At 52.7% G+C, this 68,773-nt stretch overlaps 4 protein-coding genes across 7 annotated transcripts in view; 1 reads left to right on the top strand and 3 right to left on the bottom strand.

The window, feature by feature from the left end:
* Positions 1-17,771, top strand: part of P2RX3 (purinergic receptor P2X 3) — a 33,227-nt gene extending 15,456 nt beyond the window's left edge. Inside the window, exons 9-12 of the mRNA XM_027562313.1 lie at positions 15,152-15,245; positions 15,501-15,566; positions 16,104-16,181; positions 16,601-17,771. Coding sequence (XP_027418114.1) covers positions 15,152-15,245; positions 15,501-15,566; positions 16,104-16,181; positions 16,601-16,714 — 352 coding nt within the window. The 3' untranslated portion in view covers positions 16,715-17,771. The remainder of the gene's footprint in view (positions 1-15,151; positions 15,246-15,500; positions 15,567-16,103; positions 16,182-16,600) is intronic.
* An 8,813-nt stretch (positions 17,772-26,584) lies between these two features.
* LOC113905276 (proteoglycan 3-like) lies at positions 26,585-35,139 on the bottom strand. Of its 3 annotated transcripts, none has more exons than XM_027562310.1 (6): positions 34,954-35,139; positions 30,093-30,229; positions 29,364-29,656; positions 28,751-28,882; positions 27,509-27,620; positions 26,585-26,748 (listed from the first exon to the last, which is right to left on the bottom strand). In XM_027562310.1, exons 2-6 carry the CDS (start codon positions 30,151-30,153, stop codon positions 26,690-26,692), a joined length of 657 nt encoding a protein of 218 aa, XP_027418111.1. In that variant the 5' UTR covers positions 30,154-30,229; positions 34,954-35,139; the 3' UTR covers positions 26,585-26,689. The 3 variants fall into 3 exon arrangements, with proteins under 3 accessions (XP_027418111.1, XP_027418110.1, XP_027418108.1); XM_027562309.1 differs by lacking the exon at positions 34,954-35,139 and adding an exon at positions 33,264-33,459; XM_027562307.1 differs by lacking the exon at positions 34,954-35,139 and adding an exon at positions 30,597-30,690.
* Positions 35,140-48,059: 12,920 nt separating this feature from the next.
* LOC113905277 (proteoglycan 3-like) lies at positions 48,060-55,158 on the bottom strand. 2 transcript variants are annotated; one of them, XM_027562312.1, is made up of 6 exons: positions 55,072-55,158; positions 51,531-51,667; positions 50,803-51,095; positions 50,192-50,323; positions 48,948-49,059; positions 48,060-48,193 (listed from the first exon to the last, which is right to left on the bottom strand). In XM_027562312.1, exons 2-6 carry the CDS (start codon positions 51,589-51,591, stop codon positions 48,135-48,137), a joined length of 657 nt encoding a protein of 218 aa, XP_027418113.1. In that variant the 5' UTR covers positions 51,592-51,667; positions 55,072-55,158; the 3' UTR covers positions 48,060-48,134. The 2 variants fall into 2 exon arrangements, with proteins under 2 accessions (XP_027418113.1, XP_027418112.1); XM_027562311.1 differs by lacking the exon at positions 55,072-55,158 and adding an exon at positions 54,698-54,755.
* A 5,259-nt stretch (positions 55,159-60,417) lies between these two features.
* On the bottom strand, positions 60,418-66,513 carry LOC113905275 (proteoglycan 3-like). The gene is made up of 7 exons (XM_027562306.1): positions 66,479-66,513; positions 66,329-66,351; positions 65,982-66,113; positions 65,248-65,546; positions 62,560-62,691; positions 61,338-61,449; positions 60,418-60,583 (listed from the first exon to the last, which is right to left on the bottom strand). Exons 3-7 carry the CDS (start codon positions 66,040-66,042, stop codon positions 60,525-60,527), a joined length of 663 nt encoding a protein of 220 aa, XP_027418107.1. The 5' UTR covers positions 66,043-66,113; positions 66,329-66,351; positions 66,479-66,513; the 3' UTR covers positions 60,418-60,524.
* Positions 66,514-68,773: the final 2,260 nt, after the last annotated feature.

The following is a 68,773-nucleotide window of genomic DNA, read 5'->3' as shown; positions in this document are numbered from 1 at the left end:
TGTTCAGTCACTCAGTCGTGTTCAACTCTTTGTGATCCCATGGACGGCAGCACGCCAGGCTTCCCTGTCCATCACCAACTCCTAGAGCTTACTCAAACTCGTGTCCATTGAATCGGTGATGTCATCCAACCATCTCATCCTCTGTCGTCCCCTTCTCCTCCCACCTTCCATCTTTTCCAGCATCAGGGTCTTTTCCAAGGAGTCAGTTCTTTGCATAAGGTGGCCAAAGTATTGGAGTTTCAGCTTCAGCATCAGTCCTTCCAAAGAATATTCAGGACTGATCTCCTTCAGAATGGACTGGTTGGATCTCCTTGCAGTCCAAGGGACTCTCAAGAGTCTTCTCCAACACCACAGTTCAAAAGCATCAATTCTTCATTGCTCAGCCTTCTTTATGGTCCAATTCTCACATCTGTACATGACTTCTGGAAAAACCATAGCTTTGATGATATGGACCTTTGTCAGCCAATTAATGTCTCCGCCTTTTAACACACTGTCTAGGCTTGTCATAGCTTTTCTACCAAGGAGTAAGCGCCTTTTAATTTCACGGTTGCAGTCACTGTCCATGGTGATTTTGGCTCGAGTGTGAAGAGGCAAAGGTGCTCTATTTGACCCTTATGGTTTAAGAGTTTCTAGAGAGCCCAAAGAGTCGGACACGACTGAGTGACTTCACTTTCACTTTTCACTTTCATGCACTGGAGAAGGAAATGGCAACCCACTCCAGTGTTCTTGCCTGGAGAGTCCCAGGGATGGCGGAGCCTGGTGGGCTGCCGTCTATGGGGTCGCACAGAGTCAGCCACGACTGAAGCGACGCAGCAGCAGCAGCATCGAGCCCAAAAGGGTAAAGGCACAGGGAGCATCTCTGCGGCCCTGGCTCTGCCCCCTCAGAGCACCCCCCAACTTCACTCCCCACCCCGGGGGAGCCAGAAAGCTGCAGGCGCCACACGAACACCCAATGCTAAGCTGAGGTCACCTGTCGGGGAGGCTCCTGGCCACCGATCCAAAACCTCGGAGAAGAGAACAAGGCTTAGGCCAGCCGCGGTGCGGATCCTGTGTGTCTGCTCCGTAGAGTCTCACCAGGCTCCTTGCCAGTGTGTGAAGGGTCCCATGTGCGTTTGCTCAAAGTTCCTCACCCCCTGCCTGGAGGACCTTCCCTCCCCCCACTTCACAGCTGAGAAAGCAGAGGCCTGCGAGTGAAATACTTCTCTCGAGGTCACAGAGCCGGTAAGCGTGGGCGCCTGGATGCAAACCTGTTTTCTTGGCTGCTTTCCAACCCAACCAGGAAGGTTAGACACGTTCTCCTTTAGGACGGTCAGGATGAATGCATTCATCCCCACTTTAAAGACAAGGAATCTGAGGTCCAGGGAGGCTGAAAGACTAGTTGCTGCTGCTGGAGGCACCATTCCTAGCCCAGTCTTTTGTCTCCCAGTCAAATTCATCGGCTTCCTCATCTCCAAAAGAGGCTAGATTTTTTTTTTTTTTTTCCCCAACGTCCTGCTGTTGCCGTTTGCTCTGGAGGGAATGAAATCATTCAGGCAAGATTCAGCTTTCTCTTAATCTGCAAACTCAGACGTTCAGAGGCAGCTAGAGACTCGAGTTTCCATCCTTAATTACTTCTGCAGCTCCTTTCCAAATGCCAGCCCCCACCCCAAGGATCTTGAGGATCTTTGCCTGCAGAAGTCAGAGACTTAGAGAATTTATAGCTGTCCAAGGCACCTCGACTAACTCGGCCATTTAACGGATAAGGAAGTAGACCCTCCGAAGGGGGAGGTGATGAGGCCAAGGTCACAGGTGCATGTTAGAGGAGCCTTAGAGGTCATTAGCTCCCAGTTCCTATGGCAGTCTCTGGATGCAGCCCCAGACGGGATGTGTCCGTCACTGATGGCTCCAGTCATTGGAAAGGTGACCTCGTATTGAGCTAACACGCGTCTCCCTTCCACTCCCACCCAAAGCACCTGGTGCGGTCCATCTAAATTAATCTTTCTTTGTGTGATCTCCTGAAGGTTCCCATCTGTCCCTACCTGAAAGTGAGTGGAAAGATTTTATTTTTACTCCCAGGTCTCGTCAGCGTGGTGTAAGGTTCCAAAGGCCATTTTAACTTAGTGTTTTCGTGAAGCTCCTTTCCAAGTACCTTGAGAACGTGCAGTGGGTGGGTTCGTCCACATCAGTCCCAGACAGAGCTCAGCATTTCTGAAAATAGGAACTGGCACGACTTCCCTGGAGGTCTAGAGGTTAAGACTCCCTGCTGCCAATGCAGCCGACATGGATTTGATCCCTGGCTGGGGAACTAAGAGCCCACAGACCATGCAGCGTGGCCAAAGGATTTTAAAAATTTAAGAAATAAGAACTGGCGAGAGTTACCAATTCCAGGGAGCACAAGGTGACAGCCACCCCAGCAGAAGGGCTTCTGCGTGTTGGGCGCCCCCACAGCTTAGCAGGGCAGGATTTTAACCAGAGAACTGACTGCATCCCCCAGAGCGCTGGGGCAGGCAGTGTTGTGGGGGCACTGACTGTCCTGCTGCCCGGAACGGGTGTGTGCGTGCGTTTGGGGATGAATGCGTGAGAGTGAGTGCGTGCATCAGTTGTGTGAGTCGGTGAGGCTGAGTGAAAGTGTGTCAGGGAACACGTGTGAGTCTTTGAGTGGCTAGGCAGAGACAGTACAAAGATGAATTGAAAATCCTGTATCAGTCAGGGTCTCAGCAGGAAACAGATGGCACATGTCCACTGGGTAACTGGAGGAGAGCTGGGTAAAGGGAGAGGAGAGCCTCAATGGACAGTACATTGTCCACAAAGGGGGCAGCAACATAACGCTGGTGACGGTCCAGGTCTGAAGATAAGAGGGCAGGAAGTGGTTCCTGGCCCACAGAGCAGCCAGCAACAGAAGCAAAGGCCGGGGGCAGCCCAGGGCGGGGCCAGGCAAGGAGGAGGGGCGGGGCCAGGCCAGCAGAAGAGGCGGGGCCAGGCAGGGAGGTGGGGGCGGGGCCAGGCAGGGAGGTGGGGCGGGGCCAGGCAGGGAGGTGGGGCGGGGCCAGGCAGGGAGGTGGGGCGGGGTCAGGCAGGGAGGAGGGGCGGGGTCAGGCAGGGAGGAGGGGCGGGGTCAGGCAGGGAGGAGCAGCCGGGGCAGCCCAGGGCGGGGCGGGGCAAGGCGGAGGGGCGGGGTCAGGCTGGGAGGAGCAGGTCAGTAGAGACACTCAGCACAAGCCTGACAGCTTTCCTCTGTGAGGTCCCAGCTCTGCCCTACCTCCTGGAGGCCTCTGAGCCTTCCATGCCCGTAAGAAAACCTTGATTGCCCCAGAAAAATGCACGTATTCACACGTGTGAGCAACTTGGCAGGCGATTTCTTTCTGGACAGGATCCTCGATTTCTACGAATAAGGTGAAGTCCGCTCTCTGAATAGCAAATGCAAGCCAGAGGGCTGCCAGGGAAGCACCCTCCCCTCCCCCAGTTCTGCTCCTTTTATGGGAAGTTAACCTCCTGGGCAGTTTAGCCATCTTTTTTTTTTCTTTCTTTCTCTGCATTTATATTCGTACAGCATAGAATTCCAGGGCTTTGAAGACCTTGAAAAGCTTATCCCTGGACCTCAGATTGGGAGCCCCTAGAGTTAAGTAGGAAGAGCCCTCTCAGACCTCTTTTTGAGAGGATTTAGAGCTCATCATCTGCCTCTCACCCCCAAGGAAGGCTCAGGAAGATTTTGAGACTTGCCCAAGGTTACACGGCCCAGTGAAGAGGACATGAGTCCTCAAACCCAGGGGCCTGATCTGCAGCCACTCAGCAGCTGTCAGGGATATAGTCACCCACCCCCACCCTGATTGCTGGAACGACAGAATCAGAACCATGCATTTAGCACAATCGGATTTCTCGTTCCTCCCCTGAGAGCTCCCAAGACAGCTCTGCTATACTAAAAGGCAACGCAGTTTTGGATTTCCTCTCTCAGAGTCTGGGACAGAAAACACTTGTTCAGCTACGAGATGTTCCTCGTGCCGTAGGTGTTTCTAGCGATCGTTTGGTGTTGGAAACGTCCCCACCGCAGCTTTCATAAAACTCGGAAATCTGGTGTGTATTCCGCCTCCATGTTGCAGCTCAGCGAGCTCTCGGGCCGATTGACAGAGACAGAATCGAACGGCACCCTTGGCTTTGAGCGCGCTTTCTGCAATCTGGATTTTTTCTCCTTCCAAAAGCCGTAGAAAGTGTGATAAAATCAGTCATTTCCATCATTTCTGCAGAAACACGTGCAGGTCCTCTCGGCTCCGGGCTACGGGTTGGAATTCTCTGTCCTCTGATTTCGTCTCTGCTTCCTTTAGCTTACCGTGAGAGGCAAGGCAGTTAGAGGGACCCTGAATTCATCCAGCCCTTTCTCACTCCCGTGTCTATCCACCCGCGCAACAGCCAACAGGATGGGCAGAGGCTACTGGCTGGCACTCCTGGGTGCTCACTCATGAGCCTGGGACTTGGCAAGTGCCCTTTGGGGATTACCCCGTCGACTCTGAAGAGGGAGGATTTTATAACTGGAAATCTGAGGCTCATAGGTTGCGTCTATCTGCCCCCCGACTACACAGCAAACAGTGCTGGAGCTGGAATCTGAACTCTGGCAGGCTGACCCCCGAGCTCATGTTCACGGCCCCAAGTACGCTGGCAGGACTGGTGTGGTCACCCCCATTTTACAGATGAGGAAACTGAGGCCAAAAAAAAAAAGATCACTCCCAGTATCAAACAGCTAGTAACTTGGCTGTCTGGTGTATTTTCCAGCTCTGTGTCCATTGACCTTTCCCTGCCTTGTTGAAGATAAATTAATAATAGTATTTTTTAAAAAAGAGATCCAATACACCATATTTTAAATGTCTGCCTTTGCTGTTGATTAGGTTCCTAGAACGTGAATCAATCGATGTAACCTGGGACTCTTCTCGCAGGGGAGGAGTCCCTGCCTGCTGGAAGGATGTTGCCTCAGCCCCATGCAAGGAGTCTGCCAGGAGATTTTTTCCCGTCAGTATAAAAAATCAACTGTAAAAGTATATTTTGGCTGGCAAAATTACTTCCCACCAGGCAGAAGCTTTGCTGAGAATGCCACCTCCCTCACTCAGACACCCAAATTCCAGGCCCAGGTTTTCCCTCGCAGGTTCAACCGGATCCTGCACGTTCGTTGCTGTTTTTCCTGCTGTTGTGACAGTTACGAGTCCCTGCTTTGGGAAGGAGTTTCCACCACTCCTTGGGAGATGGATCATTTCTAAACAGATGTCTGAGAGCTTCCAAGGGATTTGTACATGATGATAAAAACCCTTCTCCATTCAGTTTAGTGACTGCAAATATCAGCTCAGCGTGGGAAAGCACCACTCAGGGTTGAAGTGAAGGGAAGTGAACGAAAGTTGCTCAGACATGTCCGACTCTTTGCGACTCTGTGGACTATACAGTCCATGGAATGCTCCAAGTCAGAACACTGGAGTGGGGAGCCTTTCCCTTCTCCAGGGGATCTTCCCAACATAGGGATCGAACCCAGGTCTCCCGCATTGTAGGCGGATTCTTTCCCATCTGAGCCACAAGGGAACCCATTCAGGGCTGGAGCTGTCCAAAGGTGAGCTGGGCAGCTCCCACCCGTGGGGCCTCCCCCTCACTGGAGGTGTTCAGGCAGCAGCAGGAGACCCGTCCAGGCTAAAGTGGGGAGGGCTTTGAGGCTTTCTTTTAACCTGCAGTTACAGCGTGTGCTGGGCTTTGTGGCTGACCTGGAGAGAGCAGGACCAGTTCCTAGGATCAAGGAATTTTTTTTTTAACTTTTTAAAAATTTTATTTATTTTTAATTGAAGGATAATTGCTTTACAGTATTAGGTTGGTTTCTGCCAAACATCAGCATGAATCAGCCATAGGTATATATACGTTCCCTCCCTCTTGAACCCCCCTCCCGCCTCCCTCCCCATCCAGCCCCTCTAGGTTGTCACAGAGCCCCGGTTTAAGATAACTTTATCTGTTTATTATTCTTGGCCGCACTGGTTCTTTGCTGCGGTGAGTGGGCTGCTTGCTGCAGTGGTCTCACGGGATGCAGGGCAGGTGGGCTCAGGGGTCGTGGAGCACGGGTTTACTGCCACATGGGTTGTGTGATCCTCCCAGACCAGAGATCTGGTCTGGTCTGGTCTGCCCACACGTTCCCTGTGTGGGCAGGACGACTCCCAACCATGGGACGCCCAGGGAAGACCCAGTCAAGGAATCTTTAATCTAGTAGAGACAATAAACCTGCACTCAAATAACGAGAATGTTTACACACACACACACACACACACACACACACACACACACACACACCACACACACACAGATCTGGTGCTGGGGCGAGCCAAGAATAGTAAAGGCAAAATAGAGGGCAAGCAGAAGGAAGGTCCAGGCGGTGGTTCGGGCCTTGCCACAAAAACTCAGTGTGATTTCTTGGCAAGCCCTCGTTCCCTCTGCGGGCCTCAGTGTCCCCCTCTGTAAAATGGGCTGGATACAGGAGACTGTCTCTAAGCCCGATTCAGTCTGTGTGGGGGTCTGGGGAAGGGCTTTGGAGACTCAGGCCGCTGAAGCATGCGCTCTTTATTTGTAGACCTGTGATGTGTACCCTCCCCACCCCGAGAATGAAGCTTCCACACTGCCCTGCAGCAGCACCTCTGACAAGTGATTTATTACGGTAGCTGACGCTCATAACTTACTCATTGTTGCTGCTGGAGAGGCAGGAGGAAGTACGCGTGTGCGCACGTGTGCGTGCACACACACACACACACACACACACACACACACACGCAAGCTTCTCAGTACTGTCAGGCCTCAGAAGTGTCTGATTCAGTCCTGTGCTGAGGGCATCCTATCTGGCCACAGAACAGGTGTCTCTGCGAGGGGCCTGGCGGGAAAGGCCCCTCTGAGCCCCCAGCTCAGCTGGGGTTTGTGAAGAAGCACACGCAGGGCTCCCACCCCTGGCCCCCAAGTCAGTGCAGAGGATGGAGCCTGGAACGGGCCACAGCCGCACAGCGACCCAGCTCCAGGTGGGACCCCAGCGAAGCGGCAGCAGCAGGTGGAACTCACACCCCACCTTCTGCTTCCCGCCCGCCGGTCCCCCGCCGGTGCCTCCCACCCACCAGCCCCCCACTAGAACCCAGGGAGGAGTCGGGGCAGGAAGGCAGCCTGTGGAGGTCGGAGAGCAGAGACTGGGTGCTGGGGGGCTTCCCTGAAGTTCCAGTGATTAAGACTCCGAGCTCCCAGTGCAGTGGGCGTGGGTTGAATCCCACTTAGGGAACTAAGATCCCTCCTGCCTCATGGCGCAGTCATAACAGCAGAGAGAGAGGCTGGGTGTTAAGACAGGTGACCCTTCAAACAGCTGGGCTCCGGGGGCCCCCTGTACCCCGAGGCCCAGCCCTGCCAGTCGGTGCCCCTCTCCCAGGCTTCCCCCGGCTTCCCAGCTCAGCACAGGCAGGTGTCCGGGGTCTCTTCTCCCCCCGATAGTCCTGGCATCATCGTGTCGGAGCCGCACCGTGCTTTCCTCCTCGGCCGCTGTGTTTTTGCAGGCACCAGCTGAACGAGCTGCTGGCCTGCTCCGAGGCTGCAGCCAACCCTCCCTTCAAAGCCTCTTCTCGCAGGGAAGCGGCAGCGGGTGGGCAGGGAGCTGCGGATTCCAGAGGCACCATTTGGATCCCAGCTGTGTCCCCTTGCTGTATTTCCACGGTGCATCTGGGGAAACTGAGACCCAAGCCCTGAGCCCCAGGTTTTGTAGCTCATCCAAGTGGCAAAGCCAGAATCCCAGCCCAGGACAGTCTCATTCCAGGGCCCCTAAGCCACCAGCTGCTCCATGGAGCTGCTGTCGTGAGAGGCCTCGATGAAATGACGGGTGTGGAAGCCGCAGGCCTGGTGCTTAGCGGGAGAAAGTGCTGCACGTATAGTACTTCCTACACTGTTCCCACCAATAGCATCTACTTCCCCACCCAGCCAGCTGTCAGATCTAAATGTTTCTGCTGGGGAGAGAAAGCCTTTGTTCCTGCCTTGTCCTAGCTCCACCTGACGAATGGGGAGAAGTCGGTAGGAGGAAACTCGGAGGCCAACCTTGCGAAGCTCCACTGTGAGATGTCAGGAATCTCAGAAATCCATTTACCCCTCTAGCAAGCTTTTTCCCGACTCCTTGCTGAACTGGGCAGCCCCTTGGGCAAAGAGAGACGGGGAGATCCGGCTTGTAGTTAATAGTCCCCGGTTAGTGTTTTAGAAACTATTTCTGTGTTATCTGGCCACAGTGGGTCTTTGTCGCCACACGCGGGATCTTCATTGCGGCCCACGGGCTCTCTAGGTGACATACGGGCCCAGGAGTTGCACTGTGGGCTTAGTGGCTCTGACCGGAGATCAGACCTGCGTTCCCTGCATTGCAAAGCGGCTTCTTACCCACTGGACCACCAGGCAGGTCCCGATAGTCCTAATTATTGGCTACAGTCTGGGGTGGCAGGTACTGGAGCAGAGGCCTGGATCCCAGCAGAGACAGGAAAGGCAGCCCAAAGGGTGTTACAGCTTCAGTGCTGCACTTGTAAGCCAGCATGTGCACGTGCTAAGTTGCTTCTGTCGTGTCGGACTCTTTGCCACCGCGTGGACTGTAGCCCACCAGGCTCCTCTGTGCCTGGGATCTTCCAGGCAAGAATACTGGAGTGGGTTGCCATGCCCTCCTCCAGTGGATTGTCCCGACCCAGGGATCAAACCTGCATCTCTTAGGTCTCCTGCATCGGCAGGCAGGTTCTTTACCACTAGAGCCACCTGTGGAAGCCAGGGAAGCCAGCACGCTGGGCAGGGCGGGGGGAACAGAGCACTGATTTGTACTGCTTGCCGATTTCCGTGGTGTAAACGCACCACCGTGGTCAATTTCGAGCCAAAGCACGCAGCCCCTGACCTCGGCAGTGGGAAGAGAGACACAGGCGGGCTCCCGGGGCGAGGTGCACCAGCCAGGGCTGCTTCCTCTCTGTCCTCCACCTGCCAAGTCGCTGAGCTTTTCAGGACGCAGCATCCTGCCCTCAAGAGGGCCTGCAGACCCCTCAGCCAGGAAAGCTGCCCAGCTCCGGCCATCTTACCTCTCAGCCCCCCGCACTTCAAGTCTCAGCATCCCCGTCGCTTTCGCAGGGCGCCTTCCTTGACCCGCCAGCCTCCATGCCGTGTGCTCGTGCATCCAGCTTTCCCTGAGTGTGGGTCTGCGTGGCTCGTTCCTGTTTCCCTTCCTCACCTGAGAGCAGAGCTTGTCGTGCGTCAGCGGTGCCCAGCACCACGGCTGGCGCGGAGCAGGGTGCTCTGAAGAGCTGTGGGGAGTAGAAGTGCCGGCCGTGCAGCTGGGCCCCGCGGGATGAATAGGAGTCTGCGCGGTGGGGAACGGGAGGAGAAGGGGCATCAGGGACAGAGGCACAGAAGTCGGCGTCCACGGAGCGTGTTCAGGGGGTCCAGAAAGCAGGCAGCGTGCTGTGCAGGCGATGAGGGGCCTCTGGGGGTGAGGCTGGGACGGCAGACCTGGGGCTTGGCGTTCCAGGCCGAGGAGTTGAATGCAGATACCGTCCTCACTGACTTCGTTTCCTAGCCAAGAAGACCGGAGCCAGAGAGGCAGGAATCAGAGGACTTGGGGAAAATCAGGGCTCAGCCATGGAGTGGGGCTTCCTGGGTGGCACTAGTGGTAAGGAATCTGCCTGCAATGCAGGAGACATGAGACGAAGGTTTGATCCCTGGGTTGGGGAAGATTCCCCGGGAGGAGGGCATGGCAACCCACTCCAGTATCCTTGTCTGGAGGATCCCATGGACAGAGGAGCCTGGCGGGCTACAGTCCGTAAGGTCACAGAGAGTCGGACACGACTGAAGTGACTAGGCCTGCACGCAGGTATGGGGTAGCTCAGCCCTTTCGTTTACCTCTCTGTTTATTTTTTTATCTGTTGGCCACATCACATGGCTTGTGGGGTCCTGATTCCCAAGCAGGAGTCAAACCCCAGGCCCGTGGCAACGAAAGCACCTAGTCTGAACCTCTGGACCGCCAGGAATCCCATGCCCTTCTCCTTTTTCGGTGAGGTGGCTGGGGTCCTTCTTTGGACGCCTCATGGCTCACCAATGCTCTTTTTAAATGTTTGTTTTATTCGTTATTTACTCATTCAGCCGCTCGAGTCTCAGCTGTGGCACGTGGGATCCTAGGGTGCAGCATGTGACCTCTTCGTTCGGCATGTGGGACCTAGTTCTCCCTCACCAGGGGTTGAATCCGGGCCCCCCGCAGTGGGGGCACGAAATCTTAGCCACTGGCGCACCAGGGAGTCCCCTCGATTCTGTGGTTTCACTTTGCCTCGTTCTCAGGATGAGGAAACAGACGTGCCTTGAGCACTCACGATGTCCATCTGGGCACCATCCCGTCTCCGCCCTTCCTGCGGCTCTTTTCAGTCTCACTTATCGACCAAAGCAAAAAGCTCAGAGAGGTTGAGAGACTTGCCCAGGGTCCAAAAGCTGGTTAACGACAGCCGTGGACCCACACGCCCATCTCCTGGACTTCCTAAGAGGGTTTGTTTCTGGCAATGTGGTGTCCTTGGAATTCGCCCTCTGTAATCTTGAATGACTCCCCAGTGTTAGCTCATTCTTTGTTCTACAAATACTTCTTCCCTCTGAGCCTCAGTCTTCTGAGCTGTGACGTGATGGTGGTGGTTTAGTCGCTAAGTCGTGACCTACTCTTGCGACCCCGTGAACTGTCGCCCACCAGGCTCCTCTGTCCATGGGGTTCTCCAGGCAAGAATACTGGAGTGGGTTGCCATTTCCTTCTCCAGGGGACCTTCCCAAGCCAGGAACTGAACCCGGGTCTCCTGCACTGCAGGCAGATTCTTTCCCAGTGACTGAGCTATGAGGGAGGAGTTTGTAGTAGTCAGGGTAAGTACTGCTAGCTGCCTTAACAAATAGGCCCTGCAGCTCAGTGGCTCAGCAGAGGCTTATGCCTTGCTCAAGGCCCCGTGCCCTGTGGGTCAGGGTGGGTGGAGAGCTGTGTGAAGTCCTCTGGGGGTCCTGCCACCCATGGGTCAGCCTCCTCTGGGGCCTGAGCTCTCCCCTGGCTCCTAAGCACCCGGCCATGAGGCTGGGAAGGATAAGGAAGGCACACGGCTCTCACAAAACCCAGCCCAGTGGTAACAGCCATCACTTCCCTTCACTTGTCTGTTGACAAGAACTGGTCCTGGGGGCCCAGGTAAAGGCGAGGGGGCTGGGAAACCCGGTCCAGCCGGATGCCAAGACAGAAGATAACCCCTAGCCTGGTGCACAGGGAGCCTGTCTCTGCCGCAGGGTGGGGCCAGATTCCGTGATTTCCCCCCACAACTGCAGCCACACGGAGTGCAGAAGTCAGGACGCCTGGGTCGCTCCCGCGTCTGCAGCCGGGGCCTCCCGTCACCCCCCCGGCCGAAAGCCGTTCCTCCTCCCGCCCTCCCGGGAGGAGAACCCATCCCTGCCAAGCCTCCTCCGAGGGCGTGTGGGCGGCGAGATAATGATCTGAGCGTGCTTATTGCCTCTTGGAAGGCAGGTGCTGGAGGGGAACCAAGTCCGCTTTGGTTCTTCTCTCTGTTCTCTTCACATTCCTTCCCAAGATAAATTTAGCCAGCCCCGCTCTGAGCGGCGGTACCCAGGATACCGACTTCTTGTTCTCCGAGCCCATGTCAGAGCGTTCCCCACGACTGCGGCCGTGAGCCAGGGACGCAGCCCTCAGGAGCGCGGTCCCGGTTCCGGCCCTGCGCCCGCCCGCCCGCCCCATCCCCAGCCCTCAGCTGCCGCTCAGACAAGGGCCCTGAGTGCTCCAGTGACCTGAGACAGAACTCAGAGCACAGAAGGGCTTTCAGATCTGGTGCTCTGTCCTTCCCAAAGAAAGGCAAGAACAAAAGAGTAATTACCGCCACTTAGCGCCCAGAGGCAAGATAGCTCCGGCTGAAAGCACAGACTGAGGAGTTGTAGGCGTGCATCGGAATTCCAGTTCAGGCAAGCGACCTTGTCGACTGTCTCTCCATCTGCAAAATGGGCCAACACTGCCTTCTTCTTGAAATTTCCCTAGTAGCTCGAGAGACGTGTATTTTTCTGCTGCTCTGTGAATGTGGGTGGGGAGATGGAGCTGGTTCATACGTTGCCTTGGGCCAACCTGAGAAAGCCACAGCAAGGACTTTCTGGAGCCTTCTGCCCACGCCAGACCCTTCTTCTGCAAACTTCCTGAACTCTCCTGCGAGGTCTGCTGGCAGAATTAGGTTCTGGGGCCTCTTCATTTTTACATTGATGATTTCCTTTCTGCTGTTTGTCCTATTCTCTTACAGCTGGTGTGGTTCAAGTTTGGTGCTTTTTGCCTTGCTCTGTAAAGCTCTCTACCACCTCCACCCAGACCACACTGACCATAATTTTCTTTTACATATTTCTTTATCTGACTGCACCAGGTCTAGTGGCGGCAGGCAGGATATAGTTCCCTGTCCAAGAATGGAGCCCCAGACCCCCTGCACTGGGAGCGCGGACTCATAGCCTCAGGACCACCAGGGAGGTTCTGATACTTACCATACTTTTGAGGATGAGGTAGCTGCTGCCATATTTCCTTGTCCTCCAAATCTTTTTTTTTTTTTTTTTCCTTTTCGGCCACACTGCACATTTTGCAGGACCTTAGTTCCCTGACCAGGGATTGAACCTGGGTCCCAGCAGTGAAAGCACCAAGTCCTAACCACTGGCCAGCCAGGAAACGCCCCCACCAAGGCTTTGCCCTTGGGGTTAAGTGGCTGCCCTTCTCACAGCCTCCTTCCCAGGCCTGGGTTTGTACTCCCTCTGGGTCTCAGTGTCAGGAGGACCCTTTTGTCTCCCCAGCCTCTCCCTCCAGCTGCAGAGCCCCTGCAGGAAACACACGCCTGGCTCAGCCTCCCCAGAGGCTGTTTTCTCCCCGAACCCCTTCCAGCCTTTCCAAGGCCTCCGTCAGCAGACAGGTGCTTCCCTCGGGCACAGGCAGAAACCGAAGGTGGGTCCCCTCCGGCCACGCGCCCTCCTGACCCAGACAGAGCTCTCCAGGCCCAAGCTTCCTGCTTGTAAAGTGGGGAAGGGAAGGGCCGGAGTCCCAGGAGGGAACAGTCAGGGCTCTCAAAAGGGGCAACTGCATGGAGGCACTCTTTGCAGAGGTAGGCAGGCTGCCCTGCGGGCTCTGGGCCTCAGGGGGGAGGCCAGCCTGGTTAGAGGCCCCGCAGAGGAGCTGGGAGACAAAAAGCACCCTGCCTGTCTTCCCTTCACCCTCTGGCCACGCGCAGGCACCTCCCACTGGCTGGACCAGCCTGACCCGAGGGCAGGGGGCTGGGCGGGAGTGGTCTCTGCAGAGAAGGACAGAGAGGACATCTGACACGGAGGTCAGGTCAGGAGCGCGCCCACCTCAGAGGGTGGGCTCAGGGTCACCCCTCTCACTGACTGACCTGCAGAGGAGGCCTCAGCACACCCGGGTTATAGACGCCAGAAGTGAAACCTCAGGGGCTGAGTCCCAGGAAAGAGCCCACACCTGCAGCCTGTGGTGGTGGAACCAGGATTTAAGCTCCTTTCTGTCTGACCCCGGAGTTCCCAGAGCTGATGTGCGTGCTGGCTGCGTCCTTCAGTGGTGTCTGACTCTTTGCAATCATACGGACTGTACCCCGCCAGGCTCCTCTGTCCACGGAATTTCCCAGGCAAGAATACTGGAGCGTGTTGCTAGCTCTTCCTCCAGGGGATCTTCCCGACCCAGGGACTGAAGTCTCCTGCACTGGCAGGCGGATTCTTTACTGATGGGCCACAGGGGAAGCCACCCAGCCAGCAGTGGCAGTAGCCGGCATTTACAATTTAAAGTGGCTCTTCCCCCCCACCACACGTGACCTCCCCCCCTCCACCCCCACCCCCGCCCCACCCCATGATCCTTCTGTTATCTGTCCCCTTGGGCTCAGCACTTCATCCCCCCGCTCGCTGGACAGTTTGGAAAGCAAACATCCCTGGGAGGGGCGTCGTGTCAGTCGCTGGACACTTCCAGGGACTGAGCTTCTCAGCTGTCCTCTGTTCTGGGAGAGGCCCGGGAAACGCACTGGCTTTAGAAACCAAAAGATAAATGAAATTCAAGTCCTTGCTGACAGTGAGACGGCAAGTAGACCCCTTCACCACCACAGGTATCCCTAAATGGTATGATACCCACCTCACTGTGTTCAGTGAGAATGAAATGTGATCACTCTGATCAGTCTTCCGCGTGGTTCCGGGCACACAGCAGAGAAAGCTCAGAGAGCGAGTTCTTGAAAAGGAGTGGAGGAGGGGCAAATCCAGCATTAGGTCTCGGCCAGGTGAGTCACCCTGGACCAGTCATTTAACCCCTAGAGCCAGTCACACCCTTATCCCACTGGCTTATGAGATTCAGTGTCTAAAAGCATTTACTATCATCATCATCTCAGCCACCCCTGTGTCATGAGGGATCTTAGTTCCCTGACTAGGGTTCAAACCTGCATCCCCTGTATTGGAAGCACAAAGTCCCAACCAGTGGACCGCCAGAAAATTCCTAAAAGCGCTTTTTAAAGCCGCTCTACAGAGCACTTTCGGAATCAGTGTATTCCTTCACAGTGTCGGCACCAGGGAGCCTCTCCCCAGGCTTTCTTTGTTCCAGACCCTGTTCTCAGCCCCTGACAAGTGTGACTTCATTGTTTTCATAGAAGGACTTCTGTATTATGCTTACTAACAGATGAAGGAATCGACTCTCAGAGAGGTTAGTGACTGTCCCAAGTTGGGCGGCTGGCAAGTCGCAGAAGCAGGCTTTGAATCCAAGCGGGCCGAGACGCCCACGGCAAGGGGCACACCCGCCTGGGAGAGGACTCCCAGAGAAAGAGAACCGCGGAAGCCTGGAGTCCAGCGGGGCTCATTGGCCTCCACGTCACACTCACTTAGAGGAGTCATTCAGAAGGCAGCCTCCCGGGACCTAGTCCTGAGCTGCTGGTTCTCTGGGTTCAGGGCCGGGCCTGGAATCTGCCTCCTTAACAAACCCTCCAGGTGATGGCTGTGCAGGCGGCCAGCTGACCACACGGGGAGGACCGCGGCCCGCCCCACCGTCGGGCAGGGCTGGGCTGTGAACGAGGGCTGCAGGGCTCCAGGGGACCCTGAGGGTTCAAGCAGGAGAGACGGGAGCCCGCAGCGAGCCTGCGCCTTCCCCTCTGGCCTCCAGGTTCGCCAAGTACTACAAGATGGACAACGGCAGTGAGTACCGCACCCTCCTCAAGGCTTTCGGCATCCGCTTCGACGTGCTGGTGTACGGAGACGTGAGTTCCGGGCCGGGGGCGGGGCGAGACCAAGGCCCTTTCCGGGCCCGCCGTCGGGGGCGGGTGCTGCGGCTGACCCGCCCAGCGACCCTCGCTGGTCACATTTCTGCGGCGGGGTGGGGGTGGGGGCGCCCACTGGTGCCCCGAGAGCCTTCTGGCTCCACGGCCGCCCTGGCTGGGAGTCCAAGTTTAGCCTCAGGCCTCACCCGGCGCTGCCGGGCGCCCTGCGCGCTCACCTTGGTATTTGTGCACCAGGCTGGCAAGTTCAACATCATCCCCACCATCATCAGCTCCGTGGCGGCCTTCACCTCGGTGGGAGTGGTGAGTGCGGCCCTCCAGGCTCGGTCTCGCCCGGGGCGCGGGGTGGGTGGGAAGCAGGCCAGCCTGGAGAAGGAGGGGGACGCCCTTTGCTGCCTGGAGCCATCCCCTCCGCGCTGGGCCAGCATCTCCTGTCCTGACCCCCACGTGGCCAGCGTCCCCCCTGTTACCAAGTCCGAGTTCCCCATCACCGTGAAGGTGGCGGGGTTTGGGGTGGTTGGGGGAGACCCCAGGGTTCCCAGACCTGAGAGCCGAGCAGGCGCAGAGCCCGCTCCCCGGAGTCGGGAACAATGCCCCCGCCCCGCCCGTCCCCCGCATTCTCTCGGCTTCTCCCGGCGCATTTCAGGGTGGGCCCACCCCCCGGAGCTGTGGAGGTGGGTCCCAGAGACAGAGCAAAGCCCTCGAGCGTTTTCCTAAAGGAAGGTCAGCCGGGCAGCTCTGGAGGTCGCGCCCCACCCCCAGGGCAGTCCTGCCCCCGCCCCAGCTTCCCCCCACCCTGCCCCCGCCCGCAGTGCTCAGGGCCGCCCGCTGTTCCACCAGGGCACCGTCCTCTGCGACATCATCCTGCTGAACTTCCTCAAGGGGGCCGACCAGTACAAGGCCAGGAAGTTCGAGGAGGTGAGTGGTGGGGTGGTGGTGGGGGGGGGGGGGGAGGAGGGAGGTGTCCTCTAGAGGGAGAGGGAACGGGGCAGGGAGGGAGCTGGACCCTGGACTGTCCTGGGTCCACGAAGGGGAGTTCACTGGGCCTCAGTGCACGTCGGGTGTCTGAGGGGCGTACCTTGGCCGAGCGCGGGGTGTGGTCATCGCTCTCAGCATCCCCACCCACTCGTCGTCCCTCGGGGGTGGGCAGACCCTGCTTGCCTTGGGGTTCGCTTTGCCCTTTAGCTGCATGGGAAGAATCTTGGGGTCACATCCATCTGCCCTCGCTCTCCTCGGACCCGGCCGTGACCCGCGACGGCTGAGTCCGCCACACGGGGGCCCACGGGAGGACCCCACTCGCGGTCAGAGCCCACTCACGCCAGCCTTTCTGCCTGCAGGTGAGCGAGACCACGCTGAGGGTCCCAGCCTCTGCCCATCCCGGGGACACCAGCGACCAGACCACGGAGGAGAAGCAGTCCACAGACTCAGGCGCTTACTCTATCGGCCACTAGGGCCTCTCCGTGGCCTCTCCCACCAGGCCGCACGCTCAGCCTGGGGCGCCCAGCCTCCAGCCGGGAGACCCAGCGGGGCGCGGTGGGGATGGGAGGGGAAACAGCTCTCATTTCTGCTGCCCACCCACAGGGGCCACAGCCGAGGCCTGGGTCTGACCGCCCCGCCACCCTGCAGACAGGTCCTGTTCCCACGAAAACCCCCGTCTCACCTGCACCCCCTGCCTCACCCCGCTCTGCTTCCCCAGACCCCCAGGGCGGTGGTACCTGGCCGTCCCCCTTCCAAAGAGTAAGAGATAAAAATAGGAATAACCATAGCCCACAGGAGCCCAAGTGCCAGGCACCTTCACACGTGTTAGCTCATTTACTCCTTAGAATAGTCCTGCGAGGTAGGTATTAGGTTCCCTTTTCTGAAGATAAGTGGAGGCTCAGAGAGGCTGAGTCGTTTGCCCTGGACACACAGCCAGGAACAGCCAGGAATCGAGAGAGCTGGGATTTGGACCCGGGTCTGACTCACTTCATCACTCCCACCCCACCAGGAGACAGGGCACACCAGAGGCATCTGTCTGCCCTTCCCCTTCAGCCTCCCGGACCTTGACCACGATCCCGTTTCCGCTTCCTCACGAGGGCGGCCCTTGCAGTCCCCAGCAACTCAGGCAGGCCCCGTGTCAGACGGGGGTGCAGGGTCCCTTTCTCTGACTTAGGTGGATCCCAGACGCAGAAGGAAACAGGAGACGTAACCGTCGGTGAATTTTTCCTTCCCTCACCTCAAGCCGGAGAAGGGAACCTTCTTGTTTTCTCTGGGACCCCCACAGGGTCATACACATGCAGGCCCCTCACTCAGGAGCCCAACTAGGCACCTACTCCCCTGCCCGGTGCAGAGTGGGCTTCCCCACCTGGCGCCCTGTGCCAGGAGGTCAGCGGGTCTTCTCCATCACATGGATGAAAAGGTCGGGTGAGACCCAGCACTCCGTGAGCAGCCAGTCAGCGGGCCTATCCCCGCGGGGCCCGAACGAGGTGGTCGGCCTTGTGACATCAGAAACTAAAGGGGCTTTAGGGACCCTCTTGTCTGATTCTCTTCCTTACAGATGAGCAAACCGAGGCCATGGGAATGGCTCGTCCGTGGTCCTGCAGTTAGCAAACCAGAGGTGTCCTGCCGCTCGGGGCCGGGCAGGGGGGAACCAGGAGCGGACACGGGCAGCCTGGCTGCCTCCCTGTGCCCAGTCGCCCCCTTCCTTCTGTGTTAGGGGCCCAGAAAGGTCACCAGGGGCAGGTCCAGCTAAGCATTACGAAGCCTGTGCTAAGTCACTCAGTCGTGTCCGATTCTTTGAGACCCTGTGGACTGTATGTAGCCCACCAGGCTCCTCTGTCCACAGGATTCTCCAGGCAAGAATCCTGGAGTGGGTTGCCATGCCCTCCTCCATGGCATCTTCCCGACCCAGGGGTCGAACCACGGTCTCTTACATCTCCCCCTTTGCTGAGTGGGTTCTTCACCACTAGCGCCCCCTGGGAAGCCCTTATGAAGCCTGAGGCATACGCTCTGTGAGTCATCTTTTGGAAAAGACTACAACATGAGGCATGGGAAGGGGCTTGTGCCACTGAACAGCTCTGGAGTGGGAGATGCCGCAGAAAGATGGGCACCCAGGCCAGACCATGAGGTCTTAGCCGAGCTTGATTATACGGGGAGGGCTGGTCCCTCCAGAGAAGGTGCAGGGAAATGGGGGTCAGGGCACCTGAGGGAGTCGTTTAGGAAGGCCCGACCCCTGTGACCCCCACCGCATGGGGAGAAGGGGTGAGATTTCCCCGCAGGGGGCCCGTCGCCCCTTCTCCTGCTCTGCCTCAGTCCAGCCCCTGTCCTCAGGATGCTGGGGTGACACTTCCCCAGGTACCAGCCAGAGGAGGAGGCAGCGTCCGGAGACCTGAACAGTAGAGGGATCAGTGAAGGTAGAGCTGACCTCTCCAGCCAGGAGCCCCACCCGCGTTCCCGGTGAACCCAGCTCTCAGGAGGCTGGGCCAAGCCTGGGGTTACAGCGGTGTTTGTTCTCTGATGAGGGGATGGAGGCGGCTCCGTCCTGGGGGCACCCTCTCCTGCAGCCCCTCCCTTCCCTCCAGACTGCGACAGTCCTACAGCGCCTCTGCCCATCCCAGGCCAGCACGTGTGGACGTGTGACCCTGATGTTGTCTTCCCCACGGCCGATTAGGTCAGGATTCCCTGTGCAAGACTCAGGGCTGGCATCAAGAGCAGTCCCAGTACTGACTCACCTCGGCCTCATCACGTGTGCTCAGCACGAGCGTCACTGACTCCGCCCCTAACCCGGATAAGCTTGCTGCCCCACCCACCCCTGCGCTGTGCTCATTCGTGTCCAACTCTCTGCGACCTCATGGATTGCAGCCCACCCGCTTCCTCTGTCCACTGGAGTGGGTTGCCATTTCCTTCTCCAGGGGATCTTCCTGACCCAGGGATCAAACCCCCGTCTCCTGCATCTCCGACATTGGCAGGCAGATTCTTTACCACCAGTGCCACCTGGGAAGCCCAGGCTTGCTGTGAAGCAGTGAAGTCGCTCAGTCGTGTCCAGCTCTTTGCGACGCCATGGACTGTAGCCCACCAGGCTCCTCCATCCATGGGATTTTCCAGGCAAGAGTACCGGAGTGGGTCGCCATTTCCTTCTCCAGGGGATCTTCCTGACCTGGGGGTCGAACCCAGGTCTCTCGCATTGTGGGCAGACACTTTACCATCTGAGCTACCAGGGAAGAGCTTGCTGTGGTTTGTCATTAGCCCTGATAGAAAAATAAATTTGCAATATGTGGGCATTTGAACCAGAACCCATGCTCATTCCTAACAGCTCAGCAGCAAAGTTTACATTCCGTGATAACCGGCCATCGCCAAGCAGTGGGTTAAATGAGCAGTAGCCTTTGTCTAATTCAACTTTCATTCTGTTGAGGAAATTGAGGCTAAGGTTTAGACTAAAATGGTAGATCTGGGACTCAAACCCAGACCTTTGTGAACCTGGAGTCTGGGGTCGCGACTTGTGTGCCACATCCATCTGGGGAAAGTGAAGAAATTTGTTGGCCCCTTCTTTTCTATATGTTAGGCAAAAACAGTTGCTGTTGCTGCAGGAACAAATCGTGAAATCTCAGAATGTTGTGCAATGAAGTAGGTCAGACAGCCCTTCCACTTGGTAGCTATGCCGTCTGAGACATGTGAACCCCCAGATCACTACAGCAAGGGAAGTGAGAACTGGAAGGTCATGGGTGACCATAGAGGGTCATTTAAAGGCCAGGCCTGGGACGTCCCTGGTGGTCCAGTGGCTACGACTCCACGTCACCCAATGCAGGGGGGCTGGGTTCAATCCCCGGTCAGGGAACTAAATCCCACACGCTACAACTAAGAGTTCGCGTGAGCAATGAAGACCGAACATCCAGCGTGCCACAACTGAGACCCAGTGCAGCCAAATAAATAAATGAATATTTAATAAGCAAACAAATAAATGCCAGGTCTGGCCTTTGTATCACTTCCAACGGCCTCTCAGTGGTCAGACTCAGTGCTGTGCTGCAGAACCCAGCTTTACTTCAAAGAATACCGGGGAAATATAGGCTTCCCAGGTTCCCAGGAAAAGAAAATGGTGAACACAGTACTCTTGGCTTCGCTGGCTCCTTGTTAATAGCTCTTCTTCTCCACAACCCCTCCCCCCAACATGTGTTCTAACGGTTACACACATTTTTCCCTTCTGTGTTCCTTCTCACAAAACCTTTTTCTTGGCAAGTTATCAATCAATCTCCTGGAGGTATTAACAGACAACACACTCAGGAGTTTCTTCTCCTAAGAATATTTGCTTTTTAGTCAAGGATTTCAAAGGTGAAAGGCCTTAAACAGCCAAAGGAAAGAATATATAATGGTTGAACTTGAGGGTGAATAAGAGACAGGACTGGATACTTGAAGCACATCTTATCTACTACCCTGGCCTGCCTCAAGCAAGCTTCAGTCTGGAAGGATCTGAGCCCTCCTGCCATCCCTTTCTCCTCCCCTCCTCCTTCTCTGACCTTGGCTGGTCATATATTGGGACACTGGGATTAGCTAGAGCCCATTCCCAGTCAAGGAGATAAGTGAAGGCTGAGAGGAGGGAATCTGGGTTCCCTGGTGGTTCAGACAGTAAAGCATCTTCCTGCAATGTGGGAGATCTGGGTTCAGTCTCTGTGTCAGGAAGATTCCCTGGAGAAGGGAATGGCAACCCACCCCAGTATTCTTGCCTGAGAATTCCCATGGAGAGAGCGGCCTGGTGGGCTACAGTCCATGGGGTCGCACAGAGTCGGACACGACTGGGCGAGTAGCACTTTCCCTTTCACTGCCATTCAGCAAGACCCAGGAATACCAGTCCCAGAGCCTCCTGTGCAGAGATTAGCCTTCCCTCCCTGCCATCCCGCCCCAGTGCTTCCGCTTCTTTTAGAAGGACAGTCTCAAGAACCAGCTTGTTGGACTTCCCTGACAAAGAATCAGGACCTCGCTGATAAAGATTCCCTGGTGGCACAGCAGATAAAGAATCTGCCTGCCAGTGCAGGGGACACAGGTTCAACCCCTGTGCCGGGAAGATGCCACATGCGGCGGAGCAACTCAAGCCCATGCGCCTAGATCCTGTGCTCTGCAGCAGGAGGAGCCCCCGCAGTGAGCAGCCCAAGCACCACAGTGAGGAGTGGCCCCCGCTCACTACAACCAGAGAAAGCCCGTGCACGGCAATGAGGCCCAGCGCAGCCAAAATGAGGTAAATCAATCCTAAAAAACAGAATGAGGCTGTTGCAGTTTGCAAAGCAGGGACATGGGTGTGACCTGACCCCAAAGCAGCTCCCCTTCCCTGCCCTTGGAGAGACTGAGATGCTGGATTAGGAGCCTCCTGACTCAATCTCCATGCAAGGCAGATGGACAGACCCCTCCGCTGAGGACAGGCCTCTTCACCCCGAGGCAGTCCCCAGGACCCAGCCCTGGTGCGGTTAAGGCAACACCAAGGCCCATTCTCCTACTTCCAGAGGCCTGCTCACGTCTGAAAGCCTCAACCCTGAGGTTCAACACCAACCACTTCCCCTGCAGGTCTCCCATCCTGTCTCCTCCATCACCTCCAGCACCTTTGCAGGCAGGCACAGCCTGCAAAACTGGATTCTCTTAAACATTTGTCTTCTTTGTTTCTTTTGGCGGCCCTGGGTCTTAGTCGTGGCTCGTGGGGTATTCATCGCGGCACGCGAGCTCTAAGTTGCGGCAGGCGTGTGGGGTCAAGTTCCCCAGCCAGGGATGGAACCTGGGCTTCCTGAATTAGAGAGCACAGTCTTGCCCTCCGGACCACCAGGGAAGTCCCCAGACCGTGCAGTCCTAAGACTCCACGTCTCATCCGAGGCCTGTACAGATAGATACACACACAGATACTCACACAAGTAGACCTGTATGCAGATCTGTTCAGACACACACTGACGCAGACACACACTCCCAAACATGCTGCCCAAAGACACAGTGGTGCACATGGAGGTGTGCGACACGGATCAGGTGTCTAAGGTACAAAGTGACACAGATACACACACTCAGGGATGTACACGGACATACGAGCGTCTCCATAGAGATGTAGAAAATGTGCACACAAGCAACACACAAATACACGCTGACTCACACAGATTTGTGCATATTTACAAGCACAGATTCACATATACACAGACATATACAGGTGTATGAAGACTACTCATGCACACACCAAGACACCCACACACCCGTGTACACAGGCGCCCCAGACATCCTTGAGCACGCTCCCTGGGCCCCACGGAGAGCCACACCCCCAGGAAGTCTCTCTCACTCTCTCTCTCACGACCCAGGGCTCTCTGCCCTCTGAACCCAGTTTGCAGTCTCAGCTTCCCGCTTCTTCAAGCTCTGATCCTTCCTGGAGCCCAGCCTGGGATGAAGCTAAGAGCAGGAACACTGTTCTGTCTCAGTGATCCCCGGACCGAGAATATGGAAGAAGCCGGGAGACCCGGGGCTGGAGAGCCAGCCCGGGAGCCACCTGGCTGCACACGGCCTGACTTGGGCCCCGAGCCCCTCGGGGAGCGAGGCAGCTCCCTGCTGAGACCATGGCCCCTCCAGGGAGGGGAGGGAGGCTGGGGACAAGAGAGGGGATGCAGGATGGAGGGGAGCGAGGAGGACAGCCTCCCATGAGGATGTGGTCGGGGAGCCGTCTCGCAGAGAGCTGGGCCTTGGACTCAACTCCAGGTGGCTGAATTAAAATCTGAATCAAAGCCACCCATTCCAGTCCATTTTAGTTCAGGGATTCCTAAAATGTCAGTGTTCACTCTTAGCATCTCCTGCTTGACCACATCCAATTTACCTTGCTTCGTGGACCTAACATCCCAGGTTCCTGTGCAATATTGTCCTTTACGGCATCGGACTTTACCTCCACCGCCAGGCTCATCCACAACTGAGCCGTGTTTCCATGTGGGCCCAGCCTCTTCATTCTTTCTGAACTATTCCCCAGTAACATATGGCCCACCTTCCAACCTGGGGGTCTGTTCTTCCGGTGTCCTATCCTTTTGCCTTTTCATACTGTTCATGGGGTTCTCAAGGCAGTAATACCAGAGTGGCCTGCCATCCCTTCTCCAGTGGACCACGTTTTGTCCGAACTCTCCGCCATGGCCCGTCCGTGTTGGGTGGCCCTACACAGCATGGCTCAGAGCTTCATTGAGTTAGACAAGGCTGTGGTCCATGTGATCATTTTGCTTAGCATATTGTGATTGGAGTTTTCATTCTGGAATCTTTGGGTTTGTAGTTTTCCCTTCTTCTGTCTGCCTTCTGTCAGATAAGGATAAAAGGCTTGTGCAACCATCCTGACGGGAGAGACCGGCTGTGGCAAACACTTGGTCTTACTCTGGAGGGCAGGGCCATGCCCAGTATATTTTTAATCCAATTGTTTTCTATGAAGTCCTACAAGAATTTCTAGGACTAACACACAAAAAAAGACATCCTTTTTGTCATAAGGGATTGGAACGCAAAAGTCGGAAGTCAAGAGATACCTGGAGTAACAGGTAAATTTGGCCTTGGTGTACAGAGTGAAGCAGGGCAAAGGCTAACAGAGTTTGCCAAGAGAACGCACTGGTCGTAGCAAACACCCTCTTCCAACAACACAAGAGAAGACTCTATACATGGACATCACCAGATGGTCAATACCGAAATCAGATTGATTGTATTCTCTGCAGCTGAAGATGGAGAAGCTCTATACAGTCAGCAAAAAGCAAGACTTGGAACTGACTGTGGCTCAGATCACGAGCTCCTTATTGCTAAATTCAGACTTAAATTGAGGAAAGTAGCGAAAGCGACTAGGCCATTCAGGTATGACCTAAATCAAATCCCTTATGATTATACAGTGGAGGTGACAAATAGATTCAAGGGATTCTGTCTGGCACACACAGTGCCTGAAGAACTACAAACAGAAGTTTGTAACGTTGGACAGGAGGCAGTGACCAAAACCATCACAAGGAAACAGACGTTCACGACGGCAAAGTGGTTGCCTGAAGAGGCTTTACAAATAGCTGTGGGAAGAAGAGAGCAGGAGGGAAAGGAGAAAGGGGAAGATCTCCCCAATGAATGCAGAGTTCCAGAGAACAGCAGGGGGAGAGAAGAAGGCCTTCCTCAAGGATGAGTGCAAAGAAATAGAGGCAGACAACAGCATGGGGAAGACTAGAGTTCCCCTAAGAAAACTGGAGATACCAGGCATCATCTCATGTAAAGATGGGCACAATAAAGGACAGAAACAGCAAGGACCTAGCAGAAGATGGTTATTAAGAGGTGGCAAGAATACACAGAACTGTACAAAAAGATCTTAATGGGCCGAATAATCACAACACTAGAGCCAGACATCCTGGAGTGTGAACTCAAGTGGGCCTTAAGAAGCATCACTACAAACAAAGCTAGTGGAGGTGATGGAATTCCAGCTGAGCTGCATAAAATTCTAAACGATGATGCTGTTAAAGTGCTTCACTCAATACATGAGCAAATATGGAAAACTCAGCAGTGCCCACAGGACTGGAAAAGGTCAGTTTTCATTCCAGTCCCAAAGGAAGGCAATGCCAAATAATGTTCAAACCATACAATTACACTCATTTCATATACTGGCAAGGTAATGCACAAAAGCCTTTGAGATATGCTTCAGCAGTATGTGAACCGAGAACTTCCAGATGTATAAGCTGGACTCAGAAAAGGCAGAGGAACCAGAGATCACATTGCCAACATCCTTGGATCAGAGAGAAAGAAAGGGAATTCCAGGAAAATGTCTGCTTTATTGCTAAAGCCTTTGACTGCATGGATCACAATAAACTGTGAAATTCTTAAAGAGATGGGAATACCGGACCACCTGACCTGCCTCCTAAGAAATCTGTATGCAGGTCAGGAAGCAACAGTTAGAACTGGACATGGAACAATGGATTGGTTCAAAATAGGAAAAGCATTATGTCAAGGCTATATATTGTCACCCTGCTTATTTAACTTATATGCAGAGTACATCGTGAGAAATGCCAGGCTGGATGAATCACAAGCTGGAATAAAGATTGCCGGGAAAAATATCAATAGCCTCAGATATGCAGATGACACTACCCGTATGGCAGAAATTGAAGAAGAACTAAAGAGCCTCTTGATAAAAGTGAAAGAGGATAGAGAAAGGAGAGAGAAAAAAGTTGGCTTAAAGCTCAACATTCAGAAAACTAAGATCATGGCATCCAGTCCCATCACTTCCTGCAAAATAGAAGGGGAAAAGTGGAAACAGTGACAGATTTTCTTTTCCTGGGCTCCAAAATCACTGCAGATGGTGACTGCCGCCTCGAAATTAAAACACGCTTACTCCTTGGAAGAAAAGCTATGACCAACCTAGACAGCATAATAAAAAGCACTTTGTCACTTTGCTGACAAAGATTGGTATAATCAAAGCTATGGTTTTTCCTTTAGCCATGTTCAAATGTGAGCATTGGACTCTAAAGAAAGCTGAGCGCCAAAGCATTGATGCTTTTGTACTGTGGTGTTGGAGAAGACTCTTGGGAGAATCCCTGGGACTGCAAGCAGATCCAACCAGTCCATCCTAAAGGAACTCAGTCCTGAATATCCATTGGAAGGACTGATGTTGAAGCTGAAACTGCAATACTTTGGCCACCTGATGCAAAGAGCTGACTCATTTGAAAAGACCCTGATGCTGGGAAAGATGGAAGGTGGGAGGAGAAGGGGACGACAGAGGATGAGATGGTTGGATGGCATCACCGGCTCAATGGACATGGGTTTGGGTGGACTCCGGGACTTAGTAAAGGACAGAAAGTCTGGTGTGCTGCTGTCCATGGGGTCGCAAAGATGGGACATGACTGAGCACCTGAACAGCAGCAGGCATGTGGGAGAATAGAAAACCGGCCAGTCTCCGAGGTGAAAACAGCTCAGGGCTGGAAGAGCCAGGCGCCCTGAGAGACCCTTTCTCCTTGCCCCATCATATGGGGGCCCCAGGCATGACCTCATGGCTCCTCCCAGTTCTCAAATCTGACACAACCCCTGCATTTTGGAAAGCCGCCACTCTGCCCCTAAACCACAGGCCTTATTGAATCCAAACAAATAGGGCTCCTCAACAGGGGCATCCTCCCCCAGACCCTGGGGGGGGCCTTCAGGAGCAGGACCCCCGCCCAGTCGCTGCTGCCACCAGGGGCCACTGCAGAGAAACCCCCCAGTGCCACCCGCTCCCGCCCCGCCGGCAGGAGTCCCACTCCAGCTGTTACTTCTCAAAGTCCCCCTGCCCTGCCCGCAAAGCCAGAACAAGGGCGTCCAGGATTCTCCAACCAGAGGACTCCTCCAAAGTGCGCAACAAAGAGACAACAGTCAGGAGATGCTGTGAGAACGTGGCTTTATGAACCGGGGAGGCTTCGGGGCAAGAGGGCCGAGGGTGAAGCGGGCAGGCAAGGGGGTGGGGGGCAGGGTCTCCCACCTCCAGCTTAGTAGGAGCAGACAAAGGGCAGCCGCCTTTTGCATGAAGCTCGTCGCCAGTGACCCCCTGCAGGCAGAGAGCACAGTGCTGTCAGTCCACCTGAGTGTGGCCTGTGTCCCCCAGTGCCCGGCCAGGCACCTCTCAGCTGACCTTTGCCGGCCAAGCCGAGGGCTGTGTGTCTCCCCATGTCCCAGCTAGCCACAATCACTGATCTCTTCCCTTGCAGAGACAGTGTGCTAAGGGCTTCCTATGGACTGTCCTTCCATCCTCACAGTGACGCCAGGAGGTCAGGGCTGCCAGCACTCCCACTTCACAGATGGGAAAACTGAGGCTCGGGGGAGTGATAACCTGCCCTGATCTCAGCAGACAAGCAGTGAATGGAGCCAGATGTGGACCTCGGCCATCTGAGCAGCCCGTGTGGTCTTCGCCCCTGTTCTAAACTCCCGCACGTCGGGCAGCCCTGCTGTTGGGAGCTGGGGAGTCATCTGTCAGCTGGCCCTAGTTCCCACATCTTTCCCGTGTCCCTCGGCCACACTTCACATTATCGAGTGTCCCTCCTGTTTGTCCCACACGCTCTCCTTGCCACCGACCCATCAGAGGAAGTGAGGGAGCCTCGCTGAGTCTGGAGGACACAGAGCCCCCAGCCCGTCCAGGACCCCTCACTGTGGCTCTGAGGATCCCTGCACCTCAGCCCGGCTCACACACAGGGCGGGGTTCTCCAGTGGGGGAGGCTGTGTGAGGGGAGGCGTGTCTGTGCAGCTCACAGGGGCGTGTGTGTGGGTCCACCCCCTCACCACCACCTTGCCCAGGCGCCTGGCCCCCTCACCTCTGGTGCACAGGGCCACACAACGGCCTCTCCCAAACCTAGGTTGTCCTGCAGCCCAGAATGCAAAATTCCAGTAACTCCCATCAGTCCAGAAAAATCTCCTGCACCGTAACTACAGAAGAGAGAGGCTGGGTCAGAGGGCGGAGGTCCAGGAAGACAGGTGCTGGGGCTCCTAAGTCCCCTGAGCATCCCTCCTGGACGTCTATAATCTCCTCTCACTGTGTCACCTGGATAGGACCCCACCGTACAGACCCACCCCTGAGCGTTTTCAGGCAGTGACACGGAAGAGCAAACATCGCTTCCAGCTCTCACGCAGAGCAGGCTTCTCAAACTTCACTGAGCAGACACATCTCCTGGCGATCTGGTGGAAATGTGGATTCTGATCCAGGACATCTGGGGTGCGGCCCAGGATCCTGTATTTCAACAAGCTACCAGGTGATGCTGATACTCTGGTCCCGGGACCACAGCTGAGAGCACTTACTCAGGCACAGCCCCCAGGGTCACTCTGAGAGAAGGACCCCCTCAGAGATGAGGACACCGAAATACGGAGGCAGGCATTCAGCCACTAAGGGACCAAGCTGGGTGTGAACTCTTGTCTCCTGACTCCAGTGACAGACTGGTAGACATTTCACAGCCAGCTCTGGTGGAGAGTGTGAGGCAGACGAAAGAAAGAACCCTGTTTATGATAACTGTCCATTTCTCTGTGCAAACGCACCCACCAGGGCAGATTTCAAGCTGCAAGCGTGAAGCCACTGAACACGGGTGAGGAGGAGAAGCGCTCAGTCATCACGTCTCCTCAGTCAGCACAAGCCGGCTTCCGGGGCCAGGATGAGGCTCGGTGGGGGCAGGTGGTGCCTTGAGGCGCTCAGAAACGCCCGAGCCCCGGGCCTTCCCTGGTGGTCCAGTGGTGAAGAAGCTGCCTGCCCTTGCAGGGGCCGTGGGTTCGATCCCTGGTTCTGGAAGACCCCACGTGCCGCAGAGCACCCACTCGCGCTCCCACTGCTGAGTGGGGCTCTCGATTCTGTGTGCCCCAACAAGCAAAGCCACCTCAATAAGAAACCCATGCCCCACAGCCAGAGGGTGCCCCAACCACACCTAGAGAAAGCCCGTGTGTGGGCAAATATGAATACAAGAAAAAGGCTTTTAAAAGATAGGGGATTGACTTCCCAGTATTAAACCAACCTTTTTATAAAGGACAGAAAGAAAGAGCTTCCTCTCCCTGGACACGGGCCCCTCACTTACCCGACCTCTGATGAAGCCTCCAATCCAGACCTGTCCGTAGTTGGTCGTTGTGCTCAAGCGATGGATGATAAGGTTGACATTAAAGTTGTGGATGGAGGCGAGGTTGCCTCGGTAGCACTTCCTGCAGACTCTCTGCAGAGAGAACAGGCGGGAGAGAAAATTCACTGTTTTCATGTTAAGTTCCTGAGTCTCCAGGACAGACCCCACATCCATTTGCAAATCAGAAATCAGATATCTACTGCTCCCCCTGAATCCCATCTCTTGTGCCTTTCTTTGGGCTTCCCTGGCGGCTCAGCTGGTAAACAATCCGCCTGCAATGCGGGAGACTTGGGTTTGATCCCTGGGTTGGGAAGATCCCCTGCAGAAGGAAATGGCAACCCACTCCAGTACTCTTGCCTGGAAAATTCCATGCACAGAAGACCCTGGTTGGCTACAGTCCATCGGGTCGCAAGTGTCGGACACAACTGAGCAACTTTACTTTCTTTCTTTCACTTTCTTTTCTGATGCATATTAGGCTAAGAGAACCACTAGTCTAAATAACAAGAAACAGAACATTGAATCCAATCCCGTCTCTCCATCCCAGGTCCCCCGTAGCAGCCTCACTGCCATATACCTGAGCTTTCCTAAACCGCCTTGGGGTCCCCACCAGCCTGTAGCGGCAGGTCTTGCACTCAGGACTGCCCAGAAGTTGCACTGTCTCCTCTTCCTTGGGGCACTGCACGTCCTCATCTAAGTCATCTGGGTCTGAGGCCCCCTCATCATCGTGGGTGTCCTCGGCTTCCTCTCTTCCCGACTCAAGCACCTCACCACTCAGGGCCAGCTCTCCTTCCTGCCCCCCTGAGCCTTCAGAGTCCTGGCTCAGGTCTGCCTGTGTCTCCAGATCACCCAGATGGGGGACATCCTTCTCTGGAAAAAAGAAATACCCCAGCATCAGACCAGGTACCACCTTCCTCCAGGACCACGGACAGCTCTGATAGCTCCACCCAGTCTTACTACGGATGCCATCTGGAACCAAAGATGGGAAGGATCCCTTGGGGGTTGGATGAGCCAGAATTCTTGCATCACACACACAGTTGCATGAGAACCTGATCCCAGCTGACACCACGTGTGGGTAATTTGGGAGTGAGAGATGTGAGAAGCCCTCATCTTCACAGAGGGGTGTTTTTCCTTGGAAAGGAGCCCTGGGGGAATGTTCAGGTCACAGCTCTGGGTCCGGGAGAAATCTAACTAGAGAGGGGCTGGGGCAACTGAACAGTGGGCTGTGGCCCTGGACCTACCAGAACAAAAAATGATGCAAGAAAGATGAGCGGAAGATGGATGAGAAGGGAAGGGGAGCACTCACCCAGATAGAGAGCAGAAACTGTCCCCAGCAGCAGAAGGAGCAGGACCAGGCAGCCTTTCATGTTCCTACAGTCGTCTTATGACAGACACACAGCTCCACGATCCCTCCTGAGGTCTTCCCTTGTGTCTGCACGGCCCCTGGAACACAGTGGAGAGGCAGGGTCTGCTCAACTGGTAGATTAAAGGGCAAAGTAGAGAGCTTCCTTGTCTCCCAGCGAACAGACCCCGAGCTGGAGGATCAGGGGAAGAACAGGGGGTTGTCAGCCCAAGTCCCTTTTCCTGAGAGAACATCACTGCTCCCTGGGACAGAGCTCAGCTCAGACCAGCATTCCTGCAAGAACAAGCGTGCTCACCTTCAGGGCCAGAGTCAGACACACTGGGGAAGAAGGGGGAGGACAGGGGTCATTAAGGTGCACAGGACCGGAGTCCCTGCTGGTTCCCATACAGAGCCCGGGTTCTTCCCAGCCCTGGACCTGTCCTCCCGGGGAAGCCGAGGGAGTCTTACCTCCTGAGAGTCTGAAGCCTCTGCTCTCAGCCTCTGGCTGTTGGCACACAGAAGCTGCCCTTATACCAGGGTTTGGGGAAGTGGGAAGAGGCCAGGAGGATTGCCCCAGGCTCGGGGGTTGGACAGTGGGGCTGATAAGAGGTTGGCTCAGTCCTCCCACCCTTGGGCCGTGCACTCTGTTGGGACGTCAGGGACCTGCCTCCTGTTTGGCCATAGATGTCCCAACACCCTAGTAGGCTCCAGAAGCCCCCGTGACTACTGTCCAGACTGAATTTTTATCAGTGCCCCTAAAGGGTGCAGGTCTGTACAATCCTCCTCAGTCCCAGAAGCAGCCTTCCCTGGGTCAGTTTTCCAGCAAATGCCATGGAGGATCCGGGGGCAGGGAGACCAGGGGGAGGAGGGGGAGGTAAGGGAGGCTCGGCCCTCCTGAGCTCTTGTTAGGCCGTGTGTGCACGCTTCCTGTGTGTCACATCCCTGGTTCCTCACCTTCCTCACCTCGGTCCCACAAGGACGTGCGATCAGCCCGACTTCACTGATGTGAAGAATGACTGAGATTCAGAGAGGGCAGGTGACTTGCCAAGGTTGTGTGGGAAGTGGGGGAGCTGGGATTACTAAGCCTTTGAGGCTCAAAACCTTCTCTCCCTCTCTGTGTCTGTCTCTCCCCCTCTTTCCCTTCTTCACTCTCTTCCTGTTTCTCCCTCTCCTCTCTCTCCATCTCTTTCTCATCTTTAAGATGAAAAACGCATGCTCTTTCCTTTATACCGTGGCTCTCGATCAAGGCTCTCAGCCTTTGCACAATTATTGTTGGGAGTCAAATCATTCTTTGATGGGGGTCGGTGGAGGGGTTCTCCTATGTTTTGTAGAAAGTTCAGCACCGTTAAGTCACTCTGATACGTCTCCACACATTTCCAAATGTCCTCAAGAAAGCAAAACTGCCTCTCTCAAGTTCACTGACCTAGTTCAGGCCTTGTTGTCCAGCCTAGAGGCAGATCTTCTCATAAGGAAGCAACAGCTGGAGTGGAGACCTTCGTACTGAGTCTTCCCATTCTCTGTGGGCCACGCTTCCCTTCCAATCCACCAGCCCCCACGGTCGGCACAAGAGGCAGCAAATGAGGCACTCAGCTCAGTTGCAGAGTTCAAGGGGACACTAAAGAATTCAGTAGTCAAGATAAGTAAACATTTCTTAAAAATGCAATCTTTCTTAAAAGTCAGAATCACTGCAAAAGTACCGTGATGAACAAACGTCAAGTATTCATCAGTCAAGTTCCAGCCACATTCATGCAATCCAAGGAGAGGCCAGCAAGGGCTGAGGCTTGATTTTGCCGGACATCATGGCCCAGAGCCCATGGACCTGTCAGGATGTTGCCTCCACTCTGGGGTAGCCTAGCTGGGCAGTATTTTTGTACCTTGGATTCCAGCCCAGTGCTCAGGGCACCAGTGACAGGTCACCTAGGCTTTCTTGCCTGGCCTCTGCTCTCCCCGGGGCCCTGCAAATGAAGAAGTGTCTGAGAGGCCACTTCTGGGCTGATTACAGAGTAACGGTCTCAGCCGTTATCTCCCGGGGCCAACGGACCTGACCCTCAGCTTATCTACCTGACTTGGGGCTTGGGGGGAATTGGTCAATTCCAGAGAGGGAAAACCTGGTCTTCAGATTTCAAGCTGGAGACTTCCCTTGGAGGAGGAGTGGAGGCCTAGGCACTCCTCCATTATTCTCCCAGTCCTGGGCCCAGGCCAGGGACACCATTCCACACAGCAGTTGGGATGACCAATAACATCGGCTGGTGTTGCAGACCAACGCCATGATACACTTCTCAAGCGCTGTTTCATGTAAACGTCCCTGTTTCACACATTAGGAAACAGCCTCTCAGAGAGCTGAAATAAGTTGCCCAAGACCACACGACAAGTCAGAGACAGGCCTTCCGGCTCCTTATCCGCCTGCCTACCCTTGGCCTCCTGTCCCTGGAATCCCATCCCTCTCTCCGGCCTCTCCCCTAGGCTGACCCTGGGCAAAGACATCCCAGTGACTTCAGGGGCCCCCTCGACATCATGATGATGTGGCCCAGTGTGAAACTGGAAACAGCTCTCTAGGCCTTGCCACGAGGCAGGCGGAGTCTTACTTCCCCAACCAAGGATCGGTCCCACACGCCCTGCAGGGGAAGCTCAGAGTCTTAACCATGGGGCTGGAAGTCTGGACATAACATTTCTGGAGCTCCACACCATCCCAACCCTGTGCTTCAGTAAGGCTTTTGTATCCTTATCCTACCCTCTTAGTCTTTACGTTCACCTGAGGGCCTTAGGCACCGCCGTTCTAGTCGACAGATCCATCAGAGAGGGGAAGTGACTTGCCCAAGGCCACACGGCGAGGTCGAAGACGCATGTCTGAGCCTAGTGAGTGACTCCCATGACCTTGCTGTCTTTGATTCGCTCAACTGTTACCCATTAGGTAATGGCGCCTACCTTTTCAGCATCCGTGAAACCCCACCTCTGGAGCTTACCGCGGCATCTCTGTTCGTAGGGGTTTCAGCTCTGCCCCTTGTGTGAGGTCCGTCAGCCCCACGTCTCGCAGAGGGCAGTGTGCTGTGTTGTAAAATGCAATCGCCACTCCAGAGTCAGCCACTCGGGTCTCAATATTCCCATCCACAAACCAAGGCTGATGACAGCACCTACCTCTAATGAGATCTGCTCCAGTAACGCTCCGAGGACAGTGCCAGGCATGTGGGCTCGGGGTAGCCTTTGTAAGGAAACCAGGACCCAACTGTCCCCCTGGTCAACTACTACACACCGAGAGTTGGCTGAGTGCTGCGGTCCAGCCCCAGTGGATCCAGGGAATTCGAAGCAGGGACGGGGTCAGTGAACTGGATACAATAGCTTTAATTAAATATTAATTAGAGATATGAAGAGTAATAGAATAAGGAAGGCTCAGTAGGAAAATTCAGCGGAGAAAAGAGGCTGAATAACTTGGTTTACATGGAAAGCTAATAAAGTTCCAAGACAAGGAGTTTCATCACCTACATAGGCCGCAGGCGTCCTCCCGTTCTCCCAAAGGAGAGGAGACACTAAGGCCTCCCTGGTCAGATCTTAGAAGCCCAGGCACAATTAGTAGGCTTGACGAGCCTCCATGGTCCAGATGGGAATTCAGCCAGAAGGCGAGAGAAAGAACGACATGGGGAGACCAAGCTTCGGTGAACAAGGCCCGCACTTTATATTCCAAAGTAGTTTTTATACCTTAAGTTGTACATAGAGGATAATGGGGGAAGGGGTAGAGTCATGCAAGGACAGCAGTCCTTGATCCTAATCGAAGCCAGGCTTTCAAACTTATCATATGCAAAAGTTTAGGTGATTTACATCATGTTCTGGCCAGGAGGCCTGTTAACATTTTATGACCCTTTCTTCAGAAAACTTATTTTTCTCAAAAGGTGATTATTCTAAAGTCAGGCGCCACCCTCTGAAAGCATTAGATAAAGTTGCATTCCTATAGGGCAAAGGTGTGGTGGGCTATAACAAGAAGAGAATTAACTCAAGGGTCCAAGGTTTCAAACATTAAAGCTCCTCCTTACATTCCTTTACACTAATTATATTAATCAATACACTCCCAGGGACACAGTAGGTAAGGCATATGGAAACTTAGCAGCAAACATTGGCCCAACAAGTGAAAAACCCTTCACCAATACAATTTCTAATCAATCTTTTAACTGCTCAAAGGAATCTGTATTTAGATAGTTTAGAACATCTCATGCCTCTCATGGTTGGGAGGCTGTGAACAATCAAATGTGGCCGGAAGAACCTGTTCAGGCAGGCTAGAGGACTTCCAAAGGAGTCTGTAGGTTGAAACACTCTTGTCACGCCCAGGAACATTACCAACTGGAGCTGTAAGTTAACTCTTTTTCAGAGAGAGGTGGTGGGGGACAGCCCCCTGTAAAGTCAGAGGTGTAGGTGAGAGCACAAAGCAGTAAAGTAGGCAGACTCTGGTTTTGGGGGTGGGTGCTTGAGAATTTCCAGGGGGACTCCTGAGGCTCGATCCCGCCTTTGTGTATGCTGAGCCTTCTTCCTCATGACCTTTGCCACAGGCGGAGTTCCTCACACTGTTCCTCACACTCAGCTCGCGGCAGCTGAGGGCCCGCTCTGTGTTCAGGATGATGTAAGGAACTCCAGGGACTCTGCTGTAAAGACGCCAGCTGAACTGCCCAGGGCTTAGTTAGCATCGTTTTGCAGGGGAGGGTGACACGAACCCCACATGTGGGGATATCAGGCCAGCGCTCCTACTGTATTTAAAATGTATCTAAGGATGCGTAAGATGCGGCCTGTCGCCTGCACTGTATCGTAGACTGCGCGGGGAATTGTCCCAGAGGAGACTCACCCTGTGATGGAGCCACGTCAAGACACAGGATCTTTCCAGGAGCCCAAATGCCTCCTTGTTGATTTAACCCCCAGAGATAGAAGTCACACCTCTGCCTCTAACACACCGCCAACAGAAGAGATTTGTGAGGAATGAGATGAAGTCTCCCTGAGCACAAAGTCAGAGTCCAGCACATATTTAATGCTTCATAAACGAGGGACTTTGTTGCTCTTTATGATTAATTCTGGAACAAAGAGAAGCAACGCCTCCCCACAGCAGAACACAAAGTCCCTGAGGACAGGAGCGAAAGCTCTGCTCCAGCACAGGGCTGAACCCGTAAGTTGTGTCGGAAAACCGCCGTCATGGAAATCTAGACAACAGCAGGTACAGTGGACCTCGGTTTGATTTCTTAATTTTTTACCTCACTCTACAAACTTGCGTAAGTAGCCTCTCCTATCGGGGCCACACTCAAAACATTAAGGTTCTTGATTTGCTTAAGGCCTTGGGGTGGGACTTCCCTGGTGATCCATTGGCTGAGACTCCAAGCTCCCAAATCAGGGGCCGGGGTTCTATCCCTGGTCAGGGAATTAGATCCCACTTGCTGCCACGAACAGAGCCTGTGAGACACAGCTCCTGAGCGCCTGAGTTCTACAGTTCAGGGCCACAGCTAGAGAAGCCTTTGAGCTCCAAGGAAGACCCAACACAGCCAAATCAAATACATAAAAAATGAAATTATTTTTAAGTGAGGTTTTTCCTTTGCCTCTAAGACCGTTGGACCTTCTATACTTCTGTGAATTTCAGCAATTCTAGAGAAAAGGGCTTCACGGCATTGACGCCTTACTTTCTCACCGCACCCCCAGCAGAGGGTTCAGGACGCCCTCCTTCCTCACCTCGGACTGGGACTCCCTCGGCTCCAGCGAGGTTGGAATCCTGTGCCCCAAGGGGAACACAAGAGTAGAGGACTCGGGGCTTCCCTGATGGTCCAGTGGTTACGAGTCCACCTTGCAAGGCAAGGGACACTGGTCCAGTCCCTGGTCTGGGAAGATGCCAGGTGTTGCGGGGCAACTGAGCCCTGAGCTGCAACTAGAGGGTAGTCCTCACTGTTGCAACCAGAGAGAGCCTGCACGCAGTGATGAAGACCAGCACAGCCACACGCAAATGACTCTTTTAAAAGGTAGTGCACGGTCTCCTGCCTCCCCTCCATGTGTATCCCATGTGATCATGTCCAGGAAGCAGCCAACACTTCCAGCCATGAAATCCTGCTGACTGAAAGGCCACACTCTGGAGATCCTTGCATCCCTCCATGGGTCACATTCTGATGGTCAGCCTGGGGCACAAACCAGGTCACCACTTCTCTAAGCCTGGTTCTGTCGAAGGGACAATAGTTACTGATCACACAAGGCCATCCTCGAAGGTGCCTGCCACAGCTAGGGGCTTCCCAGGGAGCACGAGTGGTAACTAAGCCACCTGAAAAGGCAGGTGACGTAAGAGACATGAGTTCAATCACTGGGTTGGGAAGATCCCCTGGAGGAGCGCACGTCAACCCAGACCAGCATTCCTGCCTAGAGAATCCCATGGATGGAGGAGCCTGACCAGCTGCAGTCCATGGGGTCACAGAGAGTTGGGTATGACGGAAGTGCCTTAGCACACGTGCCTGCACTCGCAACGGCTGGGGTGCTTTACAGATGCACAATAAGCAGAAACAAGTAGCAGATTCTTTTGTGTTCCCTGGAGAAAGAATGACAACCCGCTCCAGTATTCTTGCCTGGAGAATTCTATGGACAGAAGAGCCTGGCAGGCTTCAGTCCATAGGCTCGAAAATAGTTGAACACAACTGAGCAAATTTCACTTGGTGCTTGTATGGCAATCATCCTTATGTTCCTGAAGCTGTGTCTTATCATATTCTGAGACCTCACACAGAGTTGTACATATTTTAATAGCAGTTTGACTTATGCTAAGTCCCCAGATACAGACCCTGAAACAGAATTTGAGCAAGTAGAGTATTTGGGAGGTGCTGGAACTCAGAGGAGGGTTCACACGGGGAAGAGAAGGCAGCCAATACACTGTGTGTGATAAAGCCAGCTTCCTCAGTGGATAACTGCAAGTTGATCCTGCTGGGAAACCCTGGGAAGTGGTGCCCAATACACGCCCCAGAATTATTCCACTCGAGGGGGCAAAGGACTGCAATTCTCACACACTCACTCCTGGGAGCTGTGGACTGTTCCCAGGGGCTTGTTACTATCCAGGCACACTAAGGCAATAGCCGTTTGTGGGAGAAAATGCCCTCAGACATGGAGATGCAAGTACAGTGCGTTGAGAGTCCAACTTGAAGACCGGAGACGGGACCAGGGAAGTCCTGCCAAACATTTAGGATCAGGATATGTGTGTGGAAGTCCCGCTCGGTCTCCGACTGTCCAACCTGGGCAGGAAGACGAGCCTGACTCCTCATCCGTAGGATGGGGTGGCCACGCCTGCCTTCCTCTTGTTAGAGCCAGAGGGATGCATATGTCCCTGGGACACAGAGAATGTGAGGGTGACCATTGATATGGGTCTCCATTTCAGCTGGCCAGCCGGTGTCCAGCATGGTCCAGCCCCCCTTTAAGGGGGATGCTGGGCAGGCAGCAGCAGCAGCAGGCACGGACAGGCCAGCGCTGCCTACCTGCTTCCCTTCCCAAGCCGCAGCCCCTCTCCTTCCCTCTCGCCTCCTCAGGGGTCGCTGGATACCCTTCACTAGCTTGCCATCAGTGCCTGGAATTTGCGTCCCGGGCAGCCGGCCATCCCTGGGGCAGCGGCTACATGTGTGACCCTGGGCACCTGAGGGGAGGTGGGAGAGGGGTGACCGACAGCAAGCCTAGAGGGGAGGGGCTAGGAAGAGCCAGACCTCCGGAGAGGGACCTCCTGGGTCTCTAGACTCATCTCCACCTCGGTGTGGGGTGGGGAGGGAAAGACCCTCCTGGGGCTGAGTCAGGGGAACAAGAGGCTGAGAGCCCTTCCTGCTGTGTCTTCACAGGACACCCTGCAGTCACTCACTGAGGCTCAGCCTCCTGTTCCACTCTTTCTACTGAGGTGGATCATCTGGGCAGCCTCCACCTGGGCCCTCCCACCCCCAGCAATAAAAGTGCTTTCCTGAAACGGATTTCTTTTCCTTCCAGACACTGATCTTCTCTGCTTAGCCCCACCCAAGAGCTTTCTGCCTTGTAAAGATCATGTCTCCCCACCCTACTGTGTTCCATAAAAAGGACTAGAAGTTATCACTCTGAAGGAGACTGTAGTGTGGGGTCCATGGGGCCTTCTTAGAGAGAGAGGAAGGGGCCCACATATTGTTTCCATAGGACACCCCATTACTGGGCATGTGCTTTGCAGGTGCTACCAGTGGCAGATGTGACTGCTGATGGAAGGAAGGTCTGATGCTATAAAGAGCAATATTGCGTAGGAACCTGGAATGTTAGGTCCATGAATCAAGGCAAATTGGAAGTGGTCAAACAGAAGATGGCAAGAGTGAACATTGACATTTTAGGAATCAGTGAACTAAAATGGACTGGAATGGGTGAATTTACTCAGATGACCATTATATCTACTACTGTGGGCGAGAATCCATTAGAAGAAATGGAGTAGCCATCATAGTCAACAAAAGAGTCCCAAATGCAGTACTTGGATGCAATCTCAAAAACGACAGAATGATCTCTGTTCCTTTCCAAGTCAAACCATTCAATATCACGGTAATCCAAGTCTATGTCCCGATAACTAATGCTGAAGAAGCTGAAGTTGAATGGTTCTATGAACACCTTCAAGACCTTCTAGAACTAACACCCAAAACACATGTCGTTTTCATTATAGGCGACTGGAATGCAAAAGTAAGAAGTCAAGAAACACCTGGAGTAACAGGCAAATTTGGCCTTGGAGTACAGAATGAAGCAGGACAAAGGCTAATAGAGTTTTGCCAAAAACTATGTTCTTTGCAGCCAAAGATGGAGAAGCTCTGTACACTCAGCAAAAACAAGACTGGGAGCTGACTGTGGTTCAGTTCATGAACTCCTTTTGCCAAATTCAGATTTAAATTGAAGAAAGTAGGGAAAACCACTACACCATTCAGGTATGACCTAAATCAAATCCCTAACGATTATACAGTGGAAGTGGGAAATAGAATCAAGGGATTGGATCTGATAAATAGAGTGCCTGAAGAACTATGGACGGAGGTTCGTGACATTGTACAGGAGACAGGGATCAAGACCATCTCCAAGAAAAAGAAATGCAAAAAGGCAAAATGTCTGTCTGAGGAGGCCTTACAAATAGCTGTGAAAAGAAGGGAAGTGAAAAGCAAAGGAGAAAAGGAAAGATATACTTATTTGAATGCAGAGTTCCAGTGAATAGCAACTAGAGCTAAGAAGGCTTTCCTCAGTGATCAGTGCAAAGAAATAGAGGAAAACAACAGAATGGGAAAGACTAGAGATCTCTTCAAGAAAATTGGAGATACCGAGGAAACATTTCATGCAAAGATGGGCTTGATAAAGGACAGAAACCGTATGGACCTAACAGAGGCAGAAGATGTTAAGAAGAGGTGGCAAGAATACACAGAAGAACTGTACAAAAAAGATCATCATGACCCAGATAATGATGATAGTATGATCACTCACCTAGAGCCAGACATCCTGGAATGTGAAGTCAAGTGGACCTTAGGAAGCATCACTACGAACAAAGCTAGTGGAGGTGATAGAATTCCAGTTGAGCTCTTAAAAATCCTAAAAAATGATGCTGGGAAAGTGCTTCACTCAATATTCCAGCAAGTTTGGAAAACTCAGCAGGGGCCACAGGACCAGAAAAGGTCAGTTTTCATTCCAATCCCAAAGAAAGGCAATGCCAAAGAATGCTCAAACTACCGCACAATTGCACTCATATCACACGCTAGTAAAGTAATGCTCAAAATTCTCCAAGAACCGTGAACTTCCAAATGTTCAAGCTGGATCTAGAAAAGGCAGAGGAACCAAAGATCACATTGCCAACATCCTCTGGATCATCAAAAAAGCAAGAGAGTTCCAGAAAAACATCTACTTCTGCTTTATTGACTATGCCAAAGCCTTTGACTGTGTGGGTCACAACAAACTGTGGAAGATTCTTCAAGAGATGGGAATACCAGACCACCTGACCTGCCTCTTGAGAAATCTGTATGCAGGTCAGGAAGCAACAGTTAGAACTGGACATGGAACAACAGACGTGTTCCAAATAGGAAAAGGAGTGCGTCAAGGCTGTATATTGTCACCCTGCTTACTTAGCTTATATGCAGAGTACATCACGAGAAACGCTGGGCTGGAAGAAACACAAGCTGGAATCAAGATTGCCGGGAGAAATATCAATAATCTCAGATATGAGTTGACACCACCTTTATGGCAGAAAGCGAAGAAGAACTAAATAGCCTCTTGATGAAAGTGAAAGAGGAGAGTGAAAAAGTTGGCTTAAAGCTCAACATTCAGAAAATGAAGATCATGGCATCTGGTCCCATCACGTCATGGCAAATAGATGGGGAAACAGTGACAGACTTTATTTGGGGGGGGGGCTCCAAAATCACTGCCTTGTCTAACTCAGTGAAACTAAGCCATGCCCGTGGGTCAACCCAAGATGGGCGGGTCATGGTGGAGAGATCTGACAGAATGTGGTCCGCTGGAGAAGGGAATGGCAAACCACTTCAGTATTCTTGCCTTGAGAACCCCATGAACAGTATGAAAAGGCAAAATAATAGGATACTGAAAGAGGAACTCCCCAGGTCAGTAGGTGCCCAATATGCTACTGGAGATCAGTGGAGAAATAACTCCAGAAAGAATGAAGGGAGGGAGCCAAAGCAAAAAGAATACCCAGCTCTGGATGTGACTGGTGATAGAAGCAAGGTCCGATGCTGTAAAGAGCAATATTGCATAGGAACCTGGAATGTCAGGTCCATGAATCAAGGCAAATTGGAAGTGGTCAAACAAGAGATGGCAAGAGTGAATGTCGACATTCTAGGAATCAGGGAACTAAAATGGGCTGGAATGGGTGAATTTAACTCAGATGACCATTATATCTACTACTGCGGGCAGGAATCCCTTAGAAGAAATGGAGTAGCCATCATGGTCAACAAAAGAGTCCGAAATGCAGTACTCGGATGCAATCTCAAAAACGACAGAATGATCTCTGTTCATTTCCAAGGCAAACCATTCAATATCACAGTAATCCAAGTCTATGCCCCAACCAGTAACGCTGAAGAAGCTGAAGTTGAACGGTTCTATGAAGACCTACAAGACCTTTTAGAACTAACACCCAAAAAAGATGTCCTTTTCATTATAGGGGACTGGAATGCAAAAGTAAGAAGTCAAGAAACACCTGGAGTAACAGGCAAATTTGGCCTTGGAGTACAGAATGAAGCAGGGCAAAGACTAATAGAGTTTTGCCAAGAAAATGTACTGATCATAACAAACACCCTCTTCCAACAACACAAGAGAAGACTCTACACATGGACATCACCAGATGGTCAACACCGAAGTCAGACTGATTAAATTCTTTGCAGCCAAAGATGGAGAAGCTCTATACAGTCAGCAAAAACAAGACCAGGAGCTGACTGTGGCTCAGATCATGAACTCCTTATTGCCAAATTCAGACTTAAATTTAAGAAAGTAGGGAAAACCACTAGACCATTCAGGTATGACCTAAATCAAATCCCTTATGATTATACAGTGGAAGTGAGAAATAGATTTAAGGGCCTAGATCTGATAGATAGAGTGCCTGATGAACTATGGAATGAGGTTTGTGACATTGTACAGGAGACAGGGATCAAGACCATCCCTGTGGAAAAGAAATGCAAAAAAGCAAAATGGCTGTCTGGGGAGGCCTTACAAATAGCTGTGAAAAAAAGAGAAGTGAAAAGCAAAGGAGAAAAGGAAAGATATAAACATCTGAATGCAGAGTTCGAAAGAATAGCAAGAAGAGATAAGAAAGCCTTCTTAAGCGATCAATGCAAAGAAATAGAGGAAAACAACAGAATGGGAAAGACTAGAGATCTCTTCAAGAAAATTAGAGATACTAAGGGAACATTTCATGCAAAGATGGGCACAATAAAGGACAGAAATGGTATGGACCTAACAGAGGCAGAAGATGTTCAGAAGAGATGGCAAGAATACACAGAAGAACTGTACAAAAAAGATCTTCATGACCCAGATAATCACGATGGTGCGATCACTCATCTAGAGCCAGACATCCTGGAATGTGAAGTCAAGTGGGCCTTAGAAAACATCACTACGAACAAAGCTAGTGGAGGTGATAGAATTCCAGTTGAGCTATTTCAAATCCTGAAAGATGATGCTGTGAAAGTGCTGCACTCAATATGCCAGCAAATTTGGAAAACTCAGCAGTGGCCACAGGACTGGAAAAGGTCAGTTTTCATTCCAATCCCAAAGACAGGCAATGCCAAGGAATGCTCAAACTACCACACAATTGCACTCATCTCAGACGCTAGTAAAGTAATGCTCAAAATTCTCCAAGCCAGGCTTCAGCAATATGTGAACCGTGAACTTCCTGATGTTCAAGCTGGTTTTAGAAAAGGCAGAGGAACCAGAGATCAAATTGCCAACATCTGCTGGATCATGGAAAAAGCAAGAGGGTTCCAGAAAAACATCTATTTCTGCTTTATTGACTATGCCAAAGCCTTTGACTGTGTGGATCACAATAAACTGTGGAAAATTCTGAAACAGATGGGAATACCAGGCCACCTGATCTGCCTCTTGAGAAATCTGTATGCAGGTCAGGAAGCAACAGTTAGAACTAGACATGGAACAACAGACTGGTTCCAAATAGGAAAAGGAGTACGTCAAGGCTGTATATTGTCACCCTGCTTATTTAACTTATATGCAGAGTACATCATGAGAAACGGTGGACTGGAAGACACACAAGCTGGAATCAAGATTGCCGGGAGAAATATCAATGACCTCAGATATGCAGATGACACCACCCTTGTGGCAGAAAGTGAAGAGGAACTCAAAAGCCTCTTGATGAATGTGAAAGTGGAGAGTCAAAAAGTTGGCTTAAAGCTCAACATTCAGAAAATGAAGATCATGGCATCTGGTCCCATCACTTCATGGGAAATAGATGGGGAAACAATGGAAACAGCGTCAGACTTTATTTTTGGGGGCTCCAAAATCACTTCAGGTGGTGACTGCAGCCATGAAATTAAAAGACGCTTACTCCTTGGAAGGAAAGTTATGACCAACCTAGATAGCATATTCAAAAGCAGAGACATTACTTAGCCAACAAAGGTTCATCTAGTCAAGGCTATGGTTTTTCCTGTGGTCATGTATGGATGTGAGAGTTGGACTGTGAAGAAGGCTGAGCGCCTTGATGCTTTTGAACTGTGGTGTTGGAGAAGACTCTTGAGAGTCCCTTGGACTGCAAGGAGATCCAACCAGTCCATTCTGAAGGAGATCAGCCCTGGGATTTCTTTGGAAGGAATGATGCTAAAGCTGAAACTCCAGTACTTTGGCCACCTCATGCGAAGAGTTGACTCATTGGAAAAGACTCTGATGCTGGGAGGGATTGGGGGCAGGAGAAGGGGACGACAGAGGATGAGATGGCTGGATGGCATCACTGACTTGATGGATGTGAGTCTGGGTGAACTCTGGGAGTTGGTGATGGACAGGGAGGCCTGGCGTGGTGTGATTCATGGGGTCGCAAAGAGTCAGACACGACTGAGCGACTGAACTGAACTGAAAAATCACTGCAGATGGTGACTGCAGCCATGAAATTAAAAGATGCTTGCTCCTTGGAAGAAAAGTTATGACCAACCTAGACAGCTTATTAAAAAGCAGAGACATTACTTTTCCAACAAAGGTCCATCTAGTCAAGACTATGTTTTTTCCAATAGTCATGTATGGATGCGCGAGTTGGACTATAAAGAAAGCTGAATGCCGAAGAATTGATGCCTTTGAACTGTGTTGTTGGAGAAGACTCTTCAGAGTCTTTTGGACTGCAAGGAGATCCAACCAGTCCATCCGAAAGGAGATCAGCCCTGGGTGTTCATTGGAAGGACTGATGCTGAAGCTGAAACTCCAATACTTTGGCCACCTGATGCGAAGAGATGACTCACTTGAAAAGATCCTGATGCTGGGAAAGATTGAGGTAGGAAGAGAAGGGGACTAGAGGATGAGATGGTTGGATGGCGTCATCGACTCAATGGGCATGAGTTTGAGCAAGCTCTGGGAGTTGGTGATGGACAGGGAAGCCTAGTGTGCTGCAGTCCAGGAGGTCGCAAAGTGTCAGACACGACTGAGCGACTGATCTGATTGAATGGAGCTCACCACCCCCACTGCACACACTCAGCCCAGAGGAACCCAGGCTCCCGCATGAGGTCCTGGTGGTTAAGAGCATGAACTTAGGGTCAGGCAGTTGAGGGGTTGGTACTGGTTCCATCATCTACTAACTTTCTTCGTTTGAGATACGGATGCACCGCACACATAACTCATGGGGTCGTTATGAGGATTAAAGGACATAATGCACAGAAAATGCCTAGCCCAGAACACTCAGTGAGCTCACGGCAAAAGAAGCAACCCTTCGATCATCATTTGCATCTTGCAGAAAGGACAGCATTGAGAATGTCACAGTAGGGCACGACTGCAGGCTCGCAGGAGCCTGAGGAGCCCCTGCAAGTCCCGCTCTAGACTCCCTGCTCCTTTACGAGCAGAGATCCTGAAACAGGGGGTGGCCAGGGAGGAAGGTGGCTCTGCGACTCTGATCCCAGAAACTGTAGAAAGGAGTCAAGACAGAAAGGCTAAAGGCCAAGGAGACTGACTCAGATGAAAAGCTGAAGTTGTCCCAAGTAGAAGACCCGGAAGTAGAGAGAATTTCACCTGGGATTTGTCCTGCAATGGAGAACACAGCTGGACACACACACACACGAGCCACACCATTCGGTGACCTTGAGAGTGAGGTGGAGAAAGAGAAAGCATGAGTAGATAAACACACTCAGGGATGTACACGGACATACGAGCATCTCCATAGAGATGTAGAAAATGTGCACACAAGCAACACACAAATACACGCTGACTCACACAGATTTGTGCATATTTACAAGCACAGATTCACATATACACAGACATATACAGGTGTATGAAGACTACTCATGCACACACCAAGACACCCACACACCCATGTACACAGGTGCCCCAGACATCCTTGAGCACGCTCCCTGGGCCCCACGGAGAGCCACACCCCCAGGAAGTCTCTCTCACTCTCTCTCTCACGACCCAGGGCTCTCTGCCCTCTGAACCCAGTTTGCAGTCTCAGCTTCCTGCTTTTTCAAGCTCTGATCCTTCCTGGAGCCCAGCCTGGGATGAAGCTAAGAGCAGGAACACTGTTCTGTCTCAGTGATCCCCGGACCGAGAATATGGAAGAAGCCGGGAGACCCGGGGCTGGAGAGCCAGCCCGGGAGCCACCTGGCTGCACACGGCCTGACTTGGGCCCCATGCCCCTCAGGGAGCGAGGCAGCTCCCTGCTGAGACCATGGCCCCTCCAGGGAGGGGAGGGAGGCTGGGGACAAGAGAGGGGACGCAGGATGGAGGGCAGTGAGGAGGACAGCCTCCCATGAGGATATGGTTGGGGAGCCGTCTCGCAGAGAGCTGGGCCTCGGACTCACCTCCAGGTGGCTGAATTAAATTCTGAACCAAAGCCACCCATTCCAGTCCATTTTAGTTCAGGGATTCCTAAAATGTCAGTGTTCACTCTTAGCATCTCCTGCTTGACCACATCCAATTTACCTTGCTTCGTGGACCTAACATCCCAGGTTCCTGTGCAATATTGTCCTTTACGGCATCGGACTTTACCTCCACCGCCAGGCTCATCCACAACTGAGCCGTGTTTCCACGTGGGCCCAGCCTCTTCGTTCTTTATGAACTATTCCCCACAGGCATATTGGGCACCTTCCAACCTGGGGGTCTGTTCTTCCGGTGTCCTATCCTTTTGCCTTTTCATACTGTTCATGGGGTTCTCAAGGCAGTAATACCGGAGTGGCTTGCCATCCCTTCTCCAGTGGACCACGTTTTGTCAGAACTCTCCGCCATGGCCCGTCTGTGTTGGGTGGCCCTACACGGCATGGCTCAGAGCTTCATTGAGTTAGACAAGGCTGTGGTCCATGTGATCATTTTGCTTAGCGTATTGTAATTGGAGTTTTCATTCTGGAATCTTTGGGTTTGTAGTTCTCCCTTCTTCTGTCTGCCTTCTGTCAGATAAGGATAAAAGGCTTGTGCAACCATCCTGACGGGAGAGACCGGCTGTGGCAAACACTCGGTCTTGCTCTGGAGGGCAGGGCCATGCTCAGTATATTTTTAATCCAATTGTTTTCTATGAAGTCCTACAAGAATTTCTAGGACTAACACACAAAAAAAGACATCCTTTTGGCATAAGGGATTGGAACGCAAAAGTCGGAAGTCAAGAGATACCTGGAGTAACAGGTAAATTTGGCCTTGGTGTACAGAGTGAAGCAGGGCAAAGGCTAACAGAGTTTGCCAAGAGAACGCACTGGTCGTAGCAAACACCCTCTTCCAACAACACAAGAGAAGACTCTATACATGGACATCACCAGATGGTCAATACCGAAATCAGATTGATTGTATTCTCTGCAGCTGAAGATGGAGAAGCTCAGCAAAAAGCAAGACTTGGAACTGACTGTGGCTCAGATCACGAGCTCCTTATTGCTAAATTCAGACTTAAATTGAGGAAAGTAGCGAAAGCGACTAGGCCATTCAGGTATGACCTAAATCAAATCCCTTATGATTATACAGTGGAGGTGACAAATAGATTCAAGGGATTCTGTCTGGCACACACAGTGCCTGAAGAACTACAAACAGAAGTTTGTAACGTTGGACAGGAGGCAGTGACCAAAACCATCACAAGGAAACAGACGTTCACGACGTCAAAGTGGTTGCCTGAAGAGGCTTTACAAATAGCTGTGGGAAGAAGAGAGCAGGAGGGAAAGGAGAAAGGGGAAGATCTCCCCAATGAATGCAGAGTTCCAGAGAACAGCAGGGGGAGAGAAGAAGGCCCTTCCTCAAGGATGAGTGCAAAGAAATAGAGGCAGACAACAGCATGGGGAAGACTAGAGTTCCCCTAAGAAAACTGGAGATACCAGGCATCATCTCATGTAAAGACGGGCACAATAAAGGACAGAAACAGCAAGGACCTAGCAGAAGACGATTATTAAGAGGTGGCAAGAATACACAGAACTGTACAAAAAGATCTTAATGGGCCGAATAATCACAACACTAGAGCCAGACATCCTGGAGTGTGAACTCAGGTGGGCCTTAAGAAGCATAACTACCAACAAAGCTAGTGGAGGTGATGGAATTCCAGCTGAGCTGATAAAATTCTAAACGATGATGCTGTTATAGTGCTTCACTCAATATACCAGCACATTTGGAAAACTCAGCAGTGCCCAAAGGACTGGAAAAGGTCAGTTTTCATTCCAGTCCCAAAGGAAGGCAATGCCAAAGAATATTTAAACCATACATTTATGCTCATTTCATATACTGGCAAGGTAATGCACAAAATCCTTCAAGCTAGGCTTCAGCAGTACATGAACTGAGAACTTCCAAGTGCATAAGTTGGACTCAGAAAAGGCAGAGGAGCCAGAGATCAAATTGCCAACATCCGTCGGATCGTAGAGAAAGCAAGGGAATTCCAGGAAAAAAATGTACTTCTGCCTCATTGACTATGCTAAAGCCTTGACTGCATGGATCACAGTAAACTGGGAAATTCTTAAAGTGAGGGGAATATCAGAGCGCCTGACCTGCCTCATGAGAAATCTGAATTCAGGTCAGGAAGCAACAGTTAGAACTGGACATGGAACAACAGTTCAATTCAGTCACTCAGTCATGTCTGACTCTTTGTGAACCCATGGACTGCAGCACGCCAGGCCTCCCTGTCCATCACCAACTCCAGGAGTCCACCCAAACCCATGTCCATTGAGTCGGTGATGCCATCCAACCATGTCATCCTCTGTCACCCACTTCTCTGCCTGCCCTCAATCTTTCCCAGCAAAGGCAGAATGAGAGCTTCCAGGATTCTCCAACCCAGAGGACTCCTCCAAAGTGGGCAGTGAGGAGACAACAGTCAGGAGATGCTGTGAGAATGTGGCTTTATGATGCGGAGAGGCAGGGGGGCCGGGGTCAGGGGCAGGGTCTCCCGCCTCTGGCTTAGTAGGAACAAATGAAGGGCAGCCGCCTTTTGCACGGAGCTCGTCGCCAGTGACCCCCTGCAGGCAGAAAGCACAGTGCTGTCAGTCCACCTGAGTGTGGCCTGAGTCCCCAGTGCCCCACCAGGCACCTCTCATCTGACCTTTGCTGGCCAAGCCGAGGGCCGTATGTCTCCCCATGTCCCAGCTAGCCACAATCACTGAGCTCTTCTCTTGCAGAGACAGTGTGCTAAGGGCTTCCTATGGACTGTCCTTCCATCCTCACAGTGATGCCAGGAGGTCAGGGCTGCCAGCACTCCCACTTCACAGATGGGGAAAACTGAGGCTCGGGGGAGTGATAACCTGCCCTGATCTCAGCAGACAAGCAGTGAATGGAGCCAGATGTGGACCTCGGCCATCTGAGCAGCCCGTGTGGTCTTCGCCCCTGTTCTAAACTCCCGCACGTCGGGCAGCCCTGCTGTTGGGAGCTGGGGAATCATCTGTCAGCTGGCCCTAGTTCCCACATCTTTCCCGTGTCCCTCGGCCACACTTCACATTCCCTCCTGTCCCTCCTGTCTGTCCCACACTCTCTCCTTGCCACCGTCCCGTCAGAGGAAGGGAAGGAGCCTCGCTGAGTCTGGAGGACACAGAGCCCCCAGCCCATCCAGGACCCCTCACTGTGGCTCTGAGGATCCTTGCACCTCAGCCCTGCTCACACACAGGGTGCAGTTCTCTAGTGGGGGAGGCTGTGTGAGGGGAGGCGTGTCTGTGCAGCTCACAGGGGCGTGTGTGCGAGTCCATACCCCCACCTTGTCCGGGCGCCTGGCCCCCTCACCTCTGGTGCACAGGGCCACACAACGGCCTCTCCCAAATGTAGGTTGCCACCTGGCCCAGTATGTAAAATTCCAAGAACTCCCATCAGTCCAGCGATATGTCCTCCACAGGCACTAGAGAAGAGAGAGGCTGGGTCAGAGGGCGGAGGTCCAGGAAGACAGGTGCTGGGGCTCCTGAAAGTCCCCTGAGCATCCCTTCTGGACGTCTATAATCTCCTCTCACTGTGTCACCTGGATAGGACCCCACCGTACAGACCCACCCCCAACGGTTTACAGGTAATGACACAGAAGAGAAAACATCGCTTCCAGCTCTCACGCAGAGCAGGCTTCTCAAACTTCACTGAGCAGACACATCTCCTGGCGATCTGGTGGAAATGTGGATTCTGATCCAGGACGTCTGGGGTGCGGCCCAGGATCCTGTATTTCAACAAGCTACCGGGTGATGCTGATACTCTGGTCCCGGGACCACAGCTGAGAGCACTTACTCAGGCACAGCCCCCAGGGTCACTCTGAGAGAAGGACCCCCTCAGAGATGAGGACACCGAAATACGGAGGCAGGCATTCAGCCACTAAGGGACCAAGCTGGGTGTGAACTCTTGTCTCCTGACTCCAGTGATGGACTGGTAGACATTTCACAGCCAGCTCTGGTGGAGAGTGTGAGGCAGACGAAAGAAAGAACCCTGTTTATGATAACTGTCCATTTCTCTGTGCAAACGCACCCACCAGGGCAGATTTCAAGCTGCAAGCGTGAAGCCACTGAACACGGGTGAGGAGGAGAAGCGCTCAGTCATCACGTCTCCTCAGTCAGCACAAGCCGGCTTCCGGGGCCAGGATGAGGCTCGGTGGGGGCAGGTGGTGCCTTGAGGCGCTCAGAAACGCCCGAGCCCCGGGCCTTCCCTGGTGGTCCAGTGGTGAAGAAGCTGCCTGCCCTTGCAGGGGTCGTGGGTTCGATCCCTGGTCCTGGAAGACCCCACGTGTCGCAGAGCACCCACTCGCGCTCCCACTGCTGAGTGGGGCTCTCGATTCTGTGTGCCCCAACAAGCAAAGCCACCTCAGTAAGAAACCCATGCCCCACAGCCAGAGGGTGCCCCAACCACACCTAGAGAAAGCCCGTGTGTGGGCAAATATGAATACAAGAAAAAGGCTTTTAAAAGATACGGGATTGACTTCCCAGTATTAAACCAACCTTTTTATAAAGGACAGAAAGAAAGAGCTTCTTCTCTCTGGACATTGGCGCCTCACTTACCCAACCTCTGATGAAGCCTCCGATCCAAACCTGTGCTTCATTGATCCTCGTGGCCAAGCTCTGAACCTGAAGGTTGAATTTCAAACTGTGGATGGAGGCGAGGTTGCCTCGGTAGCACTTCCTGCAGACTCTCTGCAGAGAGAACAGGCGGGAGAGAAAATTCACTGTTTTCATGTTAAGTTCCTGAGTCTCCAGGACAGACCCCACATCCATTTGCAAATCAGAAATCAGATATCTACTGCTCCCCCTGAATCCCATCTCTTGTGCCTTTCTTTGGGCTTCCCTGGTGGCTCAGCTGGTAAACAATCCGCCTGCAATGCTGGACCTGGGTTTGATCCCTGGGTTAGGAAGATCCCCTGCAGAAGGAAATGGCAACCCACTGCAGTATTCTTGCCTGGAAAATCCCATGGACAGGTGACCCTGGTAGGCTACAGTCATGGGGTGGTAAAGAATCAGATAGGACTAAGCAACTGCACTTTCTTTAATTCACTTTCTTTTCTGATGCATATTAGGCTAAGAGAACCACTAGTCTAAATAATAAGAAACAGAACATTGAATCCAATCCCGTCTCTCCATCCCAGGTCCCCCGTAGCAGCCTCGCTGCCATATACCTGAGCTTTCTTAAACTTCTTTGGGGTCCCCACCAGCCTGTAGCGGCAGCTCTTGCACTCAGGACTGCCTGGAAGTTGCACTGTCTCCTCTTCCTTGGGACACTGCACGTCCTCATCTAAGTCATCTGGGTCTGAGGCCCCCTCATCATCGTGGGTGTCCTCGGCCTCCTCTCTTCCCGACTCAAGCACCTCACCACTCAGGGCCAGCTCTCCTTCCTGCCCCCCTGAGCCTTCAGCATCCTGGCTCAGGTCTGCCTGTGTCTCCGGACTGCCCACATGGGGGACATGATTCTCTGCAAAGAAGAAATACCCCAGCATCAGACCAGGTACCACCTTCCTCCAGGACCACGGACAGCTCTGATGGCTCCACCCAGTCTTCCTAGGGACCCCATCTGCAACCAAAGACGGGAAGGATCCCTTAAGGGTTGGATGACCCAGAACTCTTGCATCACACACACAAATGCATGAGAACCTGATCCCAGCTGACACCACGTGCGAGTAATTTGGGAGTGAGAGATGTGAGAAGCCCTCATCTTCACAGGGGGTGTTTTTCCTTGGAAAGGAGCCCTGGGGGAATGTTCAGGTCACAGCTCTGGGTCCGGGAGAAATCTAACTAGAGAGGGGCTGGGGCAACTGAACAGTGGGCTGTGGCCCTGGACCTACCAGAACAAAAAATGATGCAAGAAAGATGAGCGGAAGATGAATGAGAAGGGAAGGGGAGCACTCACCCAGATAGAGAGCAGAAACTGTCCCCAGCAGCAGAAAGAGCAGGAGCAGGCAGCCTTTCATGTTCCTACAGTCGTCTTATGACAGACACACAGCTCCACGTTCCCTCCTGGGGTCTTCCCTTGTGTCTGCACGGCGCCTGGAACACAGTGGAGAGGCAGGGTCTGCTCAACTGGTAGATTAAAGGGCAAAGTAGAGAGCTTCCTTGTCTCCCAGCGAACAGAACCCGAGCTGGAGAATCAGGGGAAGAACAGGGGGTTGTCAGCCCAAGTCCCTTTTCCTGAGAGAACATCACTGCTCCCTGGGACAGAGCTCAGCTCAGACCAGCATTCCTGCAAGAACAAGCGTGCTCACCTTCAGGGCCAGAGTCAGACACACTGGGGAAGAAGGGGGAGGACAGGGGTCATTAAGGTGCACAGGACCGGAGTCCCCGCTGGTTCCCATATAAAGCCTGGGTTCTTCCCAGGCCTGGACCTGTCCTCCCGGGGAAACCGAGGGAGTCTTACCTCCTGAGAGTCTGAAGCCTCCGCTCTCAGCCTCTGGCTGTTGGCGCACAGAAGCTGCCCTTATACTGGGCTTTGGGGAAATGGGAAGAGGCCAGGAGGATTGCCCCAGGCTCGGGGGTTGGACAGTGGGGCTGATAAGAGGTTGGCTCAGTCCTCCCACCCTTGGGCCGTGCACTCTGCGGGACGCCAGGGACCTGCCTCCTGTTTGGACATAGATGCCCCAACACCCTAGTAGGCTCCAGAAGCCCCCGTGACTACTGTCCAGACTGAATTTTTATCAGTGCCCCTAAAGGGTGCAGGTCTGTACAATCCTCTTCAGTCCCAGAAGCAGCCTTCCCTGGGTCAGTTTTCCAGCAAATGCCATGGAGGATCCGGGGGGCAGGGAGACCAGGGGGAGGAGGGGGAGGTAAGGGAGGCTCGGCCCTCCTGAGCTCTTGTTGGGCTGTGTGTGCACGCTTCCTGTGCATCACATCCCTGGTTCCTCACCTTCCTCACCTCGGTCCCACGAGGACGTGCGATCAGCCCGACTTCACTGATGTGAAGAATGACTGAGATTCAGAGAGGGCAGGTGACTTGCCAAGGTTGTGTGGGAAGTGGGGGAGCTGGGATTACTAAGCCTTTGAGGCTCAAAACCTTCTCTCCCTCTCTGTGTCTGTCTCTCCCCCTCTTTCCCTTCTTCACTCTCTTCCTGTTTCTCCCTCTCCTCTCTCTCCATCTCTTTCTCATCTTTAAGATGAAAAACGCATGCTCTTTCCTTTATACCGTGGCTCTCGATCAAGGCTCTCAGCCTTTGCACAATTATTGTTGGGAGTCAAATCATTCTTTGATGGGGGTCGGTGGAGGGGTTCTCCTATGTTTTGTAGAAAGTTCAGCACCGTTAAGTCACTCTGATACGTCTCCACACATTTCCAAATGTCCTCAAGAATGCAAAACTGCCTCTCTCAAGTTCACTGACCTAGTTCAGGCCTTGTTGTCCAGCCTAGAGGCAGATCTTCTCACAAGGAAGCAACAGCTGGAGTGGAGACCTTCGTACTGAGTCTTCCCATTCTCTGTGGGCCACGCTTCCCTTCCAATCCACCAGCCCCCATGGTCGGCACAAGAGGCAGCAAATGAGGCACTCAGTTCAGTTGCAGAGTTCAAGGGGACACTAAAGAATTCAGTAGTCAAGATAAATAAACATTTCATGCAATCTTTCTTAAAAGTCAGAATCACTGCGAAAGTACTGTGATGAACAAACATCAAGATATTCATCAATCAAGTTCCAGCCACATTCACTGCAATCCAAGGAGAGGCCAGCAAGGGCTGAGGCTGGATTCTGCCAGAGGTCCCGGCCCTGAACCTGTGGACCCGTCCGGGCGGGGCCTCCACTCTGGGGTAGCCTAGCTGGGCAGTATTTTTGTACCTTGGATTCCAGCCCAGCGCTCAGGGCACCAGTGACAGGTCACCTAGGCTTTCTTGCCTGGCCTCTGCTCTCCCCCGGGCCCTGCAAATGAAGAAGTGTCTGAGAGGCCACTTCTGGGCTGATTACAGAGTAACGGTCTCAGCCGTTATCTCCCGGGGCCAACGGACCCGACCCTCAGCTTATCTACCTGACTTGGGGCTTGGGGGGAATTGGTCAATTCCAGAGAGGGAAAACCTGGTCTTCAGATTTCAAGCTGGAGACTTCCCTTGGAGGAGGAGTGGAGGCCTAGGCACTCCTCCATTATTCTCCCAGTCCTGGGCCCAGGCCAGGGACACCATTTCACACAGCAGTTGGGATGACCAATAACATCGGCTGGTGTTGCAGACCAACGCCATGATACACTTCTCAAGCGCTGTTTCATGTAAACGTCCCTGTTTCACACATTAGGAAACAGCCTCTCAGAGAGCTGAAATAAGTTGCCCAAGACCACACGACAAGTCAGAGACAGGCCTTCCAGCTCCTTATCCGCCTGCCTACCCTTGGCCTCCTGTCCCTGGAATCCCATCCCTCTCGCCGGCCTCTCCCCTAGGCTGACCCTGGGCAAAGACATCCCAGTGACTTCAGGGGCCCCCTCGATATCATGATGATGTGGCCCAGTGTGAAACTGGAAACAGCTTTCTAGGCCTTGCCACGAGGCAGGCGGAGTCTTACTTCCCCAACCAAGGATCGGTCCCACACGCCCTGCAGGGGAAGCTCAGAGTCTTAACCATGGGGCTGGAAGTCTGGACATAACATTTCTGGAGCTCCACACCATCCCAACGCTGTGCTTCAGTAAGGCTTTTGTATCCTTATCCTACCCTCTTAGTCTTTACGTTCACCTGAGGGCCTTAGGCACCGCCGTTCTAGTCGACAGATCCATCAGAGAGGGGAAGTGACTTGCCCAAGGCCACACGGCGAGGTCGAAGACGCATGTCTGACCCTAGTGAGTGACTCCCATGACCTTGCTGTCTTTGATTCGCTCAACTGTTACCCATTAGGTAGTGGCGCCTACCTTTTCAGCATCCGGGAAACCCCACCTCTGGAGCTTACCGCGGCATCTCTGTTCGTAGGGGTTTCAGCTCTGCCCCTTGTGTGAGGTCCGTCAGCCCCACATCTCACAGAGGGCAGTGTGCTGTGTTGTAAAATGCAATCGCCACTCCAGAGTCAGCCACTCGGGTCTCAATATTCCCACCCACAAACCAAGGCTGATGACAGCGCCTACCTCTAATGAGATCTGCTCCAGTAATGCTCCGAGGACAGTGCCAGGCATGTGGGCTCGAGGTAGCCCACATGTCAGGAAACCAGGACCCAGCTGTCTCCCTGGTCAACCAGGAAGGCCCGAGAGTTGTTGAGGGCCCGCCCTGTGTTCAGGATGATGTAAGGAACTCCAGGGACTCTGCTGTAAAGACGCCAGCTGAACTGCCCAGGGCTTAGTTAGCGTCGTTTTGCAGGGGAGGGTGACACGAACCCCACATGTGGGGATATCAGGCCAGCGCTCCTACTGTATTTAAAATGTATCTAAGGATGCGTAAGATGCGGCCTGTCGCCTGCACTGTATCGTAGACTGCGCGGGGAATTGTCCCAGAGGAGACTCACCCTGTGATGGAGCCACGTCAAGACACAGGATCTTTCCAGGAGCCCAAATGCCTCCTTGTTGATTTAACCCCCAAAGATAGAAGTCACACCTCTGCCTCTAACACACCACCAACAGAAGAGATTTGTGAGGAACGAGATGAAGTCTCCCTGAGCACAAAGTCAGAGCCCAGCACATATTTAATGCTTCATAAACGAGGGACTTTGTTGCTCTTTATGATTAATTCTGGATCAACGAGAAGCAACGCCTCCCCGCACCAGAACACAAAATTCCTGAGGACAGGAGCGAAAGCTCTGCACCGGCACAGGGCTGAACCCGTAAGTTGTGTCAGAAAACCGCCATCATGGAAATCTAGACAACAGCAGGTACAGCGGACCTCGGTTTGATTTCTTAATTTTTTACCTCACTTTACAAACTTGACTAAGTAGCCTCTCCTATCGGGGCCACACTCAAAATATTAGGGTTCTTAATTTGCTTCTTAAGGCCCTGGGGTGGGACTTCCCTGGTGATCCATTGGCTAAGACTCCAAGCTCCCAAATCAGGGGCTGGGGTTCCATCCCTGGTCAGGCAATTAGATCCCACTTGCTGCCACAAACAGAGCTTGCGAGACACAGCTACTGAGCACCTGAGCTCTACAGACCAGGGCCACAGCTAGAGAAGCCTTTGAACTCCAAAGAAGACCCAGCACAGCCAAATCAAATGAATAAATAATAAAATAATGTTTAAATGAGGTTATTTATTTGCCTCTAAGACCCTGGGACCTTATGTTCTTCTATGTATTTGAGGAGTTCTGGAGAAAAGGGCTTCACAGCGTTGATGTCTCACTTTCTGATCACTGCACCTGCCCCAGCTAAGTGGGTTCAGGACACCCTCCTGCCTCACCTCGGACTGGGACTCCCTCGGCCTCAGCGAGGTTGGAATCCTGTGCCCCAAGGTGAGCACAAGAGTAGAGGACTCGGGGCTTCCCTGATGGTCCAGTGGTTACGAGTCTGCCTTGCAAGGCAAGGGACACTGGTTCAGCCCCTGGTCTGGGAAGATCCCACGTCTCATGGGGCAACTGAGCCCTGAGCTGCAACTGTAGAGCAGTCCTCACTTGCTGCAACTAGAGAAAGCCTGCGCGCAGCACCAAGGACCAGCACAGCGACAAAGAAATGATTTTTTTTTTTTAAGAAAAAATAAAAGCGTCAGGGACGGTCTCCTGCCTCCCCTCCATGTGTATCCCATGTGATCATGTACAGGAAGCAGCCAACACTTCCAGCCACGAAATCCTGCTGACTGAAAGGCCACGCTCTGGAGATCCTTGCATCCCTCCACGGGTCACATTCAGATGCTCAGCCTGATGGAAGCAAGGGCCAACGCTGTAAAGAGCAAAATGGAATGGGAACCTGAAAAGTCAGGTCCGTGAATCAAGGCAAATTGGAAGTGGGCAAACAGGAGATGGCAAGAGTGAACACTGACATTCTAGGAATCAGTGAACTAAAATGGACTGGAATGGGTGAATTTACTCAGATGACCATTATATCTACTACTGTGGGTGAGAATCCATTAGAAGAAATGGAGTAGCCATCATGGTCAACAAAAGAGTCCGAAATGCAGTACTTGGATGCAGTCTCAAAAACAACAGAATGATCTCTGTTCGTTTCCAAGGCAAACCATTCAATATCATGGTAATCCAAGTCTATGTCCCGATTAGTAATGCTGAAGAAGCTGAAGTTGAATGGTTCTATGAAGACCTACAAGACCTTCTAGAACTAACAACCAAAACAGATGTCGTTTTCATTATAGGGGACTGGACCACAAAAGTAAGAAGTCAAAAAAACACCTGGATTAACAGGCAAATTTGGCCTTGATGTACAGAATGAAACGGCAAAGACTAAGAGAGTTTTGCCAAGAGAATGCCCTGGTCATAGCAAACACCCTCTTCCAACAACACAAGAGAAGACTCTACACATGGACATCACCAGATGGCCAAAAGTGAAATCAGGTTGATTATATTCTTTGCAGCCAAAGATAGAAAAGCTCTATATAGTCAGCAAAAACAAGACTGGAAGCTGACTGTGGCTCAGATCATGAACTCCTTATTGCCAAATCCAGACTTAAATTGAAGAAAGTAGGGAAAACCACTACACCATTCAGGTATGACCTAAATCAAATCCCTTATGATTATACAGTGGAAGTGAGAAATAGAATCAAGGGATTGGATCTGACAAACAGAGTGCCTGAAGAACTATGGACAGAGGTTCATGACATTGGACAGGAGGCAAGGATCAAACCATCCCCAAGAAAAAGAAATGCAAAAAGGCAAAATGGTTTTCTGAGAAGGCCTTATGAATAGCTGTGAAAAGAAGAGAAGCGAAAGGCAAAGGGGAAAAAGGAAAGCTATATCCATTTGGATGCAGAGAATAGCAAGGAGAGATAAGACGGCCTTCCTCAGTGATCAATGCAAAGAAATAGAGGAAAACAATAGAATGGAAAAGACTAGAGATCTTCAAGAAAATTGGAGATGCCGAGGGAACATTTCATGCAAAGATGGGCACAGTAAAGAAAAACATATGGACCTAACAGAAGCAGAAGATATTAAGAAGAGATGGCAAGAATACACAGAAGAACTGTACAAAAAAGATTTTCATGACCCAGATAATCATGATGGTGTGATCATTCACCTAGAGCCAGACATCCTGGAATGTGAAGTCAAGTGGGCCTTAGAAAGCATCACTACGAACAAAGCTCATGGAGGTGATGGAATTCCAGTTGAGCTATTTCAAATCCTGAAAGATGTTGCTGTGAAAGTGCTGCACTCAATATACCAGCAAATTTGGAAAACTCAGCAGTGGCCACAGGACTGGAAAAGGTCAGTTTTCATTCCAATCCCAAAGACAGGCAATACCAAAGAATGCTCAAACTACCGCATGATTGCACTCATCTCACACGCTAGTAAAGTAATGCTCAAAATTCTCCAAACCAGGCTTCAACAGTATGTGAACTGTGAACTTCCAGATGTTCAAGCTGGATTTAGAAAAGGCAAAGGAACCAGAGATCAAATTGCCAACATCTGTTGGATCATTGAAAAAGCAAGAGAGTTCCAGAAAAACATCTATTTCTGCTTATTGACTATGCCAAAGCCTTGCGTGGAATACAACAAACTGTGGAAAATTCTTAAAAAGATGAGACTACCAGACCACCTGACTTGTCTCTTGAGAAATCTGTATGCAGGTCAGGAAGCAACAGTTAGAACCGGACATGGAACAATAGAAGGGTTCCAAATAGGGAAAGGAGTACGTCAAGGCTGTATATCGTCACCCTGCTTACTTAACTTATATGCAGAGTACATCATGAGAAACACTGGGCTGGGTGAAACACAAGCTGGAATCAAGATTTCTGGGAGAAATATCAATAACCTCAGATATGCAGATGACACCACCCTTATGGCAGAAAGTGAAGAGGAACTAAAGAGCCTCTTGATGAAAGTGAAAGAGGAGAGTGAAAAAGTTGGCTTAAAACTCGACATTCAGAAAACTAAGATCGTGGCATCCAGTCCTGGCACTTCATGGGAAATAGATGGGGAAACAGTGGAAACAGTGTCAGACTTCATTTTTGGGATCTCCAAAATCACTTCAGGTGGTGACTGCAGCCATGAAATTAAAAGATACTTGCTCCTTGGAAGGAAAGTTATGACCAACCTAGACAGCTTATTAAAAATCAGAGGCATTACTTTGCCAACAAAGGTCCATCTAGTCAAAGCTATGGTTTTTCCAGTAGTCATGTATGGATGTGAGAGTTGGACTATAAAGAAAGCTGAGTGCTGAAGAATTTATGGGGTTGAACTGTAGTGTTGGAGAAGCCTCTTGAGAGTCCCTTGGACAGCAAGGAGATCCAACCAATCTGTCCTAAAGGAGATCAGTCCTGAGTGTTCATTCGAAGGACTGATGCTGAAGCTGAAGCTCCGATACTTTAGCCACCTGGTGTGAAGAACTGACTCACTTAAAATACCCTGATGCTGGGAAAGATTGAAGGCAGGAGGAGAAGGGGACGACAGAGGATGAGATGGTTGCATGGCATCATCGACCCGATGGACATGAGTTTGAGTGAACTCTGTGAGTTGATGATGAACAGGGAAGCCTGGCATGCTGCAGTCCAGGGGGTTGCAAAAAGCTGGACATGACTGAGTGACTGAAGTGACTGAATGGACGTCTCCACCCCTATACCACACACTCACCGCAGGAGAACCCAGGCTCCCACATGAGGTCCTCATGGTTAAGGGCATGAACTTAGGGTCAGGCAGTTGAGGGTTTGGTATTAATTCCATCATCTACTAACTTCCTTTGTTTGAGATCTGGATGCACCACACACATACCTCATGGGGATATTATGAGGATTAAAGGACATAATGCACAGAAAATTATTAGCACAGAACATTCAATGAGCTCACAGCAAAAGATTGGTCATCATTTGCATCTTGCAGAAAGGACAGCATTGAGAATGTCACAGTAGGACAAGACTGCAGGCTCGCAGGAGCCTGAGGCGTCCCTGCAAGTCCCGCTCTAGAGTCCCTGCTTCTTCATGAGCAGAGATCCTGGAACAGGTGGGTGGGCAGGGAGGAAGGTGGCTCTGTGACTCTGATCCCAGAAACAGTAGAAAGGAGTCAAGTGGAGAAAGAAAAGCTGAAGGCTGAGATTTCCTCAGTTGAAAAACTGAATCTGCCCCAAGTTGAAGAGCCGGAACAAGGGGACCAAGGACCGAGGATTGGCTGTAAGGATGACAGCGACTCTCTAGAGAAAGGAGAGAGAGGGGAGCCGTCCTAGAAGCCGGGACCTTTGAACACACCCACAGATGGCTAGGAGAATGTTAAAGAGGGCCCGATACCTGAGGCCAGACCGCACAGGGGCTGGAGGAGCAGGCCACCCCGGGAGAGACCCCTTTCTCTTCCACCACGTGGTGACTCCAGGAGGTACTCACTGCTCCATCCAGCCCTCCAGTCCCCCTCGCCGCCTCCACTTGGAAAGCCACCACTTCTGGCCACACCCCGCATGCCTTGCTGAATCCGAAGAAAGAGGGCCAGTCCCCCCCCCAGCCCTGTGAACAAGGACCTTCTTTCACCAGACCCTGGCGGGGGGGGGCCTTTGGGAACGGGACCTCTGCCTGGTCCCGGCTGCCCCGAGGGGCCACTGCAGTGAAACCCCCCAGTGCCACCCGCTCCTGCCCTGCCGGCAGGAGTCCCACTCCAGCTGTTACTTCTCAAAGTCCCCCTGCCCTGCCTGCAAAGCCAGAACGAGGGCTTCCAGGATTCTCCAACAGAGAGGACTCCTCCAAAGTGCGCAGCAAAGAGACAACAGTCAGGAGATGCTGTGAGAACGTGGCTTTATGACCCAGGGAGGCTGGGGGGCAAGGGGGCTGTGGGTGAGACCAGGCAGGCAGAGGGGCGGTGGTGGGGGGAGCAGGGTCTTCCGCCTCCAGCTTAGTAGGAGCAAATGAAGGGCAGCCGACACTTGCATGAAGCTCGTCGCCAGTGACCCCCTGCAGGCAGAGAGCACAGTGCTGTCAGTCCACCTGAGTGTGGCCTGTGTCCCCCAGTGCCCGGCCAGGCACCTCTCAGCTCACCTTTGCCGGCCAACCTGAGGGCCGTATGTCTCCCCATGTCCCAGCTAGCTACGATAACTGATCTCTTCCCTTGCAGAGGCAGTGTGCTAAGGGCTTCCTATGGACTGTCCTTCCATCCTCACAGTGATGCCAGGAGGTCAGGGCTGCCAGCACTCCCACTTCACAGATGGGGAAAACTGAGGCTCAGGGGAGTGATAACCTGCCCTGATCTCAGCAGACAAGCAGTGAATGGAGCCAGATGTGGACCTCGGCCATCTGAGCAGCCCGTGTGGTCTTCGCCCCTGTTCTAAACTCCCGCACGTCGGGCAGCCCTGCTGTTGGGAGCTGGGGAGTCATCTGTCAGCTGGCCCTAGTTCCCACATCTTTCCCGTGTCCCTCGGCCGCACCTCCCATTCCCGAGTGTCCCTCCCATTTGTCCCACACTCTCTCCTTGTCACCGTCCCGTCAGAGGAAGGGAAGGAGCCTCGCTGAGTCTGGAGGACACAGAGCCCCCAGCCCGTCCAGGACCCCTCACTGTGGCTCTGAGGATCCTTGCACCTCAGCCCTGCTCATACACAGGGTGCAGTTCTCTAGTGGGGGAGGCTGTGTGAGGGGAGGCGTGTCTGTGCAGCTCACAGGGGCATGTGGGCGAGTCCACCACCTCCCTCGTCCGGGCGCCTGGCCCCCTCACCTTTGGTGCTCAGGTCCACGCAGTGGCCTTTCCCATTCCCAGGCTGCCCTCGGGCCCAGTATCCAAAATTCCAGCGACTTCCATCGGTCCAGCGAAATGTCTTGTATATGGACTACAGAAGAGAGAGGCTGGGTCAGAGGGCAGAGGTCCAGGAAGACAGGTGCTGGGGCTCCTAAGTCCCCTGAGCATCCCTCCTGGACGTCTATAATCTCCTCTCACTGTGTCACCTGGATAGGACCCCACCGTACAGACCCACCCCTGAGCGTTTTCAGGCAGTGACACGGAAGAGCAAACATCGCTTCCAGCTCTCACACAGAGCAGGCTTCTCAAACTTCACTGAGCAGACACATCTCCTGGCGATCTGGTGGAAATGTGGATTCTGATCCAGGACGTCTGGGGTGCGGCCCAGGATCCTGTATTTTAACAAGCTACCAGGTGATGTTGATACTCTGGTCCCGGGACCACAGCTGAGCAGAAAATGTGACAGCACTTACTCAGGCACCGCCCCCAGGGTCACTCTGAGGGAAGGACCCCCTCAGAGATGAGGACACCGAAATATGGAGGCAGGCATTCAGCCACTAAGGGACCAAGCTGGGTGTGAACTCTTGTCTCCTGACTCCAGTGACGGACTGGTAGACATTTCACAGCCAGCTCTGGTGGAAAGTGTGAGGCAGACGAAAGAAAGAACACGGATGAGGAGGAGAAGCGCTCAGTCATCACGTCTAAGTCAGCACAAGCCAGCTTCCGGGGCCAGGATGAGGCTCGGTGGGGGCAGGTGGTGCCTTGAGGCACTCAGAAACACTCGAGCCCCAGGCCTTCCCTGGTAGTCCAGTGGTGAAGAAGCTGCCTGCCCTTGCAGGGGCCATGGGTTCGATCCCTGGTCCTGGAAGATCCCACATCCCACAGAGCAACGAAGCCTGAGAGCCAAAACTCCTGACCCAGGGCTCTAGAGCCTCTGACAGCACCTGTGAAGCCTGTGCACCCTAGAGCCCATGGTCTGCAACGAGAGAAGCCACCCGGTGAGAAGCCCGAGCATCACAACTGGAGATCAGCCCCTGCTCGCTGCAACTAGAGAAAGCCTGCCATGTACTAACAAAAACCCATCGCAGCCATAAAAAAATAAAAAAAATTTTTAAGATAGTGAATTGATTTTACAGTATTAAACCAACTTGAAAAAGAAAAGAAAGACCTTCTGATACCAGGAAATTTGCCCTTCATTTACCCAGAGCTTGATGATGACGCCGATCCAGACCTTTGCTTGGTTGATCCTTCTGGCCCAGCGTGAGATGCAATTATCGAAGAGGAGGTTGTGGATGGAGATGAGGTTGCCTCCGTAGCACTTCTTGCAGATGCTCTGCACAGAGAATAGTGGGGTAGAAAATTCACTGTTTCTTGCAAGTCCCTGAGTCTGCAGAAACCCTTCTTAAGGAGCAACGCAAAGAAATCAAGGAAAATGATAAAACGGGAAAGACTGAGAACTCTTCAAGATAATTGGAGATATCAAGAGAATATTTCCTGCAAGGATGGTCACCATAAAGGACAGAAAGAGTAAGGACTTAAGAGAAGCAGAAGAGCGTAAGAAGAGGTAGCAAGAATACACAAAAGAACTATACAAAAAAACGTCCTATGACCCAGATAACCATGATGGTGTGGTCACTCACCTCCCACCAGACATCCTAAGTGTGAAGTCAAGGGGGCCTTGGGAAGCATTACTACAAAGAAAGCTAGTGGAGGCGATGGAATTCCAGCTGAGCTATTTCAAATCCTAAAAGAAGATGCTGTGAAAGTGCTGCACAGAATGCTGCTGCTGCTAAGTCGCTTCAGTCGTGCACAGAATATTTGGCAGCAAATTTGAAAAAACTTCAGCAGTGACCTCAGGACTGGAAAAGGTCAGTTTTCATTTCAGCTCAAAAGAATTGCAGTGCCAAAGAATGTCCAAACTGCCATACAATTGCCCTCATTTCACATGTCAGCAGGTGAAGCTCAAATCCTTCAAGCTGGGCTTCGAGAGTGCACGCCCAGAGAACATTCAGAAGTGCTGGCCGGGCTTCGAGAGTGCACGCCCGGAGAACATTCAGAAGTACTGGCCGTGTTTAGAAAAGGCAGAGAAACCACAGATCAAACCGCCAATATCTGTTGGATCCAGAAAACATCCATTTCTGCTTTATTGACTATGCCAAAGCCTTTGACTGTGTGGATCACAAGAAAGGACTGTGGAAAATTCTTCAAGAGACAGGGATCCCAGACCACCTGACCTGCCTCCTGAGAAGCCTGTGTGCAGGTCAGGAAGCAACAGTTAGAACAGAACATGGAACAACTGACTGGTTCCAAATTGGGAAAGAAGTATGACAAAGCTGTTGATAGTCACCCTGCTTATTTACCTTATATGCAGAATACATCATGTGAAATGCTGGCCTGGATGAATTACAACCTGAAATCAACAATACCAGGAGAAATATCAACAACCTCAGATATTCAGATGATATCATTCTAATGGCTGAAAGTGGAGAGGAACTAAACAGCCTCTTGATGAGGGTAAAAGAGGAGAGTGAAAAAGCTGGCTTAAACTCAACATTCAAAAAACTAAGATCATGGCCTCAGGTCCCATCACTTCATGGGAAGCAGAAGAGGATAAAGTATAAACAGTGACAGATTTTCTTTTCTTGGGCTCCAAAATCACTGTGGAGATGACTGCAGCCATGAAATTAAAAGACATTTGTTCCTTGGAAGGAAAGCTATGACAAACCCAGAGCTTTTTAAAGCAGAAACATCACTTTGCCAACAAAGGTCCTTTAGTCAAAGGTATTGTTTTTCCAGTAGTCATGTGTGGATGTGAGAGTTAGAACATAAAGAAGGCTGAGCACCAAAGAACTGATGCTTTCAAATTGTGCTGGAGAAGAGTCTTGAGAGTCCTTTGGACTGCAAGGAGATCCAACCAGTCCATCCTAAAGGATTTCAAACTTGAAGATTCATTGGAAGGACTGATGCTGAAGCTGAAGCTCCAATACTTTGGCCACCTGATTCTAAGAGCTGACTTATTGGAAAAGACCCTGATGCTGGGAGGGAGTGAAGGCAAAAGGAGGAGTCTGCAGAAGATGAGGTGGTTAGATAGCCTCAGTGACTCAGTGGACATGAATCTGAGCAAACTCCAGGAGATAGAGAAGGACAGGGGAGCCTAGCGTGCTGAAGTTCATGGGGAAAAACGAGTCGGACATGACTTAGAGACTGAAGAACAACAACGGACTATTCTAAATGCTTTTCGTGTATTAGCTAACCCTCACCTCAACTCCTACGTGGGACCATACATTGCCATCTGACAAGTGAGGACACAGGAGCCCGGAAAGGTGAAGTGACTTGTCCAAATGAAACAGCTGATGAAGGCAGCTCCGGGATTTAGCACAGGTACACCTCACTCCAAAGCTTTTTATCTAAACCAGTGGATCTCAAAGTGCAGTCCCTAGACCAACAATAACATCAACTGGGAATGGGTTATAAATATAAACCCCTACACCCCAGATTTGCTAAACCTGAAATTGAGGGGATTCGCCCCAGAGACCTGTGTTCTAATCAGACTTCTGATGCATCCTGGGACTTCCCTGGTGGCTCAGATGCTAAAGAGTCTGTTTGCAATCTGGGAGACCCAGGTTTGATCCCTGGGTCAGGGAAGAGCCCCTGGAGAAGGACATGGCAACCCACTCCAGTATTCTTGCCTGCAGAATTCCATGGACAGAGGAGCCCGGTGGGCTATACTCCATACGGTCGCAAAGAGCCAGACACGGTTGAGTAACTAACATATTCTGATGCATGTTATGCTTGGAGAACCACTCGTCTAAATAATACGGAACAGAAGGTTGAATCCACTCTGTCTCCCCCACACCCAGACCAACACAGCAGCCTCCTTGCCACTTACCAGAGCTTTCCTAAATATGTTTGGTGTTTGTACCATCAGGTAGCGGCAGCTCTTGCATCCAGGGGTCCCCAGAAGTTGCACTGTCTCCTCTTCCTTGGGGCACTGCACGTCCTCATCTAAGTCATCTGGGTCTGACTCTGAGTCCCCCTCATCGTCGTGGGTGTCCTCGGCCTCCTCTCCCCCCGACTCCACCACCTCACCACTCAGGGCCAGCTCTCCTTCCTGCCCCCCTGAGCCTTCAGCATCCTGGCTCAGGTCTGCCTGTGTCTCTGGACTGCCCACATGGGGGGCATCCTTCTCTGCAAAGAAGAAATAACCTGCCATCAGACCAAGTACCACCTTCCTCCAGGACCGCGGACAGCTCTGATGACTCCACCCAGTCTTCCTACGGACCCCATCTGCAACCAAAGACGGGAAGGATCCCTTGGGGGTTGGATGAACCAGAATTCTTGCATCACACACACAAATGCATGAGAACCTGATGCCAGCTGACACCACGTGCGGGTAATTTGGGAGGGAGAGATGTGAGAAGCCCTCATCTTCACAGGGGGTGTTTTCCCTTGCAAAGGAACCCTGGGGGAATGTTCAGGTCACAGCTCTGGGTCCAGGAGAAATCTAACTAGAGAGGGGCTGGGGCAACTGAACAGGGGCCTGTGGCCCTGGACCTACCAGAACAAAAAACAACACAGGAAAGATGAGAGGAAAATGGATGAGAAGGGAAGGGGAGCACTCACCCAGATAGAGAGCAGAAACTGTCCCCAGCAGCAGAAGGAGCAGGAGCAGGCAGCCTTTCATGTCCCTGCAGGCTTGTGACAGACACAGCTCCACGTTCCCTCCTGGGGTCTTCCCTTGTGTCTGCACGGCCCCTGGAACACAGTGGAGAGGCAGGGTCTGCTCAACTGGTAGACTAAAGGGCAAAGTAGAGAGCTTCCTTGTCTCCCAGCGAACAGACCCCGAGCTGGAGGATCAGGGGAAGAGCAGGGGGTTGTCAGCTCAAGTCCCTTTTCCTGAGAGCGTGTCACTGCTCCCTGGGCCAGCCCTCAGCTCAGACCGGCTCTTCTGCAGGCATAGGCGTGCTCACCTTCAGGGCCAGAGTCAGACACACTGGGGAAGAAGGGGGAGGACAGGGGTCATTAAGGTGCACAGGACCGGAGTCCCCGCTGGTTCCCATACAGAGCCCGGTTCTTCCAGCCCTGGGCCTGTCCTCCCGAGGAAGCCGAGGAAGTCTTACCTCCTGAGAGTCTGAAGCCTCCGCTCTCAGCCTCTGGCTGTTGGCACACAGAAGCTGCCCTTATACCAGGCTTTGGGGAAGTGGGAAGAGGCCAGGAGGATTGCCCCAGGCTAGGGGGTTGGACAGCGGGGCTGATAAGAGGTTGGCTCAGTCCTCCCACCCTTGGGCCGTGCTCTCTGTTGGGACGCCAGGGACCTGCCTCCTGTTTGGACATAGATGTCCCAACACCCTAGTAGGCTCCAGAAGCCCCCGTGACTACTGTCCAGACTGAATTTTTATCAGTGCCCCTAAAGGGTCGAGGTCTGTACAATCCTCTTCAGTCCCAGAAGCAGCCTTCCCTGGGTCAGTTTTCCAGCAAATGCCATGGAGGATCCGGGGGGCAGGGAGACCAGGGGGAGGAGGGGGAGGGTAAGGGAGGCTCGGCCCTCCTGAGCTCTTGTTAGGCCGTGTGTGCACGCTTCCTGTGCGTCACATCCCTGGATCCTCACCTTCCTCACCTCGGTCCCACGAGGACGTGCGATCAGCCCGACTTCACTGATGTGAAGAATGACTGAGATTCAGAGAGGGCAGGTGACTTGCCAAGGTTGTGTGGGAAGTGGGGCAGCTGGGATTACTAAGCCTTTGAGGCTGAAACCCTTCTCTGTCTGTCTGTCTCCCCCCTTCCCTTCTTCACTCTCTTCCTGTTTCTCCCTCTCTCTTTCTCATCTTTAAGATGAAAAATCGATGCTCTTCCCTTTCTGCTGCCACTCTAGTGAAGGTTCTCAGCCTTTGCATCTTAAGGTTTGCAGGTCACACGGTTCTATGTTGGAGGCTGGGGGTGTGATCTGTCCTGTGTCTCATAAAGTTTAACAGCATCTTTGGATCTCTGCCCACTGGAAGTCAATCGTGCCTCCCCCAGTCAGGCACTAGGATATGTCCTCACACATTTACAAATAACAATGGAAAGTAAAATTGCCCCTCTCAGGACCACTGATCTAGAGCAGGCCATTTCGTCCAGCCTTGAGCCCTATCTGCTGGCAAGGAGACAGCAGGTGGATTTGGAGAGCTTCCTACAAGGTCGTTCTGATGCTCTGTGGGCCGCCCTCCTGCCCACCCGCACTCCCCGTCTCCCACCAGCTCTGTGTCACCACCGCGGAGAGCAGTGAGGGGCGGCGAGGGAGACACCGGCCTCGGCTGCAAAAGTTCAGGGAACACAGAAGTATCCAGTAGTCAAGATAAATAAATACTTTGTGCAATTTTTCTTAAGTATCAGCATAAACGCCAAAGTACCGTGATGAACAAAATGTCTAAATACTGATCAAGTTCCAGCCACATTCACTGCAATCCAAGGAGAGGCCAGCAAGGGCTGAGGCTGGATTCTGCCAGACGTCCCGGCCCTGAGCCCGTGGACCCGTCCAGGTGGGGCCTCCCTCTGGGGTACCCTCGCGGGACACTGCATCGTTGTTCCTGCACTCCTGCCCAGCCGTCCAGTGCTCAGGGCACCAGGGACAGGGCGCCCAGAGGCTGACCGGCCTGGATGCCTGCCCCTGCTCTGCTCTCCCCAGGGCCCTGCAAATGGAGAAGTATCTGAGAGGTCACTTCTGAGCTGATTGCAGAGTAACGGTCTCAGCCCTTATCTCCCGGGGCCAACGGACCCGACCCTCAGCTTATCTACCTGACTTGGGGGTCTGGGTATTGGTCAACTACAGGATCCTAAAACCTGATCTCTGGATTTTACGCTGAAGAATTCCATTGATGGGGAGTGTGGAAGGCTAGCCCCACTTCGCGTACTCCTCCAAGTCCGTGGGGTCCAGGCCAGGAGGATCGTTTCTCTCAACAGTCACAATGAGCGATAAGGTCAGCTGGTGTCATTAGCCAGCAACATGATAACCTTCTGGGAAGAGTTGTTTCCTAGAGCTACTTAGCATAGGGGAGAAAATCACCTACAAGGACATATTAGGGAATGTAAGACCAGTTCTCTGATTTCATTTGAAGTTTTACTTAAGGATGTTTGAGATGCAGCCTGTCACCTGCACTGTGTCCCAGAGGAGACGCACCGTGTGATGGAGACGCTCTTACCAGGAGCCCGGGTGCCTCCATCGGGCCCCCTTCCTGACTTTAATCCCCCAAAGGAGACCTTCATGGACTTGAAGTCACACTTCTGCCACAAACACACCGCCAACAGAAGAGATTTGTGAGGAACGAGATGAAGTCTCCCTGAGTACAAAGTCAGAGCCCAGCACATATTTAATGCTTCATAAACGAGGGACTTTGTTGCTCTTTATTATTAATTCTGGAACAAAGAGAAGCAACGCC

Source organism: Bos indicus x Bos taurus, chromosome 15, assembly GCF_003369695.1.
Source record: "Bos indicus x Bos taurus breed Angus x Brahman F1 hybrid chromosome 15, Bos_hybrid_MaternalHap_v2.0, whole genome shotgun sequence".
NCBI classification, from domain to species: Eukaryota; Metazoa; Chordata; class Mammalia; order Artiodactyla; family Bovidae; genus Bos; species Bos indicus x Bos taurus.
This window is presented reverse-complemented; position numbering and strand designations above follow the sequence as displayed.

Coding starts and splice junctions, on each gene's coding strand:
- LOC113905277 (XM_027562312.1), bottom strand. CDS start 51,591: ATGAAAGGCTGCCTGCTCCTGCTCTTTCTGCTGCTGGGGACAGTTTCT. Junction 49,060..50,191: donor GAGGCTTCATCAGAGGTTGG/GTAAGTGAGGCG, acceptor TCTCTTCTCTAG/TGCCTGTGGAGGACATATCG. Junction 48,194..48,947: donor TGTGGCCCTGTGCACCAGAG/GTGAGGGGGCCA, acceptor TTCTGCCTGCAG/GGGGTCACTGGCGACGAGCT.
- LOC113905275 (XM_027562306.1), bottom strand. CDS start 66,042: ATGAAAGGCTGCCTGCTCCTGCTCCTTCTGCTGCTGGGGACAGTTTCT. Junction 62,692..65,247: donor ACATATTTAGGAAAGCTCTG/GTAAGTGGCAAG, acceptor TTCTCTGTGCAG/AGCATCTGCAAGAAGTGCTA. Junction 60,584..61,337: donor CGTGGACCTGAGCACCAAAG/GTGAGGGGGCCA, acceptor CTCTGCCTGCAG/GGGGTCACTGGCGACGAGCT.
- LOC113905276 (XM_027562310.1), bottom strand. CDS start 30,153: ATGAAAGGCTGCCTGGTCCTGCTCCTTCTGCTGCTGGGGACAGTTTCT. Junction 28,883..29,363: donor GGCGGTTTAGGAAAGCTCAG/GTATATGGCAGT, acceptor TTCTCTCTGCAG/AGAGTCTGCAGGAAGTGCTA. Junction 27,621..28,750: donor GAGGCTTCATCAGAGGTCGG/GTAAGTGAGGGG, acceptor TCTCTTCTGTAG/TTACGGTGCAGGAGATTTTT.